The sequence below is a fragment of the Nansenia antarctica genome, assembly GCF_963989245.1.
Source record: "Nansenia antarctica genome assembly, chromosome: 4".
NCBI lineage: Eukaryota > Metazoa > Chordata > Actinopteri > Argentiniformes > Microstomatidae > Nansenia > Nansenia antarctica.
The window spans coordinates 66,992,467-67,044,966 of NC_137689.1; the positions used below are offsets into that span (position 1 = coordinate 66,992,467).

Below are 52,500 nucleotides of genomic sequence, written 5' to 3' on the forward strand. Positions count from 1 at the left end.
AGCTCCGATGTCTACCTCCACAGGCTATAGTGTAGTATGTTTTTTTTACCCTGGACTGCCACACCAGACGGTAGGGGTTACAGTGCTGAAGCCTCTCCATCACTCTCTGTACGGTGGCTCCCACCTCCTGAGGGTAGGGGTCTCCCCGGTTCACCACCTACACACGCACGCACACAGACACAGAGACACAGAGACACAGAGACACACACACACACACACACACACAGACACACACAGACACACACAGACACACAGACACACAGACACACAGACACACAGACACAGGAAATCAGACCCTCTGGAACTGGACTGGTCTTTAAATACCGGATATACACCTCTTATCAGGGGAGGCTGGCGGAGGTAGAAATCGAAGGACGGGATCGTTGTAATGTTATGTTATGTTATGTTAATTTCATTTATAATGCGCCCCCCATCCAACTTTTACATCGGCCCGGGGCGCATGGGATGGAATGAGGATGGGATGGAATGCGCATGGGATGGAATGGGATGGAATGAGGAACATGTTTGATACCATTCCCCCTTCCATTCCATGCATTACAATGAGCCCATCCTCCGATTTCTACCTCCACCGGCCTCCCCTGATAAGAGGTGTATATTCGGTATCTCATTACATTTGGCACAGCTTTGTGGCTGTAGTTCCCATGGTGATTGGTTTATCCCACCATTATAAATATGTGTAATCGTCATGGCGATGGTCCCACGTCATGTGTATAACGATTTCTGTTTGATAAGAGAGATTATGGACTAGTAACCACGGTGAACTCACAGACAACGGGAGCGAGTGGGCGGAGAACAGGATGACCACGTCGTCTCTCTTGTCCGCCGGAAACTTCTGGAGCTCGTTGCTGACGTGGTCCGCAAAGCACTGCAGGGAGGGACAACCAAAATACATGACACTGACTTACTGACCTACTGTACAGCTCTGCTACAAGGACAGTTCATTACCCCACCCACTCACAATGTCTTGTATTACTGGGTCTTACAAACTCCCTGCTTTAAGGACACGTCATGGCACAATCATCCATGTTCTTGTCTTAAAAAAATGTGTAACTATGACAGTTCAAATGAAAAAGGTAACTCGACGATAATGATCCCTTTTAAGTAACCACTCTTCTTTTGAGGGGTAATAGCTTTGTAATAAAAGCCTTATAATAAAAGTGTCTAGCATGCAAGGTCAACCACCAGGTTCATTCTACCTCACAAGTACACCGTGTCTGTGTGCTTTGGTCTCACCTCCACTAAAAGAGGGTGTGTGGGCCACCGGTCAATGACGCTCCAGCGCATCTTGGGCCGGTCTGCTCTGCTGCTGTAGTAGCGGTAGATGGCGTTTAGACTGCTGCCTGTTAAGAAAACAAAACAAAACAAAAACAAGACATCCCACCATTAGAATAAGACAAAACTCTTGTACCAAACACCTGAGAGACCCTAACCCTCCTTTCAACTGCTGAACTAATAAACTAAGTCTGTGTCCTCTCAACCTGTGAGTGAGTCAGTGTGAGAGGGAAGGTGTGGCTAGTAGGGGTGGGCATCAATGATCGACGATCGATAATTGATCGATAAGGATATATAATAATAATAATGGAAATTAATTTGTCCACGTGTCACCAGATTGCGTTCGTCTCTCACCCCTGAACATGTTAACATGATTATCTTTCTGAACAAGAACCAGTAGGCCTGCCGAATACAGTCTCTCGCTGGAGTTTAAATTTAAGTTAAGCTGGACGCTCTTAAGGACACTAACGTTTTCAGTCATCCTCCTATTTGTGAGTAACTTGTTTTTTACTGCTCCTATGGCGAGTTACTTATTTTCTATATTTTTATTTATAACGTAAAATGTGTTTTTAAGTTAAACAATTTAAGCTACTCACTGCCTTGTTTAAGAGGATTGTTATCTGACTGTAGTGTCTAGTTTGAATGTGAATGAATGAAATCGATAATTGATCGTTAATTCTTGCGATTATCGAAAAAGAAATGTTGACCGTTTGCCCAGCCCTAGTGGCTAGGGTGACCCAACAGCTGTTGTAAACAAACTCTCTTAACAAGTCGTTATCCAAGCTCTGACAGTTAGGACGGCACGCAGGGTGCGGCTCGCTCAAAGACAAACTGTAAATATCCCACTTTAATCAACACAAAGAAGGAGAAGCAGTCAGCTTATCTGGAACCTCCAGGCCAAGATGTCCTCACACAGCTGAACGATTCGCTCAGAGCCATTAGAGAGAGAGAGACGGAGAGAGAGAGAGAGAGAGAGAGAGAGAGAGAGAGAGAGAGAGAGAGTGAGAGAGAGTGAGAGAGAGAGAGAGCGAGAGAGAAGACACTTCTTGGAAGGATGAGGACTTTCCCCAGTACCTGTGGTGGAGCAGCTGTACTGAGGGTACTGGGTGAAGGCCACAGCTCTCTCCACCCCGTCCTTCTCCATCTCCTCGATGGCCTCCTCAGTCAGCGGGTGGACGTAGCGGAACCCGATGTAGAATTTGTGAGGCGCTGTTGGCAGAAACACCTCAATGAGAATGATTTTACATATATTTTAAATGTTTGGCATTTAGCAGTCGCCTTTATCCATAGCAACTTACAACAAATACATTTGGCTAAGTCTGTTAATCATCTATCCACCAGTCATAGCAGGAAAAAGTAATCTATGCTCGGGCTTGGGGCCATTGGAGTAATGGAAGTGAAATGAAATGAATCACATGAATTGGTCTAAAAAATATTGCCCATTGATTAATAGACATTACACTACAGTGTAATAAATCCTGTTAAAACCTGTGCTAGTGATTACATGTTTAATCACTAGATAATCCTCATACATTACATACTCATTTATGAGGATTATCTAGTGATTAAACATTTTGGAACTATATCCTGCTAACTGATGACGTGAGTCGTAAAGGTTGTGTCATACACTGAGAGAGAGAGAGAGAGAGAGAGAGAGAGAGAGAGAGAGAGAGAGAGAGAGAGAGAGAGGTGTAGTGTGTAAGGGCAGCACTATCAGTGAGGAGTGGTGTGGCGTGGGTGTGTAGAGAGACACGCCTCCCTATCTCTCCCCAACACCCGCCTATCAGCTCTAAAACAAAACTGTTCAAATACGGCACTGCAGTGTCATGTAACGGTCATGTAACGGAGACACCACACCATGTCTCGTCTGAGGACGGTGGGTTTGACTAACCCCGGGGACACCACACCATGTCTCGTCTGAGGACGGTGGGTTTAACTAACCCCGGGGACACCACACCATGTCTCGTCTGAGGACGGTGGGTTTGACTAACCCCGGGGACACCACACCATGTCTCGTCTGAGGACGGTGGGTTTAACTAACCCCGGGGACACCACACCATGTCTCGTCTGAGGACAGTGGGTTTAACTAACCCCGGGGACACCTCACCATGTCTCGTCTGAGGACGGTGGGTTTGACTAACCCCGGGGACACCTCACCATGTCTCGTCTGAGGACGGTGGGTTTGACTAACCCCGGGGACACCTCACCATGTCTCGTCTGAGGACGGTGGGTTTGACTAACCCCGGGGACACCTCACCATGTCTCGTCTGAGGACGGTGGGTTTAACTAACCCCGGGGACACCTCACCATGTCTCGTCTGAGGACGGTGGGTTTGACTAACCCCGGGGACACCTCACCATGTCTCGTCTGAGGACGGTGGGTTTGACTAACCCCGGGGACACCACACCATGTCTCGTCTGAGGACGGTGGGTTTAACTAACCCCGGGGACACCTCACCATGTCTCGTCTGAGGACGGTGGGTTTGACTAACCCCGGGGACACCTCACCATGTCTCGTCTGAGGACGGTGGGTTTGACTAACCCCGGGGACACCACACCATGTCTCGTCTGAGGACGGTGGGTTTAACTAACCCCGGGGACACCACACCATGTCTCGTCTGAGGACGGTGGGTTTAACTAACCCCGGGGACACCTCACCATGTCTCGTCTGAGGACGGTGGGTTTAACTAACCCCGGGGACACCACACCATGTCTCGTCTGAGGACGGTGGGTTTGACTAACCCCGGGGACACCACACCATGTCTCGTCTGAGGACGGTGGGTTTGACTAACCCCGGGGACACCACATCATGTCTCGTCTGAGGACAGTGGGTTTGACTAACCCCGGGGACACCACATCATGTCTCGTCTGAGGACGGTGGGTTTAACTAACCCCGGGGACACCACACCATGTCTCGTCTGAGGACGGTGGGTTTGACTAACCCCGGGGACACCACACCATGTCTCGTCTGAGGACGGTGGGTTTGACTAACCCCGGGGACACCTCACCATGTCTCGTCTGAGGACGGTGGGTTTGACTAACCACCGGGGACACCACACCATGTCTCGTCTGAGGACGGTGGGTTTGACTAACCCCGGGGACACCACACCATGTCTCGTCTGAGGACGGTGGGTTTGACTAACCCCGGGGACACCTCACCATGTCTCGTCTGAGGACGGTGGGTTTCTATGAGTGCCCAGTGAGGTGAAAACAGCCCTTCCACAACTGACCGAGACGAGTGGAGCGGAAAGAACGTTTAAATGTGAGGATGGCACTAGACTAGGTCGAGGCAGGAATCGGAGGACGGGCTCCTTGTCACGCGTGGAACGGAATGAGGAACGGCATCAAACACACACTTCCATTCCATGCATTACAATGAACCCATCCTCCGATTGATTTCTACCTCCACAAGCCTCCCCTGAAGTAGACGCAACTCTCACAGCAGCAGTAGCATAAACATTGTCTATCATTCCAACTGAAAGCAGGGCGGTGTGAGGCCATGCTGGGCCATGGTCAGAATGCAGAGCTCCATGTGATGAGGACGGGTCCCTCACCCGTCTCTGGGCACATCTCATCCAGCAGCTTCACCATGCCCTCCCCCTGCATGGTGGTCCAGTGCTTGATGGGGGAACCTCCGCCGATCCTGCTGTACTGCTCCTGGATCTTGGGGGTACGGCGTCGGGCAATGAGCGGCCCCAGTGTACTGACAGAGGAAAGGGGTACAGGGAGAATCATTAGTCATACGTTCAAAGTTCAAGTTTATTATTTAAAAAAAATCTAACATCATTGCATTACAGTATGAAATTAAAAGCTTTTTTTTTCCTTTATGATGAGGATGACTCTGAAATAAAGATATATGTACAAAAAACACAACGATAATCTAGAAAGAGGGTTATTCTTTCATTATGTCCATGCAGGGTTTAATATGGAGACAGAAATGTGAGGATAGTACTTGAATACTTCAGCACTCAAACCCCCTCAATCTATGCAAAAGCTAACTGTTATGGTGAAACAGAGCCAACCAGAGGGGACAGGAAATGTCCTCATCTTCCTCTTTTCGAGTGGTCTGTGCTCTGGTCCTAGCCAAGGTGGGAGAAATCACTTACCTCTGAACAGGAAGCTTCATCAAGTCGGTGTCACTGAAAAGTCGCAGCAAGAAGTCATGAACGTCCTCTAGCTTTTCTGGTCCGCCCATGTTCAGCATCAGAATTCCTGTTTTGGGTTTTCTGTATAGACATCAGACGATGCTGTTAGCGATAGCATGCAGAGTATATAGGCTTAATGACTGTAAAACCTCCAATAAACACCTGTCTCCTATAATACCCAGGCCACTAATGATATTGAAGCTAATAACCACCGGTCCCTCAAACGGCCGCTCAAAATACATTGTATATTGGTATGTGTGTTCTACTGATATCACTGTTGTGTAACTACCCGTATTCTATTATACAGTCTGACAGTGGCATTCTTGTATGGAAACAATAATAAATGGCCATATCCATCAAATATGAATGTGGTTTTGATATGATGTTGGTGGATACGGTATATTCAGCGGTTATACCCGGGCCTGCGCAGCAGTTAGGAAACATGTCCTGGGTGAGTACAGTAGTAGTCCCTCTGGTGCCAATCAGTCTATTCTAAGTTGTTGACCACAGCACCTCCCTCCCTCCCTCCCTCCCTCCCCCTGGGTGAATAAGTGTGATTTTGTAATAGCCATATCTCTATGGTAACACAAAGTTATCAGAATTTACACTGGAGCCAGGGAAGGACACATCTGTCTACAGATATCTTGGTATGCATCCAGTACACTCTCCCACTCAAACACATAGCGCAAGGTCATATGAGGGACAGACACACACACACACACACACACACACACACACACACACACACACACACACACACACACCCCTTCAATATTACTACAGAACTGTAGTAAACTACATACAGGGTGACCACAACTGCATGTTCAAACTACCAGAAATCATACCAACAAACTAGTTAGCAAAAGACAAGCAAGACCAAACCAAACTACTAATGAAAAGGTGTGGAGTCTATGTCCATACTGTCATCCGGACAAGAAGACTAGGCCACTGTCTAACAGCGAAGTTACTCAGCATATTTCAATGTGAGTGATGACAAGGAAATGCAGATAATTTACAACAAAGGGAAACGCCTCTTCTCCTCTCCCACACCTGTTTTCTAGAGCTTCCGGAGAGTCAACAGAAGCTGGTTGGACAAACGCAGCAGCTGCTACTGTAGATTGTCTTCTGAGGGTCGTTCTGAGACACAGGCCTATGGTGCCGCTGCTCCTGGCAACTGAGAGGAGAAAAGAAAGTAAAGGTGATCAAAGAAATCCAGGAGTCAAGCATTTGTACATGTTACTTCTGAATCCAGATCATGTTACCCAACTAACAGAGAAGCATGTTAGATAAACATGATTAGAATAATTGTTTGATTATGATGGTTGAATTTGAGCCCTTCCATAATAAGAATATTATGATCCAACATTAAAATTTGTGAGCGGCAACTGTAATACCACGTTGCGACCGCTAGGTGGCGCATGGTTATTATGCAAGTTGAGAAAATGTGCGTTGTGTAACTCCGAAATTACACCACTCTAAACTTTGTTATATGTTCATGTAGAACGCAACAATCTTCACCGATCGGTAATGACAAACGGTAGGGTTTAACAACCGATCAATGTAGCATATTGAGCCATAAGTATTTCGTGAGGTGAGGTAACACACACCTCGCTACTACTAGTAGGGCTAGTCGGCATGTTTGTAGCTGCATTGCAATAAACGAAGAATAAATATTCTTTTTTCAGGCAAAGCAGTGGTGGCAAGCCCCCTTGTGTGTTCCTGGCTCGTAGCTCCATTTCTCATTCCCAACCTGAAGGTCAATGCTAGCTGGCTACTGTACTGTAACCAGAGGATGTATAGTAGTTAGCAACACTACGTAGCTAGCTACCACCAGCAGCACCACTTACATTGGATTAGCCGACTCGCACTGGCCAAGACAGCCATCATAGTATTGAGTGGTTGTAGCTTCTTTGACTTGGCACGTGGGGGGGGGGTCAGTTCTTCTTCCCAATGTCTTAGGTTTCGTCCTCACGAGCTGCTGCCGCGCTGGTTAAATCCCTCCAAGCCTCGCTGCTCTGACAGCTTTCACTGACAGCTCTGTGGTCATGCGTGTGTGTGTGTGTGTGTGTGTGCCCTGACTTGGAGACACTCCCGCTGGCCCCGCCTACTAATACACCACGCCCATCCTCGTCAAAGGCATTTCATTCTGAAACCGGTGCCTTTCATTTCTGAGGTCCGGGTCCGGTTCCATCGTCGCTTAAAGGACAATCCAGGCTTATTTTGATAAATCCCGCGAGATTTATCCAAAAATCCAGCCTTATTTTGATAAATCTCGCGAGATTTATCACAATAATCCTGGATTTTCCTTTAGTGACATTGATGGAATACCCCCCGGGTATCTATTAGTAGAAGTTCTTTATTTAACCCGTGAATCTGTAAAGTGACGTTACATCTAACGTTATCTATGGTACTTTACTAACCTACCGCCTGGTTTGACAAAAAAAATTAACATGGTGTTAATTAAACAATTGTCTTTTACGGAGGAAACATGCTGACTATCCAGCCCAATAGAGATAACAACATAACGAATTAATTATTATTACTTGAATTGTATTTAACCTTTATTTATCCAGGCGAGTCAGGAAGAAATTATTATTTACGATGATGGCCTGGCCACTGACTGGGGCTCTAGTTTATATATTTCATGCTGTAGCAAAAAATCATGGCTTCACATTAGAATTAATAATAATATACCATCGAGTTACGATTGTTTCCTTTCTGCACCACGTGTTCACCACTAATGTAGAATAGCCGGTTTTCTACCCAATTCTAACTATATAATCAGTTTTCTGTTCTACTAGTAAATGTGTTCTGGACAAGAGAACAAGTAAGTTTCTCCAGAAAAACACCTTTAAATTGTTCTTTCACTTCCTCGATAAACAAGTTACTCAGACCATTGTTCTCTCTCTGTGTTATCTCTTACCATATATCCTGGTATTTGAATCAATAATATGCATGCAACAGCATTGTTTTCTACACATCAGACCTGAAATGACTTGGTTGAGGGCCAGGCCTCAGACCTTGTTGCAGTCGTGTATGCCTTTCTAAACTGTGCCTAGCCCTATATAAGACGCTCATATGTAACAGTAACAAGCTTCAGGTTACAGTATTACAGATATATGTTTATTGGCAGACTTTGTTGATCAGCAGAATTTGTGAGTGGAAAGAAAATGGAAACATATTTCAAGACAATGTAGCCTTTTGATATCATTTCAATCTTATAACATTTAAATATTGTTTTATTTCTTGCAGAGATGTGTGTTGCATTTCTTGGAGTAACATAGTGCTCATCCCTTCTCCTGAGCTATGTTAGTCTCCTGAGGTGAAGTGTGGTGGTTCAGGGTCGACAGCGCTGGATGAAGCGGGGGTAGAGACACACGTCCCTGATGTGGTGCCTGTTCAGGAGCCAGGTGAGGAACCTCTCCAGGCCCAGCCCATAACCACCGTGAGGGCAGGTTCCATACTTCCTCTGAAGAACACAAAGGTCACATCAGTAAGGCATAGGGTTGGGCAATAAGACCAAAATATAGCTTTATGCACAATATTAAAATTGAAAATCACTGCGACCGTGTCTTCATCAGTGGTCCTACTGTAAATTCATCATTCAACATGCTTACTATTGTTTTTGCAAGGTAGATAAGCTAGGTTGCTCTATGTATTGGTTGTGACATTGAGTTTGTTAATCAGGGGAGGAATTAAAACAATTAAATTAAAGACAATTATAACACTATATCATTTTTCTGTTCTATTAGGAAATGTTTTCTGAAAAAGGGAAGACGGAAGTTTCTCCAGAAAAACATGCACCTTTAAATAGTTACTTAAGTTCCTTGACAAACAAGTTATTCAGGTGATTGTTTTCTCTTGCCCTGTATCCTGGTAAATATGACGACCCTGCTCCTGCTAGAGACTCGCTAACTAGTGTCTGTTCTGGTCAACTTTAGCAGCTTTGGTAGCTTCTATTAGGGACAAATAAAGCAGAAACGTTCTTTGGATGAGCTTTTTGATAGACTAATGTCATAAGTGTAAACTTCCTCTATATACACAGACCTCTCTGGCGGTCATTTCCTACTGCAGAGACATACCTGGTCGGTGTACCAGTAGTAGGGAGTCGGGTCGATGCCTTCGCGCTTGTATCCCTCCAGCAGCTCCTCAGCATCCCAAATACGCATGGACCCTCCAACAATCTCTCCAACATTGGGCATCAGCACATCAACCTGGAGAGACCAGCATCGGTAATGACCGGTAGAGATCAGGGATTGATCGTTTTTCACCAGAACGGTGTAGAACGAATCCTACAAAAAGCTTATTGGGCCATAGTTGACTCTGTTGGTGGTTAGACGTACCGACTCGGTGAGGCGACGGTCCTCTGGGCAGCGCTGCATGTAGAAGGACTTGATCTCAGCGGGGAAGCGGCAGAGCAGGATGGTCTCACCGATGGCGTCGGTCATCAGCCTCTCGGGCGCCTCTGGGATGTCCTGGAACACAACCACAGATGATTATGAATGAATAATAAAAACACTGTATCATGCTACACTGTTTCAACGATTCATTAACACTCACCACCTAGAATACCAAGTGTTTTATGTGGTATTTACCTAGCCACAATACTTTGATGGGCTACAAAATGAAGCATCATTTAAGCCTTTTTGGTGAATAAAGTCACCCATGGCACTCTAGAATGTAAAACATTTGGGCGACTTCATTCACCCTCTGTACTAAATTAGTTTAAAGGGATTGATCATTCAGTCAACCGTACCTCTCCAAATTCGTAGTAGGTCCCGTCATCCTTTTTGATGTCATGCTCCTTCAGCCATGTGATGGCCTCTGTGTAGTTCATCCTCTTGAAGGGTCTCTTGGGTGGCTTGAAGTCCTGCAGTGGAGGGAAAGGACAGACCACAGGTAACTCTCCTCGCCTTCACCTTTTCACTACACCTACACACCAAACAAGACTTTGAATGACAAATCTGCTAACTGATTGCCATTCATTTGTTGGTTAAAAATAAATTGGTATGGTTAAAATGTCATGCCCAAATCATTCCAAATTCTCTGAAAATACTCAATGGCAGCATGAGACTGGTATGACATTTCAATTTCTAATTTAGGGTACTGTGACAGTTAGTGACAGTGCCCAGATAAACGGAACGAAAGTGTGGACTGAAGTCCTAATACGTGATTATGTAATTTGGGTGAACTATCTCCTTTCATTATGAAAAACTAATTCAAGAGCCCTATTACTTCAGGGATCAAGACGGAGAAGGGAGAAAGTAGATAGACGTGAAGAGATGCACATAAAGGCTAAATCAGACATACAGGGTTGAGGTCGTAGAGGAGGGGGGCGGCGGGAGACTTCAGGACTCGGTCAACGACGTCACACACCAGATCCTCCAGCCGGGTCAGGAGGTCCTCGTAAGACATGAAAGGACATTCTGCCTCTATGTGCGTATACCTGTAGGCAGAGGCCACATAGGTTTGGAATAGAGCAAAACTACAGGATGTTGTGCTATAACACTGAAGGATACACGAGAAGGAAAACATATCAATGGTTCGACGTCAAATTTTGTGTCAAAGGTTTTAAGGATTTTTAAAAATAATAATATGGAACAAACATCTGTGTGAAGTTGCTGTCATTTTGCTGGCAGCTGTTCCGGATGAAACGTGTGAAACTCATGGACTCACTCAGACAGGTGCCTGCGGGTGCGGGACTGCTCGGCGCGGTAGGACTGGGCGATGCAGAAGGTGTCTCCCAGAGCTGGGATGCAGGTCTCCAGGTAGAGCTGGGAGGACTGCGTCAAGTAGGCCTCCTCACCGAAGTAGTTCAGGTTGAAGAGAGTGGAACCTCCCTCTACCTGAGTCTGCACCAGGGTGGGTGGGGTGATCTGTGGGGGAATTTAGGAAATAGATAACTCAACATACACAAGTGGCAACATTGCACCATTATGCAAACAAAAGAAGGAAATGTTTAAAAGCTAATGGGTGACATGTTATTCAGAACAGACACTAGTCATGGATAGAGGGTGATCTACTTTTAACCCAATAACTACCAAAGAATTCAGGAGTGTTTTATGTGGTATTTACCCAGTAACAATACTTTGACTGACTACAACACGAAGCCTCATCATTTCATGCATTCTTGGTGAATAAAGTCACCCGTGGCACTAAATGGGTCATGACCTCCCATTACCTCATAGTAGCCGTGGCTGAAAAAGTGGTCCCTGAAGCACTGGGTGACCGTGGAGCGGACTCTGAGGATTTTGGACACGCTCTCTCCACGGATCATCATGTGCCTGTTGTTGAGCTGAACGTCCACCTCAGACTCCTCGTTCAGGAGGTTGTCAGCGCCTCCTGGCGGGGCCAGACCCACCAGCTCCCAGAAGTCGCAGTGCAGCTCATGGCCACCAGGGGCCTGGAGGAGAGGGGAGCATTCCAGTCAGTCTGGTGCCAACATAGTGCTGCTTAAAACTATCACTTGTCTTCATCAACAATTGTAAAACATCAACGATTAGTTTGCACAAATTCAAACAAGTTTTGTATCCATGGAGGCATCTTTACCTGCTTTCCCTCAGGCACCTGCTTCACTGTACCGTACAGAGCCACTGTGCTCTCTGTGGACAGGACCAGGGCATTGTAGCACTGGCACTATATAGTAAAAAGGGGAGAACATGTTGTAAGAACTGATCATGAGGTTATTCAAAACAGAAAATACACCAAAAATACAGCGAAGAATTGCAGAAATACAAATTTAGGCGGAAATGTGTTGAAAAGGAAAGAAATGAAGTACCAATGTATCGGTAAGAACACACTGAAGGAAACCAGTTCCATCTCTCAGTACAATGAAAAGGAGGTTCTTTCCTATTAAGAAAAACAAACATACTATGAGCCATACAGCCTCTTGAATGCCACACTAATCTATCGAAAATAACCAATCCTTGCATGATACTTAAACTCTTAGAAAGAAACCTGAACTGAACATAAAAGTTAAAATGTCAAGGAATCTTGATGAAGATGGCCCATGAATCAATAACATCTGGTTTTGAAATATTCCTAAGCTCCATTCTGCTTAAATAAAACTTGAGTTTGCACCATCCTCACCTTGCCTGCGGAGTCGGTGCACCCAGCCAAACACTTTCACTCTCTCTCCCCTCAGTGGCTCGAGATGGTGGATTTTAGCCTAGGAGGAAAAGGCTGACTCAATTAGAAGATTAGAACAACATTCGGATGAATAAGCATTAAGAGTTTTTTTGTCAGGAAAGAGAGTGAGCGGTAACACTGATCAGAACATGCCAATCTCACCGTCTTGGACTCTGGAAGACTGGTGTCCATCTCTATGATCACCTTCTTTGCATCCTCCATGTTCTTCTCTCGTCTCTCAGAATCCTCTGCCTGAAATTCAGAGTTACAGAATATTGTTTACTGAGATTGCCACTGCCATGTTAACTATCTATGCTTAGCAAGGATTGACCCCAGTATTGTCAGGAATCTTCAGTATTCCAACTGCTCCTCCCTCCCACACACCTCCTTCTTGTCTTTGGAATCAGACTTGGACTGTGCTCTTTGCAACATCTTCTTTGTGTTCTTCATCTGCGTCTTTGAGATCACAGCCCAACGCTAGAGTGTAGGGAAACCAAAACAGAAAATAAACTACCAACTATTTCAAATGGAAGGAAATTAAATGTTATCATTGACATTATTAATATAGATTAGTTTTAAAAAAAGATGTCTGTGGCTTGCCTCTCCCTCCTTTTGAGAATCCACATACAAGGTCGGGTACGGCTCCTTTCCAGCAAATAACAGAGCCTGTAATATGGGATATGGAGATTGTTAGAATGTGATAGCTAGACATTTAAACAATTTGTTATAGCTTCATCACCTCATCTGGTTTCTTGTGTTCTGGTAGGCCACTATAGCACATGAATAACCTATTAACTAGGTACAAGGGTTTTATTGAACATTGTAGCTTATTTCTATTTCACTCCTTTGAGAGTGCATGATATGATACTATAAAAAATGTGTTTAGACATTGACCTCCTATGTTAGATGGTGTGTTATCCAGGGACATAGTGAAGTGTACATTCCTGGTGTTATCAAAATAAAATGTTGAATAGAGACACTGATGACTGCTCTTACCGACAATGGGGTTTTAAAAGGCTTTTCCTTTGTGCCATCACCATCCTGATCACTCCCCTGTTTGTCAGACGCATACAGCTCACCTGAAAAAGAAGGGTTTGCACTTCTATTGACATCTAGTTCTGCCTGTCATGTAGGTAGACCGAGGTCAACCCAGAGCCATACATCATAGGCTACACTACATACTGTAGACTGACTCTAAATCAACATGATTTTTTTTAACAGTTTCGTCTGTGACAGAAGGGAGAAACCTATCCCCAATTCCTCCCGACGTATCGTTCACAGTATACGACAGGAGGAACACTGCTGGTTATGTTACCAATGCTGGTTGGGAATAATCGTCGTAATCACTAGATTGCCATATGACATGACACACATTACAACGACTGTTTTAGTCTTATTTCTGTCATGGACTTGAACAGACAGTGACGTGATGATGATGACATGATGATGGGTGCAGAAAACCCAAATGATATTCAATTGATGTGATTCCTCAAATGAAACTAAGAAAAGCAGAATTGCAGTATCTGGAGGTACCCATGCTTTGAGATGGCTGCTATCTAGCCAACTCTTTTTTGGCTCATCGACTAGCGCATCCTCGATTGCACCATATCTGTACCACAATAATATGCCGGTTGGCAGAATGAATGACAGCTCAAGTCAGCTGTGGCTAAACATGTAACCCATGCTGATGTAAGGCGATATGACACATGGCCAGCTAAGGGCCAAGTACAGTAGCTGGTTACCTAGCCATAGAACTGAAAATGTGCGAGCTAAGTGCTAGCTACTGCTTGTATGATGCAACCCATCACACATGAGTATTTCATGACGTGACATATAGCTTACCTAAGAAGTGTACTTACCCACTGACAGTTGACCTGCACCTTTCGTAACCTCATCCGCCATGCTTGCTTAATGAGTATTTGTAAGAATTACTGACTGCCTAACACGGCTAAATATATTGAATGTTTTGCAGGCCTCCCCCCTGTGCTCGCCGCTTAATCTGCGAGCATATGTGTATGTTGCCGACCAAACAGTCCTCCTAACGATACCTAGGCTACTGTCTTTTTTCATTCGACTCCACGATTGGACAGATTGGACAACACTGATTGGTGTTGGTGGAGTAACTTGTCCGTGGATTTGTCCTCCGTCCCTGTCATTCAATATTAGTACCGCCCTGATTATATGAAGTGCGGTTGAAGTGCGCTGCGCATACCGCATGAATGGAGCACAGAACCGGTGATGAAGTTAGCAGTCACATGTGATTCATTTATAAGTTATTATAACTCTATAAGCAACTGTTCTGGATGGTCACTTTGAGAAAACTTCAGACAACGTCTGAAGACCACTGTGAATATACATGTTACGCGTTCGCTACAATATTACACAATTATTATAGATTGATTGATTGATTGAAAACTTTATTAGAAGATTTGCAGAAGTAGGTACATGAAAGTACATATTACATACAAGGTCAACTAACAGGATAAAAACCCAAGAAAGCCACTGGCTTATTTCAATTGGGGTCCTTGTATAGCAGGGCCACGGTATGGTATATCATGACAAACTATTGATGACAACCTGTATATAACTTTACAAAACATTGATTTTCTATTTGAAAGAGCTTGGAGACGTTTTTTTGGGGGGGGAGGTATGGGGAACTTTGAACACAGCTCTAATTTGACTGGGCAAACGGGCGAGTTGAATGAATGAATGAATGAATGAATGGTCTTTATTGTCATTAATATAGTACAGGTACCATACAACGAAATTTGGGAGGGGGGGCTCCCCTGGTGCTAGGATTTTTTTTTTTACTAAAAACAAGAAGGGAAAAAGAGCTGGTTTACATAAATAAAGGCTATGTACACTATCCACTATACTACTATACTATACAAATAAAACACTGTGCTGTACTCTATGCTATGCTATAAATATCCTAACATTTCCTATCTCTGAACTGAAGTTTTAGTCCACTCTGTAATTGATTGGAATCATTCCAAACGACGTCCACCTCTGCTGCCACAGGCGAAATAAAACAAGCGCACCTGTGTTGCGCTATGCTTTCGTGGCCCGATTTCAATTTTGGAAATTATTCACACACCTCATACTAATATACTCCGTCGCGTGTGGTGCGCGCTACGGAGGCTGTCCCGCTATGATCTGTCAGATTGCACAGCAAGACAACGGTACCCCAAAACAAACCGCAATGGCTGGAACTACCCAGTGCGTAAGCTTGGCAGCCTAGTACGCACAGCCTTCTGACGCACAGCCACACCCAAACTGATGAGAGTGGGAGACAACGGCGCCCCCCGCGAGTCATTAGTATGGGGTGTCACACGACTGCGGTGACCCAAAGCATTGACATCAATTCCTTTAAATTAAGTTTCATAACAATGAGAAAGTGGAACCTAATTGTTTATAAGGCCATAAGGCTTCCTTTTCCTGTAATAGCCATGGATAATCTTGTAATCAGGAAAATATTTAGAGGTAATTGTAACTGGATTGATGTAATTGATCAAAAAGTTATGTTGATTAACAGAACCCAACAAACTTTTAACAACCCTGGGTTATGGTCCTCTCCTGTCTGTTCCAGAGACAATAGCAGCACTAGTCAGTTCATGGCCCTGTCCAAACACAAGCCCCTCCCTTCAGAGTTTGCTTATTTGACACCTCATGGTCACACATGGATACCAATAGCTAACAAAATGTACAAAAATTATATAGAAAAATACTAAAGAAAATGTAATCAATCAAAATATAATAGGAGAAAATTGCTTTTTACTGTTGATTGAGCGAATGTAGCGTTTGCATTCAGTTGGAATAACCACGTTTTTTGTGTTTTTAAAAATATTTTTTAATTGATTTTTAAAACTACATTTTTAAAACTTTTAATACTTATTTTTTAAACAATTTTGTTTAATACATTTCCCAATAAAATGCTTTAAATATTCATAAATTACCGTTCCTAGAAACAACATATGTTCTGTGAAATATACAGAACCTCAATCTCAGAAGTAATAAACATCAGTGGATCACTGAGATGTCTTCACATCTTTAGGGCTGGTCTCATTCCATTTCCATTTCCTGCTCCTCATCCTTGATAGGCCCAGTTTTATTTGATTCAATTTCACGCTTCAGTTTCTCATAAAGCTGTGAAAAAACAAAACAAGGAACAGTTTAACACATCACTGTGAATATTGACTGCAATGCTATTTAATACAGGTACATTGTCTTAAGAATAAACAAAACACTCTGGACATTCCATTCAATGCAAATGAGCATACCTGAAGGAGGGCAGGGGACAGTGGAAATCTCCCCATTAAGTTCCCTATACTATTTCAGACCAACTGCATGACACAAGAACGAAACAAGTACTTACAGTGACCCAAATCGGTAAATGTAGTATTCCATACAAGACCACGATGCAAAAGAAGAAAGTTTCGATGTAGACGGTTCTTTCAAAAAGCATGGAGTATCTCAGCGGCATCTTACCATAAAGCTGAAAAAGGTGTAGAGTAACAAATGTTTCAATGCATATTAGTGCTTTATTTATATCATTAGCCAAGTAGTGTTACTTTTGAATATGTTGTGTCTAACCCTACCTTCAAACACGGAATCTACTTGGAAAGAGTGTTTACTGGGCTCCTTATATTTGTATAATCCTGTGATGTGTTTCCATGGCCTCATTCCCACAGAGTCATTGCCTCTACTACATAACCTCTACTACACCTATCACATATGTTGTACAATACATTTATAATGCTCCACATCTAAAAGGTAACTGGATTAATTGTCATCAAGCAAGATGCTGATCAATGATGACAATTATTCAACAAATAACTTACATTGCCTTGTGCTCTTCCTGTGACAGGGGGTTGGAGAAGAGATGGGAATCTCAGCAGCACATTTTCTGCTACTTTCTTCACTTCTCGGGCCACAGCCTCTGCTGTGAAAGCAACATAGAAAAGCTTTTCAGGGAGGTAATTTATTATCTCGGATAACCTCACGTCAAACTACTTAGCAGTAGCTAGGTATCTAGCTCGTAGTACTTACCTTGGGACGTTTCATCATTTGAGTCAGCTTCGAGAGGATCTGTTTCTAAATAAAGAGTAACACAAATGAAGTGGTGTTTTTTGGGGGTATTTTGAGCCGCTATGGCCGTTGGCTGGCTGGCTAGCAACGGCGAACATTAGCTAGCTACAACTTACCCGTCTCTGTTGCTCTCAAGTTCACGAAAATAATGCTAAAGAATAACACCAAAATGTGTGTTTTTGACATTTTCAACTTGGCAGGGGGGAAAACCACGTATTGATCTGGATTTAGCTAGCGTTATAAACTGCCGGCCGTGGCTGTTGCTGATGATGAATTCAGACCGAAATCATAAAAAATCCGTTGGTCACATTTTTTAAAGGTCTCGTGCGCAGACTCGTTAACTGCCTCGTGAGTTTAGAATTATAAGGTTCTATCTCCGTTTAGGGTAGTTCAGAGATATTGAGAGTCAATGTTTTTACATTTCATTATGTTTTGTGAGATGGAACCTTTGTATTTTTATTAATTACTAGCTAAACAATTTCAACATTTTAAGAATAAAACCACACAGGCATTAATAAACACCTAATGGATCAGATTATGTAAAAAACTAAATTTTGTCAAAAATGGAGATAGAACCTTATAATTCTAACGTCACGTCCTGTCTCTTGCCCATGGTTTACAACCAATCAAACTATAACCTTACGGACCATTAGTCCTCCAAGACAGATAGTAGTCCGCTCGCCAGTGAAACATTTAAGTACAGATTGCATAGAAATGCTGTCATTTATCTGCTCATATCATTGAGCTCATTCCTGGAGGCTGGTAGTGATGTTTTCAGACGCGCCCCACTCACAGACCGCGGGAAATGTCGTAATATATGTACTAGTGCGCAATACAAATCATCTGTTCGTCGCCAGTCAGAGAGCGCAAAGAGGAACGACAGTTGGCTAGCCATTAAGGTGTTATTATATCGTTAACCTCGTAGCATAACATAGCATAATTGCCTCAGGCAAACAATTATTAGGCTAACGATATCATCCCCGGGAAAGCCTGCCCTCTCCAAGACTTCTCCATCACAGTGGAGAACTCTACCGTAACGCTCTCCCCTGACAGCCAAGAACCTTGGAGTGATCCTGGATAACCGCCTATCCTGTGCGGAGAACATCCCAGCGACAGCACGCTCCTGCAGACTCTTCCTTTACAACATCAGAAGGATTACGACCATTACTCACCAGAGAAGCAGCGCAACTCTTGACCCAGGCACTGGTCATCTCCTGCCTTGATTACTGCAACGTCCTCCTGGCCGGCCTCCCCGCCTCCGCCATCAGACATCTGCTCAACCTGGTGTTCAAACCTCCCCAATTTTACTCATGTCACCCCTCTCCTTCGCACCCTGCACTGGCTCGCATCAGATTCAAGAACCTGGTGCTTGCCTACCAGACCAGGCAGCTAAAGGGACAGCCCCTGCCTACCTGCAGGCAATGGTCTCCCCCCAAACTTCAGCCCGTGGTGCACTCCTCTGTTTCTAGTGTCTATATAATAATAATTAAACTTTCCCCTATCACGGAGGCTGCCAATGGCCCCGGGCCTGAGCTAGATTACTCTTCCTCTGCAACTGGTGAACTGATCATGATTCACTTGCTTGGTTCAAATCATGTATTGATTGTAAGTCGCTTTGGAATAAAGGCATCTGCTAAATGCCCAAAAATGTAAATGTAAACGATATACCTGTAAATGTTTAGGCGTGCGGGGATATTTTTTTTTTAACGCTTTGACTGAATGGAACATGTTTTCTGAAATGTTAGTGGAGGATTCACTGATTTTAAGTGCGCAAACAAAACACTTGTAAAAAAAACACCATTCACTAAACATGTTGTTGTTGTTGTTCTCTGCAAGATTCCGAAGCCAATTATGAGTTAACACTAGAACAGCCGTGAGGTGTTAAACAGCACCAGTGAGTACAAAAAAAATTCTACCTTTGCACTCGATCACATTTCAGGACCCTCCTTTCATGACTTTTCCTAGATATGTGCGTTCTACCACCCAGCATTTTTACATTTTCAAAATCGAGTTAGTATAAAGCGTTTTAGCAGTATTTCTGTGTGTGTCTGTGTATTTGTGGCTGTTATCTTTTTCTCCAAGCCTGCAATTCTCTTTTATATCAGCAGAGGTAGCAAGGGGGCACACACTGTGCTCAAATTCAGGCTTCAGTGCTGAATGAGACACAGTGCATAAGACTGATATTTGTGTTTATATATAGGCTATAATAACAATCAAAATAAGATATGTATATGTGCAGACAGTTATGAAAATGATAAACTGTACAGTATGTCTCCCAATCAATGTTCGTTCAGACAATACAACCAAAGGCGTAAAAATACTGATGTTCTCATAATGTAATTATAGATATAGCTAAATTAGACTGTAGACTGCTATGGAGGTATATTGAAACCAATATATAGATTATATATACAACCTGATTGTATTAAATAAGATTCTGTTGTGATTGTGTTGACATTGTTGTGATTGCAAAATAAATCTTGGTTATGTAATGTGTAAAGAACATGATGACACGAATGCCTATTATGATGATATGCAAAAGGGACAATCTGTGTCTATGAATCTTGAACAATCACCGGTTGAATATGCTAATATAGGAACAGTGCCTAAAACCCCACTTCAAAAGGTTGTTATTCAAAGGCAGCATCCAAAGCCTACTAACACATTGCACAGTAAAAGAGAACATGATCAAATGTCAACAATGAATAATCAGTCAACAATGGATAATCTTATCAATCAAGACACCATGTCCAATGTAGAGCAAAAACATGACATCGCTGATATCCTTCTTACTCAGCAGAAACTTGCTTTACTTCCTGTGAGGGAAATGAATACATTTGATGGAGACCCAATGAATTTCCTACCCTTTATGCGTGCTTTTGAACATTGTATTGAGGACAAGACAAGTAGCAATCCAGACAGGCTTTATTTCCTGGAACAGTACACCACTGGACAGTCACGAGACTTGGTGCGTAGCTGCATGCATATGCAACCAGACAGAGGCTATGCTGAAGCTAAGAAGCTACTTGAAAAGAACTTTGGAAATGAAATCAAGATAACCAGTGCCTACATGGAAAAAGCCTTGAACTGGCCAAGCATAAAGGCTGAAGATGGAAAGTCACTACAGGCCTATGCACTGTATGCAAACATATTCAATGGCATGATCTCTTTCTGATCGTTTCCGATCACCACACAAAGGATGCCTCCAACAAGCCCTTCAAACCATCCCCCACCAGAAAGGTTGTACTTACAGGAAAGTAAGGAGAAGAAGGGAGAGAGTATATTGACAATTGATAATAAGATATTGATAATGTATTTCGCTGTCGACCAAAATCGTTTGAAATGACGTGCTTGTGCACTGAATGACACTATGTACAGCGCTGTCAATTTTTTAAATAATGCAATAGGCTATATATATGAATGTTCAGTTGTGATATGAAGTAGCCAACAATTCTCATGTCGACCATGATAATAATAGGCTACAACAAGGTTGTACATAGATATACGCAGATTCATATTTGGATAGTTGATTTTGGCACCATTGTATAGTAGCCAATTGCAGAGAGTATACATTATTTTGTTTGTTTACTGCAAATTATAAATGAAATGATGTGTATTAATTATTTTGTTTGTTTGAATCCTCACTGTGTTCATGTTATAATGTTTAGTGAACAAACAATTGTTGGGTGTTTGCCACAAATCGGAATTCTCTTGCCGTGAAATGTGTACTCGACATGCGCTCTGCGCTGCGGGCTACATTTGATTATGTAATCATCAACGATTGATTAGTAGGCCATTGTATATCAAAGATGAATCCTGACAATTGAATTCCATTTGAGATCGAGACTCGGTAGCCTAATAGTGATAATGAGTTCAATCTGTAAACAGTTATCGTCTCAATAGGACGGCCAATGTAATGCGTTGTTTTTTTGATTTTGCATTCCTTGTTTCGTGGTAAACTAATCTCTTTCTGATCGTCCCGTTCACAAAAACCTAAGGTGCATAAGTCACGTAATATGGTGAAATAAATGTTTGTTCAGACAATCACTGTATGGGACAACTCGTTTCTAAGTTACAAACTTCTGAGTTACAATCACTTGATTCAATTCATGAGCGAGCCAAGCGGGTTTCAAAGCTTACAAGCTTACAGCAGTTGATTGTCTGCTGATGTTAGGGCCGGCGTGAAGTTCACGACAAATAAACAGACTTTGTGAAGCTCATAACTATGATAACACAATATTGCAATATTTATTACTATTCTTTTTTAATAATGATAATCAACTTTCATTCATTAGTAAAGCTCCCGCAGTCTCAATCAATCTCCTCTCCATATATAGCATTTAATCTGTTCCATAGTTCGTTCTCAGCTGACTCAAGCTTCATATCAGATTGCTCTAATAATTTCCCCACTTCTCTGCTCATAGGAACTTTATGCATTTTAGAGAAACATGCAGAGCATGTATTTGACAAATAAACGTGTAGGCTATGAACTAGTTTCTAAAGTGAGTTACAATCACTTGATGCAATGGTTGACGGGGGAGGGTAATCTTATTGATCTCTGCTGGCCGGCCATCTTCTTCTACATGTTCATCTTCATGTTGAACATGCGCTTCAGCCTGGTGGAACCGCGGTAGATCCACTCACTCCGCTTATCATCCTGTGGACGACAACACCACATCACCGCTATAGAAGGACGTGTTTTCGTGACATAAGTCATTTAGGCAGAGTGTACACCATCAGGGTATATACAGGAATCTTGAGGTTAATTTCAATACCTTTCTAAGACTTTTTAAAGACCTTGTCAATATTTTTCCAGACCTCACCGCCACTTCGAGCTGTAACCGTTGACATCAGTGACACCTTTAACTTAACATCTTTAGTTTGCAATAGACTAAACCACTATCATACAACACAATTTCCGGTTCATCTTTGTTTTTTTATAAAACTAATAAATTCACTAAAAGTTTTTAGGACTCAACCTCTTTGGACAGAGTCTAATTCAGAAAAATACCAACAAAATTCAAGACGTCATAAAATCGTGATAAGACTTTTTAATACTTATTAAGGGTCTTGATTTTTTCAAAATGGATTTATCAACTTTTAATACTTTTCAAGACACCACGGATACCCTGTTCATACCACGCTGCTCTTCATACTAAACACACCACAACTTACTTTTGAACGTAATCTATTCTAACCGAACGGTGACGGACGGTGTACGTACCATGAAGAGGATCTTGACAAGGCTTCTGTCGACCTCCTCCACCCGGCTCCTCAACCAAGTCCCCTCCCCCCCCGTCCAGATGACCTCTCCCACCTTGAGCACCACCATGGGCCGGTTGGGGTAGGCTGTTATATACTCCTCTATGAAGTCTCGACGAGACACGTCCTCGATATCGTCCCAGGTACGCTTCACTAATCAGGGGAAGGAGAGAGAGAGTGAGATGGAGAGAAGAGGTGGGTGGATAAGGATAGATAGAGAATGAAAGTAACCTAGAGAGGTGACAAGCTGTGGGAACCATACATGAAGAACATGTAGGATAGAATACATTTTGTTTTTGTTTTGTTTTTTATTCAATCCAAAATTGATGCAGGTTGTGTGTGTCTATGTTTGTGATCTTTGTTATTGTATGTTTCTCTTTCTTTGTCTTTTGTTGTTTTTTCTTTGATGTTGGCATATAAAAATGATAATAAAAATATTGTGAAAAAAAAAACCTAGAGAGGAGACTTACGGGGTCGGCAGACTGGGTAGAGTTCCGGCAGGGACACATAGGAGGCGTAACCGTCATCGAAGAAGATCAGGAACCTAAAACACACACCGACATAGGATCTGATAAACGCTTTTCACAAACTTGTTTTGAAATAAATGGCACATCAACAGTTTGTTTTATTGACATGCTCCATAGAAAGCCAGTGTTTCCCCTTGGTTTGCTGCCTTGGGGGGGGTGGCATGGACCATGGCATGGACCCCCCCCCCCCACCCCCGGCCCAGGGGGTAAGACCCTGCTACATACCAGCGTCATGTCCAGGGGTGTACTTGTACATTAAGCTGCCTCACGCTACGGAAACAGGAGATAGGCCCCTAAGGGCCGTTAGGCTCCAGAACCATCGGTTCTCAAGGCTACTTACTTATGTGGTCTTGACTACCTGTCCACTTTCTCACCCGGTTCTTGCTCTCTCGCTCTCTGGTATGCTGACTAGGGGTGGGACGATTAGAAAATGTCATGTCACGATTATCGTGGGCAAAATAATCGCGATTTTTCTTTTTTTAATGCCAATAAAACACACTGTAATCACTTTAACTTAGATTTTGTTGTATTTTTAGGACATTTTAAGTCAGTAATTCAAATTCAGATTCTAGTGGCACATATCTCTGGCCATAATCCGGGTCCTTAAGAAAGAGCAATTCCTTTTCGGCCAATCAGCACCTTTCATTAACGTACCCAAGGAAGTTTAAAGAACGCACTCCCAGTGTTGCCAACTTCCAGAGCCCCTTGGCGACTTAATTAGTCAAAAGCGACCAGCGACAAATCTAACTTCCTTTTCTGGTCATTTGGGGAATTACTGTAAAGCATCTAACATATCCTGTATTCCACGGTTCACGTTACAACCGAGCTCAGGAGAGACGAGTAGGGATACAGTCTATGGCGAGCGAGGGTTGCCGTCTCCTCTCTCCCTCAACACTCACTCCCGCGGCCAGTCTGATAGCAGCCGCGGGGAGCGTACCGTTGTTCCCCGGGTCCTCGCAGGGGGTTCGGGCAAAGTTCGGGAAAAAACGGACGGTTGTCATGTGTTTATACAGCATGGATGTTACGTGCCTAATGCCTTTGATGCGCACACTTGCTACTTGCCGCTTTAATCATTGTATTTAGCCTATAGCACAAGTCATGCATTGAATGTAACCTCAAGTGCTGAACAGTATTAAGTAAACCACAATATATTTGCTAAAGCTTAGGGGCGACCGTGCCTTTTGCAGCCATAGACTGTCACTGCCTGGTAATAACAAGGAAGGCCAATGACAGTATCCCGTCTAAGGTTTTTCACCAGCCATGGTGAGTAGGCTAGCATACGTTACCTAGTGACTGACTGACAAGGCTGACTTGACAGTAACGTTACCCATGCAGGCTGAACAATAGCGCGAGACAAGTTCTGTGAGGATATTCGCGCGCGGCTCATGTGAGGAATTGCAATTATATTACAGTAACAGTCGCTAACTTGACTGCAAAAGTAATGTAGCCTAGGCTGAAAAATAGCGCCAGACATTTGTTAAACACAGTTTATTCATAACATACGATTATGACGATTATTCAAATAATTAAAATTCTCCACAATTAAGTTATCGCGGGTGTTTTTATCGCGATTAACGATAAAAACTATAATCGTCCCATCCCTAGTGCTGACACCATCCTGCTCTCTCTCATTCTCTCCTTCTCTATCCTCCTCTCTCCCTCTTTTGCTGTCAACCAAAAGGCAAACATAACAACCAGAGTATTTATAATCTAATAAGAGGTATACATTGATCCATATCAATTTATAACATAATTATAATTGAATATTGGATTGCTGTGGGCAATGTCCAACTATAAAAAACAGACATTTCCAATGCTTCAATCCACTGTTCATGTACTGTAAATATGCCATTATGGTATTAGAAAGATTGTATATCTACTAGACACTTTCTAGTCACAATAATAACGACCCATTTTAACCAACTTTCTCTGTCAGAACACTCAGCAATTATATTTGCGAACGTTTCATCTGCAGACATCCCACCCGGCAAAAAACTCTGTCGCGTCGCACGCACACACTTGCGCAAAATCTTTTATTATTCTCCAGCGCTGCCACAGTGCGAAGCGAAGTGTGGAGATAGGGCAGGTTATGCGAGACTACTGGCGGACTAACGTTACCAACGAGCCCATGGGCTTGCCACTCGCCATGTTCGGGTTGGATGCCCCCACAAGGCAATTGTAAGGGAAACACTGGAAGCAGAACCTGTGTGCATTGTTAAAAACATCCACATTATCTCTTCCTGTAAAGACACACACAAACGATCGCCTCGCCCCCCTCACCCCCCCTCCACTCACCTACTGCGATTCATGTTATTGGGCATCTCTGCTACTATGCCAGCATACAGCCACACTTGGTTCCCGTCCTTGTACTTAGCGACCACCCTGGCGCCCACGTACAGTCGCTCCAGAGTAGGGTGATAGTCAAACGCCACGTGGTTCCCGGACAGCAGGGTCTTTCCCTTGTCCTCGAACTTCACCTTGAACTTATAGCCACTCCCTACAACACAAAGACAGACAGATGGAAACAGGGTGGTGTTCAATCTATTCACTACAAACAAAAGAGAGAAAATAAATACAAGCGTGGAACTTAAAAAGGAGCAAGGCGTAGAGTAGGTCTGTTGGAAATATGCCACCTCTGGCCACCATGGTGAAATTCAGTTCAAATGGTAAATGGACTGCACTTATATAGCGCTGCTCCAAAGCTGCTCCAAAGCGCTTTACAACGGCCTCTCATTCACCCATTCACACACACATTCACACACCAATGGCGGCAAGCTGCCATGCAAGGCGCCGGCCCGCTCACTGGGAGCAATTTTGGGGTTCAGTGTCTTGCCCAAGGACACTTCGACATGTGGCCAGCCGGGGCTCTGATCTGCCAACCTTGTGATCATTAAACGGCAACTCTACCTCCTGCGCCACAGCCGCCCCAGTTCAAAGTTTAACATCCTCCCTAATGATACTACTACTACTACTACTACTAATAATAATAATCCCCTGAAATGGACATGGAGTGTCTGACATTAGCTGATGTGTTTCAGCATGGGTGCACGATTTGAAGAGGCCACCAGAACACCCTCCCCTAGAACACCCCTATTGGCCAGTAACAACATGTTTGTATGCAAACTAAGTGTCTTAGAAAAAGAGCTTTTCAGGACCAAAAACACTGTTCGAAAATGAGACATCTCATTCCCTGAGGACTACTGATTAAACATCATCAAAGCATCATCGGGAAGCTTTTGGACAGCTGCTTTTTGGGAGGTTTTCTTACCGACTGGATTGATGGCGATGAGAGTGCCTTTGTGCCAGGTCTTGGTGCGTTTCCTTCCCAGAATGCTCATGTCCATGCGGAGCTCGTCGTCTTTCAGGTTGGGGTCTATCTCGAGGCCCTCCAGGCTCGGGTCCTCCACCTCCATACTGAGAGAGAGAGAGAGAGAGAGAGAGAGAGAGAGAGAGAGAGAGAGAGAGAGAGAGAGAGAGAGAGAGAGAGAGAGAGAGAGAGAGAGAGAGAGAGAGAGAGAGAGAAGATGGGACAGAGGGGAAGGGTAATAACGCGTAAGAATTGACAGCAGGTACTCAAGTCACCTAAATATATCCAGATTGCTTAACCAGGACTAGGTTTTATTGAAGCAATCCTATAGTACACAACAATATACTATATGAACTATTGTTAACACAAAACAAGTCATGTCGGTGCTCTCTTTCCATTCGAAACGTCGATATCTCGAGGAAATAATACCGTGCTCATAAACAGTCAATTGAGTAGCATGAACATTTAAATTGGGGGGGGGGGGGGGGGGAAACACTAGACATGCAAATTACATCACAACTACGGAACTACAACTTTTAAGGGTCGGAAGCGGCGCGTAAAGACACATTTCGTGACATTAGAACAGTGGTGTGCCGTCAGGGCCAGCAAGGCCTTCTCTGCTGGCCTAAACATCATCAGAATATACATTTTATTTTAATATATATTTTCCACAATTATGTATTAATGATTCCCCATAGTCTATTCTCTTCATTTCATAGCTTTCCTCTTGGTTGCGCTGCTTCCAGTCTCCGATTGAGATTTGGAGGGCTGGCCTTTATGTTAGAGCTTTTATCCAATCAAAATGTGTTGCTAGGGGACTCAAAAATCTGCCCGCCTTCTCATTAAACGGTGCTGCGGATTCGACCTGTAACTTAACATTGGAACGAGAAAACCTGTGGCGTACCTAGTAAACCTACGTAGATGCGAGCAAAAGCAACAACGGCGCCTGCTGTAAGGCTCAATGATGTCAGCACCCAGCACGTCTTTTGATTGGATACGCACTATTGCTACGCACTATTGCTACGCACTATTGATATTCACTATTGAGATGCGGAACTATGCCGGTAGATGTGAAACTTTTGAAAGTTCGCAGGGAAACGGAGCCTCACAACGAAAGCTTTCGTTGACTGATCGATAATACTGATCGATTGTGTCCTGTTTTTGGGTAAACAATAACTTTCATTTAGGGGACACAATGAAAGCGCCAAGTCCACAAACAGAGGAAACTACGTTGAGCTTCTTTCTTTTCTGGCTGAAAACAACCCAGATTTACATTACCACCTGTCCACAAACAAAGTGTTTACTGGGACGTCAGGCAAAATACAAAACGACCTGATTTTTGCTATTGCTGAAGTGATGGAAGAAGAGATCAAAATGGAGATTAAAAAGGCACCCTTTGTCGCTATTATGGTGGACGAGACGACAGACGTGGGTAATGTAGCGATCTTAAAGATGTTAGTTTAACACTCTTCATTGTAAATGCGGATTTATTGATTAAAAATGCTTCGGAAATATTAATATAACTCTGTTGTACTTGTCTGACTATGTTAAGGTGATGCAACGCCCGGTTATACTGTGTTTCTGTCTAGTTTCTAGAGCCATGGCGTCATAACGATGGTATTAAGAGGTAGAATAATTCAGGTAGGAATGTGTCGGACATCACTGAAGGCCTAGGTGTGAAATGCACCGCCCGCCACTGCATTAGAATTATAAGGTTCTATCTCCATTTTTGTCAAAATTTAGTTTGTTACATAATCTGATCCATTAGGTGTTTATTAATGCCTGTGTGGTGTTATTTTTAAAATGTTGACATTTTTGAGTTAGTAATTAATCAAATACAAAGGTTCCATCTCACAAAACATAATGGAATGTAAAAACTTTGACGCTCAATATCTCTGAACTCCCTAAACGGAGATAGAACCTTATCATTCTAAGCTCACGATTTAGCAGCATTCATGGCTACATTTAGATGTCTGACAAGTAGTTAATTGCAAATGTTTTAGTATGCATGTACGATTAACAAACATGTGTCTACCAAAGGATATTAAGTTACATTTCGACAACTCAACGACTCAAGCTAAACTAAACTGTGTGGCTAGCTTAGCTAACCCACGTCCTCAAGCAAGCAAGCGAGATAGCTAAGCTAGCTGCACAATTGACTTGCGATCAAGTCTTGTCCTTTACGATCAATGTTCATTCATGTACCGATACTATTTAATGAAAAGGGTTAAGGGTGTAGCAGCTAGATTGTAAAGGTGAAAACTCACCGATCAGTGGTGTCCATTCTGTCAGCATCAACGTCAGAGCAGGTGAGACAGGGAGAGAGAAATGAGTGCGTACAAAGTACTCATATAGTGAATTCAAATAGTAAATAAAATCATCATACAATCATGAACAACTCTTAGTATAGTTGTATATTGCAATAATACATGTATGATTGTCACAAAATCCCACGGGACACGTGGACCTTCGGGAATTACTCAACATGGCTACCGCTAGCTGGTAGTGACAGTTTAATGGACATGCTGCGTGTTAACGAGCATGCTAGACCTCACCATCACATTATCATTATCTACTTAGCAGTGGCTAGGGTCATTAGTTGTAGGCCTACTGTACTAACCTTTTTGCAAAGTTGCCTAGTACATCGATAGGACAGTCGACGGCTGGTCAGAAATAAGGTTGGGATTTATTAGAAACGAATCTGGCAACGTCGTGCTAGTGCTCTCTTCAGCAACGGAGGAGAAGTGACGTGTGCCGCTGATGGACAGATGTCACGTGATTTGATTGAGGAATTGTCTACGACACTTCAATTAATAATAACTTTATTTATATATATAGCACTTTACAAGTACAATAGGTAAAAAAACAACACATTTTAAACAATATAAAAACAGCTATTTCAATTTTAAAAACACACAATTTCGCACTACAAATATAATAGATAAAAACTTAAATTTTAAACAAATTTAAAAACAACTATTTCAATTTAAAAACACACATAAATTACAACAGCACAATAAAAACAGCCTATGACATTCTACTGATTCTGCCTGTCTGATATCCAGTGGAAGACGGTTCCAGAGAGTTGGTGCACGGAAAGAGAACGCACGCTCACCGATTGTCTTTCTTCTAACCCAGCGGAATGATGAGCAGGGCAGAGCCTTGTGAGCGCAGAGCCCTTGAGGGCACATATGGGACGAGAAGGTCCTTTAAATCATTATGGCCAATTAATATTGATATAATATTAATATTGATATAATATTAATATAAGCGTCTTTGAGCCTCGGAAAAGCGCTATATAAATGTAATGAATTATTATTATTATTATTATTATTAATATTGTATCTATGGTGGTTAAGTTAAATATAATCGATCAAATCGGTGATCGCTTTATTTGGCTGCTTGAAGGTGGGACCAGACCTGGGACCGGACCAATGTCTCCGCCTTCCGTGATTCTGATTGGCTGAAGCCAAACATCCGTCAAGACGCGACAGGAAAGTGTGTGATTCGAGAGAGAAGAGTTGGACAGTATTGAGAACAATCCCGGTGTCACTGTTTGGTACAACAATCGGTCCAAAAAACAAGATAAAACATCCTCAGCTTGTTATTCTGTAAAATGGTGGGAGTCAAAGTCATTGGAAATGATTCAGAATTCCAACCCGAGCTAGCAGCCGCCGGCTCGAGGCTCGCCGTAGTGAAGTTCACAATGGCCGGGTAAGGCTCAACTCTACTCCCAGGCCTTGAGGCTAGCTAGCTAGCTAGTTATGGAGATGAATTAAGAAGTAACTAGGTTAGTTCTGATTTCAAATGAGATCGATACACGTTTTTTATTGATGTCGTAGTGTAAATTGGGCAGTGAATTAAAGTGTCCTACTGTTAATTCACGTCTCAGGATCGAAGGCGGAACCACAACAACCACGCTCTGTCCAAGGCTAGCTATGACTTAGCAATATCAGATGCTGCACACGTACGACAGCCAGCCAAAGCTAGTAGCTAGTTAGCCAGCTAACAAGCTAACTTTCCTCAGTTTCTGACATGGCTAAGACTTCATTATGAGCTTCTAAACGAACCTCAAGCTCATTCATATGTTGTCAACAAATGATAGCTGGTGTGTTTTATGCGTTGCTTGCTTGTACATTATTATGCCAGATTGATTTCCGGTCATGAGTTTTAGCAAGTAGCTAAATAATAATGCACTTGTCTCCGCAGGTGCCAACCCTGTGTCAGAATAGCCTCTGCGTTCAACATGTTTAGCAACAAATACCCACAAGTTATTTTTCTCGAAGTAGATGTGCACGTATGTCAGGTGAGTTTCTTCTCTTTGTTTTCTATGTTCTTTGATTACTGCTTGTTGCCTCTGATGACGCGTTCTGACATGATACAGCTGGAGAGATGGTTGCATTTCTTCATGTTTTGACCATATTTTGACCATATTTTGACCATATTTTGACCATGTTTTGACCATGTTTTGACCATATTTTGACCATGTTTTGACCACGTTTTGACCATGTTTTGACCATGTTTTGACCATGTTTTGACCATATTTTGCCCATGTTTTGACCATATTTTGACCATGTTTTGACCATGTTTTGCCATGTTTGACATTTATGTGTAACAGACCAGGGTAGGGAACACAAACGGTTGAAATATGTTGGTCCAGCAAAGGTCAGAAGGGTCTGTCATGAAGTGTCACTCAAGAAGCAACCTCACTATGGCATAGTGGCATAGTGAGATAGTGAGGTTGCTTCTTGAGTGACACTTCATGACAGACCGTTCTGACCTTTGCTGGACCAACATATTTCAACCGTTTGTGTTCCCTACCCTGGTCTGTTACACACACATGTCAAACCAACTGTTTTCTCAGCCTGTAGTTGCTATAGCTCTTGGTGAACCAGCTGTTATGGCAGAAATTGTATTTTTCTGTATTTATGTAACCTGTTATCAAGCCATAGCTTGATGACCTGTGTTTAAATGTAACACTGTTACTAATAGCCACAATTCCTTCACAATTTATCGAACATGCCTTATTGCCTTTCAAGAACAACGAGCACCCTGACCACGTTGGACGACAGCAAAGTGGTCAACACACACACATTTCTCACAATGGGGGTTGTGGAGGGAACTTGTTGGTCTTGGGGGCTGTTTAGATTGCCATGTATAATAAAATGCTTTTCTTTCAGGCGACGGCCGCAGCCAACAACATCTCTGCGACCCCCACGTTTTTGTTCTTCCGGAACAAAGTGCGTGTAGACCAGTATCAGGGTGCAGACGCCTCAGGACTAGAGGAGAAGATAAAACAGCATGTAGAAAATGACCCTGGGAGCAACGAAGACGTAGACATTCCAAAGGGATATGTGAGTATCGCCCAGTCCCAAATGGACCACCTACCTCCTGCTCCCCTGTGCGACTTGTGGAGATGTAATAAGCAATATGGCACGCATTCCAAACACCCAGCCATATTGTCCAATGCCATATCAGTGTGTAAGGTGAAGCTATTGGTGTCTTGCTTCCACATATAACATCCTCTTAGATATAGGTGCATAGGGGGTAAGGGCTAGGGAGTAGACATGGGGTATAGATACGTTACACATTAAAAAGCACAACCACACTCCATTAATCTAAATTATACAATTGTATTTAATTTGTCAATGCAGAGTTGGAATGGTAAGAATGAAGAAGAATGTCAGAGGAGCATGCACCACCTTATTGACTTGGATCCACCATTAATATCCCCTAATATATGTATAATAAACTGATATTTAGTCATTTATAGAGTAACTCTCTTTGATCACCAATGACATTGCTGTTAAAAGCGAAGCATGAACAAACATGGGTAGGTTTTGATCCAGAGCCACCATGTCCAAGAATCCTGGGGAGCAATGTGTTGCATTGTCAAGGGCCTCCGCCCACACCCTTGTTGTAAACAGTTGGTAACACTGTAATGTGTGTTTGTTCAGATGGACCTGATGCCATTTGTCAGCAAAACTGGGTGTGAATGCCTCAACGAGAGTGACGACAGCGGCTTTGACAACTGCTTAATCAAGGATTCCACCTACTTGGAGTCTGACTGTGACGAACAGGTGGGTTTACAGACTTAAAGGTGCAATCCTTTGTTAGTTTTTCTGCCACTTGTTTTAGGTATAAAGCTTACATACGGTAAATAAAACAAAAACACTTAGCTGAAACCTATTTAAGTGTGTGTGTGACTGTGTGTGTGTGTGTGTGTGTGAGACTGTGTGTGTGTGTGTGTGTGTGTGTGTGTGTGTGTGTGTGTGTGTGACTGTGTGTGTGTGTGTGTGTGTGTGTGACACTTCTCACGTATATGACACTCATATGGTGAGAACGGACTATAAATGCATGCGTTTTGTGTGTGATATTTCGTCATATCCGTCTTTATGTTGCCCCCCCCAGCTCCTCATTACAATGGCCTTCAATCAGCCTGTGAAGCTGTTTTCCATGAAGCTTCAGTCCGATGAATTCGGTGAGACTTCCCTCTACCTATGTGTATATCAGGTGAGGAGGCTGGTGGAGGTAGAAATCGGAGGACGGGCTTATTGTAATACATGAGCCTGTCCTCTGATTTCTACCTCCACCAGCCTCACAAAGACCATATCAAGGTGACCGTATTTTAGTTGTGTGCTAAGGATGACGTTCATTGAGTTATTTAACACTCCAAGTAAGACTTTTCTTTGAGAAACAAACGCATTTGAAATCTAACCCCTTTGCTTAGTATAGCTGATGGCCTTTAGTGGAATAATACTGATGAGGATCTCTGTAGTTTGTTGTTCAGTTGCCTTCTTTTTGACGAGAATCAACATTGTCATTTGTGTAGTTTTCTCATATCATTTTTCTCTCTCTGTTTTGTTTGTTTCTGGAACACAGCCCAGGCACCAAAGTGTGTGAAGATCTTCATCAACCTGCCCCGCTCGATGGACTTTGACGACGCGGAGCGGAGCGAGCCCACCCAGGCCTTGGAGCTGGCCGAGGAGGACTTCAAGGACGTCGGCCTGATCCCGCTGCGCTACGTCAAGTTCCAGAACGTCCAGAGTGTCACTGTAGGTCATCGACTGTTCAACTGAAGTCCTCTTTCTTTCTGAATTCCTTTATCAGGCTGTATCATAAGAAACCCTTCTCTTGGCTAAGTAGTGACTGAATTTTGAGCTGCACTCAGTCTGACATGATTTATACGCTCAGTTTATAAAATACATGAACAGCATTACAAATCTTGGTTCATCAGTCATGTGTAGTGCAAGAGGGCCATCTAGTGGTGAAATGAAATAGTTTTGTCTGGACTGAAGCCTCTAGTTGTGTGCTGTAAATCCACTATACTCCCTGATTATGATGAATGACTTTGAAATACCTCAATGACAGCAGGTCAGTTCCATTTCCTTATTAGAGTAGATTATAGTAGTAGTAGATTAGATTATATGTAGTAGAATGTCATTCCTTGAGCGTTACAGATGTGACATGACGCGATATGCAGAAATTACTGAGTGTGGCTTTAAAGAAAAATACAAACTCACATTTTAAACTGGAAACACAACATGAGTTCCAACTGAAAATTACAGAAAAGAAAGACATTGTATTTCATGTTTTGCTTGACAAGGCAATCTGGGATTTACACATCTTTCTAAAGACACAATCTATAGCCAATTATTCTTATATATTTAGAATATAACTTCTAAAGGCCTCATGTGCTTTAATTGAACTGTCTAACCCCACCAGAATCCAAAATATAAGATTTACTACATTGTTTGTAAACATTGTAATTGCAAACACCCTGAATAGCTTCAAAACACGGTTTAAACTATACTTTTGATCTCATGGGTGATCAAACCTTGCTTGAATACATTGCTCTGTCTATGCATTTCAGAGTGGTTGCATTTCTTATGCCCCATCCCTCGGCTGTTTACCAAAAAGGATGGCAGGGAACGTTGTTGTTTGAGTCCCTGGTTGTCCCTTTAATGTCCTAATCTTTCTCTTTCTTGTGTTTCAGCTATTTATCAAGTCTAACCAAGGGGATGAGGAGACAACAAAAATAAATTACCTGACTTTTATTGGGACCCCTGTACAGGCAACAAACATGAATGACTTCAAGCGGGTAAGAATAGGCCTAGTACCTCACAATCATCTCTGCTATTTCTTTAACAATATCAGCATAGTCTAATTGGTACTGGTATAGTGACATTGTTATTGCACATTAATTGATTTCAGACTCATGGATTTTGATACTGTTGTTTGAGAAATGGCATAATATATTAAGATTGTGCATTTGAAGTCCTCACTCAATTCAGCATATTTGGGAAAATGTTGAGGGAACAGAAGATTTTAGATTCCTTCATTTTGAATAGATAATAATAATAAAAAAGTAAAGTATGTTTAGAAATACTGAATAAAACCTTATTGAAATAGTTATCCCTGTGCTTTTTGTTGATTTTTTATTATTGATTATTATTATTATTTTGAATCTAGGTGGTGGGTAAGAAAGGAGAGAGTCACTGAGAAAGAGAAGAAGACTGGACACATTGCTGCGACCCCTCTAAGGACTTCCCTCTGCCAAAGCTGCCGAGTTATCGCCACTGTAACAAACACATACCATTCTTGTCTGTCTCCAGTCCTCTGTTTTTCCAAGTGAAATCAGCATTGAGGCGACTCATTCAAACATTTTTATTGTAATTCAGAAAACACTGTAAATAAACAGAATCCTTTTTCAAAGGCATGTTGGTACTTGATGTCTTTGAATGGAATTTAAGTCTTTAGTCCGCAACCCCTCAAGGAAAGTAAATTATAAACTTTTCTGTATTATAAATTAGAATTACTAAATTAAGTGTGCTTGCAGTAGTAAGCAACACTCAATGTTATTGTACACATATATTTATTATTATAGCAAAATTTGCCCCAGCTACTCGTTCCCACTCGCGTTGCTATTGTCCCGTGGAAGGTTACAGAATACGGTTTGCCCACAATTCCATGTTTTGCGGAGAAACCCTAAACCCACAACTGCCCCCTACTGGCTGTGAGGGGCAAGCATCACAATTTCCACAGGAATTGTCCCTGTCTAGTTTGTTTTACTGTTATTATTGGTATTTATTGGTGTCACACATGCAGGAAATAATAGTCAACATATACAAGCACATAAATGCACATTAAATGCATAAAAGTTTATTACAAAACAAAATATACAACATACATAGTTAACATAATACAATAGACTGCATAGACCTAATTGCAGTTGCAGTTTCATGTTGCAATGAGTGCATCCCATTCAATAGCCTTATAGATGCTAGCACAAAGCTAATGGGAACTCTATTCATTGTATACATTGTAGTACTATGTTGTGCAGAATATATTTTGGAATTGTGTGCACCTGCTTACTGCAAGTGCCATGTTGTCACTGCAGAAGAAGGAAGAATTACTGTCCAAGGAAATGTTGAAACTGGGATTGAGTGTACCAGGTGCATGGAGGTAGTATTAACTATAGAGGATTTCATGGATGATGAAACCAATCATATTTTTAACTAAGGTAATTTGAATAAAAATAACACATTTTCTATCTGTCGGACTGTTCTACATTTGAATTGGGAAGAGCATGTTGCATTACCACTCATGACCGCATGGTGTCACTAGATGCACACTAACAGATTTACTTCAACTACCGACCTTCTGAAAGTAGCGGCGTCTGCTGAAAGGCCCCTTGACGAGAAGAGACTCACATTTTCAATTAATTAGTTATATAAGCCCTTTCATATTGTAAAATTACCAAATCTAACCAATATTTGACTGAAGGGATTTCACTAATGATATATTGACGTAACCACCTTTCTGCAATTTTAGAAGTTTGAATTTTAGCTTGTTTCAAACATTGAAACAAAATAGAATGAAAAGCAGAATGTGTCAAATATTAGCTATAGCTGGCATGGTTACCAGCCTGCACCTACAGTATTCTGCATTTAATTTGACCATTGCATTGTCCTCTGTAATTATTCGGCCATGTAAGTGCTACACATGGTTTCATTAGAATATGTACATTTCTTCCCTACTGCTATTACCTTTTTTGACAAAATAAGGGGAAACATTGTCCACATTCTTTATGGACTGGCATCACAGATACAGTATGATCAAGGCACAAGGGTATTTTTCAGACATGTGTATTCATTTGAATTATGATTGACACAAATATCATGTAGTGTAGCTTTGCATTGATCACAATTGCCTCTAGATTCGGTTACCTAATTAAATATGAAATCTGTATTTATTTAATAGCTTTTACTTCAAAGTCTTTTTGAAGTATTTTTCCCCAGGGTAGTAACCTACCCTCGTTCAATCGCAACTCAAATGGCTCATAAACTAATAAAACTTTACTTGATTGGACCCTATAGACCCCCATGTACAAAATACAGTAAAGCTCAGCTCACAACAAACAGAGGAAGGGTGTTTTTGAATGTGTATGAAATAAGAAATAAGATAACTAATTAAAAGGCCTACTTTTGTTTTTAAGAACTAGTGCTTCTCACAAGGCTGGGTTTGTTCTGCGTACTTCTTGTCCTTTCATGTGCATTATTTCAATAATACATGACATATTTATACAAATCAAAGGTTTCGATCAAAAGAATGATGAAGACTGAACTAATTTGTCTAATCTGACATCACCTGTGACTGTCCTCTCTGTGTGAGATGGTTAGAGATATCCTACGGCAAATAAAAACTATGGCATATGTTAGAAGCATTTTCATTTGTGCCACAGCCCACATCATAAAAAAAAAACAACGCACAGCAATGTCCTCTTCCCCCGTCATATTAATGTTCTCCTGTCTAATTTGGTGGAGAGGAGGAGGAGGAGGAGGAGGAGGACAGAGAGGTCTGTGTTGAGGAGCAAGTCCCCTGGATCCTTCATCAAAGACCCTACATCAGGACGAAACCCACAGAGGAATCTGTGTGAGGGTGGAGAGTTGGGCATCAGCCACCGACTGACGACGGCCTGATGAGATGCTCAGATGGGGTGAAACGTATATACACGGGATCCGGATGAAACATGTTGGTCAATTTAACCGCCTTATGTCGGGATTAAAAGTTGCTTTCATCATGGAGCTATATATATTAAAGCGGTGGTCTATCCTAGTTTAATACACATGTTCAACCATTTTATGGATGCTGTCCTGACTCTAAAACATTGCTCTTTCAAAATAAAAACCCTTTATGGATTGTGTTATTCCCTATAGTGTTTTCATATAAATATGACGCTCGGAAGACTGTGATAAAGGTGTGACTTGCCTTTCCAAAATGGATGTGCCCATTTTTAACAGATTCTTTCATGTTTCTATAAATTAAAATGAGAACTGTATAAATTCATTAGTTACTGCTGCATATGTCATTAATGCTCAGATTGAATGTTTTTTTTAATTCCACTGAGGTTAGATTAACGACCTACTGAATGATTTGGTGGTTGCTGGATTGTAGATCAGTGGTCCCCAAATCATGGGGTTTGGAACCGTTGGTAGCATTTGGCACATCCAAGCCAGAGTAAGAGAGTAGGGTGTGTGCTTCAGTCCTATGCTCCCAACTGTAAGTCTTTTCCATGCAGGAAAAATAGCACCAAAATGATATTGCAAAGACCTATGTTATTGAATCTCATGCCTTCCAAACAATGTTATGTGTGTGTGTTTATATTGATCATGCCGGGGAAATTTAATTTGCATTAAAAGTATTTTTGTTATCAAATTAAAAAGTACATGCCAGGTCAATATGATACATGATAAGTACATATGATCCTATCACTCCTATCAAGAGTAGTGGCACTAGTGCACCCAGACTGTCTCACAAGGGGCGTATTGAGGTAAGGTAAAACATGGCAGCACACTCAGAAATAAATATATAGAAATATAAGATGTAGAGCAGGTAATCATTTCAGCTCAACTGTACACGTTCCATTTCTATGTTGAACATTATCAACGCTTCACCACCAGGGAGGTGATTCAGTGTACAGTCATGCTGTCAACTCATGGGGGCGTTGGACGTGTGGGTGGGAAGAAGATCTCAGCGCCCCTGGGTTCTTGACCTTTCCACTCTATACTTTACTCCACAAGTGGTCTAAAGCTGTAGCAGAAGGAAGACACTGGTAAAACGCATGAATTAAAACCGATTTTTAGCCATGGTAAGTGAGAGTAGCATGCCGTTAATGACTTGGCTTTGTTTGGCCGAGGATGTAAAACAGTTAACAGAAGAATTGGCTGATATTGGTATGCCCGACATACAGTACTACATGTGTTTACTTGACAGGTCATGAAGTTGCTTGACTCGTGGACAACAGCCCGTGGGTTACAGGGGAGGCTGGTGGAGGTAGAAATCGGAGGACAGGCCCATTTTAATGCACGGAACGGAATGAGGAATGGTATCTGATGAGAAATGGTATCTGTTATATCCTGAGGACTATGAACCTCACCTGTATAACATGTATGACTCAGACAACGGTGGTAACTTGAGTATTTATTGTTCTCTACTGTGGAGCCCCACGTTAGATCAAACATACAGAACAACATGGCCTCTTAAATACCCAGGATGCATAGCGTATACCCAGGATGCATAGCGTTAACAAAACCATAGCAACAGTGAATACATCACATCTCCTCCCCCCTTACAATAAATGTCCCATTTAACATCAGCTAGAAAATCTTCAAATAACACCATAACTATCTAGATGCCTGTAACAAAAACAATAACAATCCTGGGGTGAGGGTAGACCACCTCAAACCCCTGACTATACCCATGGAGATTATTCTGCTCCAGTTGAATTGGGTAAGTCAAGCTATAATTCCAAACGATCAGGAGGCCGCCGCTGTCTTTCAGGATATCGCCGTGCAGCTGGAACCTCAGGGTCTCTGTGTCTCTGTAGTGGGCTCGGACCAGAGGCAGAATCAGGCGGAGGTGTTACAGTCTCTTTGATTGGAGAGTCAGGTGCTGCGGCAGCAACCTCAGGCTCAGGCTCAGGCATAAAATAATCTGAAACTTCTGCAGGTAGATCAAGAGGCGGTGTATCGAGAGGGTCCTTGGCAAGCAGCGGGGTGTGTGTTGGAGCTTGTAATAGCTGGTCGATGTGCCTTCTCCAGACGATGTCAGTAGCAGTTTGAACCGTATATGATACCGGTCCAGTCTGTGCAATGATGGTGGCAGGAATCCACTTAGGTCCACTGCAGTAATTCCTTGCCAACACAGATTCACCTGGAGTGAAAACTCTGAACTTGGTTTGTCCTCTTTGTTGGATTTGTTTCTTCTGCTGCTGTGAAACTGTCTCTTTCACTGACGTTGGCTTCAGGAGGTCAAAGTTGGATCTAAGCTCTTTTTGTAGCAACAAGCTGGCAGGTGATACTTTTGTAGTTGCATGTGGCGTGTTGCGATACGTCAGTAGGAATCTGTGCAGCCGCTGATGGAGGGTTCCCTGTCCTTGTGATGCCTTTAATGCATTTTTCATCGTTTGCACAAACCTTTCAGCGAGGCCATTCGATGACGGGTGATAAGGTGCTGATCTTATGTGCTGTATGCCATTTGCTTGCACGAAAGCAGCCATTTCCTGGGACACGAACTGTGGTCCATTGTCAGAGACGAGTTGAACGGGACATCCAAAACGGCTGAACATTTCTCCCAGCTTCTCAATTGTCTTTCCTGTTGTGGTGGATCTCATGATAGCCACTTCAGGCCATTTACTGTGTGCATCCACAGCGACAAGTAGCATTCTGTCCTCAAAAGGTCCTGCGAAATCAATATGCACACGATGCCATGGCCTTTCTGGAAAGCTCCAGGGGTGCAGAGGAGCTAGTTGAGGATTGTTCCTGATTTTCTGACATGAGGAACAGGCTTTTGCTATCTCCTCTATCTGTCCATCCATATTTGGCCACCAAAAGTAGCTTCTTGCTATTTCCTTCATCCTTACTATTCCACTGTGTCCTGAGTGGAGTTTCTGCAACACTGGTTTGCGTAGTGTTGGTGGTATAACCACTCTCCTTCCCCACAGCAAACATCCAGACTGCACCGTCAGTTCCGCCCTCCTCGCGAGGTAAGGTTTCAAAGCACCGTCGTTGCTGCCAGAGTGGCCCTTTACAACAATGTCCAAGACAGCTGACAAGACCGGGTCATTGCGTGTGGCCTTCTTCACTTGTTCAGCTGAAACTGGCGCATCATCCACCTGACTGAAATAGGCAACGTGCTCAGTGTGCAACTCTGGTTTGGTGACAGGGAGTGGCAACCTTGATAAGCCATCGGCGTTGCAATGTGAGTCTGCTTTACGATACTTTATGACATATGAATGCCCAGACAACAGCAGCGCCCATCGTTGCAGACGGCTTGCGGCGAGAGACGGTATCCCGGTATGTGGTCCAAGGATGGTTGTAAGAGGTCGGTGATCGGTAAGGAGTGTAAATTTCCGTCCATATAAGTACTGATGGAATTTACGAACGCCAAAAATTATGCTTAACGCTTCCCTCTCCAGCTGAGCATAATTGGCTTCGGCTTTGTTTAAAGTCCTTGAAGCAAAGGCAATGGGCCTTTCATCCCCATTTGGCATTATGTGTGAGATAACTGCACCCACCCCGTATGGAGATGCATCACAGGCCAGATGGATTTGGAGTGACGGGTCATAATGGGTTAGGACCTCTGACCCCACTAACACATCCTTTGATTTCTGAAAAGCCTCCTGGCATGCTTTATTCCATCCTCGTCGCCAATTTATGTTATATCCTGAGGACTATGAACCTCACCTGTATAACATGTATGACTCAGACAACGGTGGTAACTTGAGTATTTATTGTTCTCTACTGTGGAGCCCCACGTTAGATCAAACATACAGAACAACATGGCCTCTTAAATACCCAGGATGCATAGCGTATACCCAGGATGCATAGCGTTAACAAAACCATAGCAACAGTGAATACATCACAGTATCTTACACCATTCCCCATTCCATTCCGTGCATTACAATGAGCCCGTCCTCCGATTTCTACCTCCATCAGCCTCCCCAGATGGGTCATTACAGTAGCCACGGCTACGTTAACATGCCAAGTCATTTTCAGAGGACATACAGCATAGTACTCTGGAGATCAGAGATAGGCTGTTATCAAAATACCAACAGTCTCATTCTGACAACAGTCAACCTCCCACATCAACATGTGGAGAATCAAGACTGGGCCTAAACCAACAAGTTGTCTTTTGAAAAGAACCAAATGACTGACATGGAGATGGAGACCCAGTACGTTCAAGCATCTCGGCTGATATCTGGAGCCTCAGATCATTCTGCTACCCCCAGTTTCCTTGTTCACGAGACAACGGCCAACTCTTGGCCATGTGTCCCTCCCTGTTTGGCACGTTGCTGTCCAACATGGTCTCACTGCCACTATTCCTCCCCCTGGTGTCTCTGTCTGGAACCCTGTGTAGCTCAGAGAACATGGCCGACCTGGCAGAAGAAGCTTCTCCTTTCACATCCTAGCCTCCCTCAGTGTCTGGGACACCACTGGAATATGTCCATGAGATATCAGACCTCCAACAGCAGCAGCAGCAGCAGCAGCAGTGCTGTATTCTCGCTGGGCTGAGACAGCTTCTTAGAGATGGCTCTTACAGCCTGCATCCTTATACAGGCCAGTGTCACAACATTTATCATTACTTCTACTACTACTACTACTACTACTACTACTACTACTACTACTACTACTACTACTACTACTACTACTACTACTACTACTACTACTACTACTACTACTTCTACTACTACTACTACTACTACTACTACTACTACTACTACTACTACTACTACTACTACTACTATTACTACTACTACTACTACTACTACTACTACTACTATTACTACTACTACTACTACTACTTCTACTACTACTACTACTACTACTACTACTACTACTACTACTACTATTACTACTACTACTACTACTACTACTACTGCTACTACTACTACTACTACTACTAGTACTACTACTACTACTACTACTACTACTACTACTACTACTACTACTACTTCTACTAGTACCACTACTACTACTACTACTTCTACTAGTACCACTACTACTACTACTACTACTACTACTACTATTACTACTACTACTACTACTATTACTACTACTACTACTACTAGTACTACTACTACTACTACTACTACTACTACTACTACTACTACTACTACTTCTACTAGTACCACTACTACTACTACTACTACTACTACTACTACTACTACTACTACTACTACTACTACTACTACTACTACTATTACTACTACTACTACTATTACTACTACTACTACTACTACTACTACTACTACTTCTACTAGTACCACTACTACTACTACTACTACTACTACTACTACTACTACTACTACTATTACTACTACTACTACTACTACTACTACTACTACTACTACTACTACTACTACTACTACTACTACTACTACTACTACTACTACTACTACTACTACTACTACTACTACTAAGAAGAGAAAATACAGCTTGCGGAAAATGCATCTTTTGAATTTGGGAGAACATATAAATAATATATATATACAGTTTTTCTCTACCGCTTTAACACTAACACAAACACTCAAACACAATGACCAAAACCTGAAACTGGTGTATTTTATCTCACACCAATTCTTCACAATGACAAACACATTTCTTGCTTATCACTCATTCTGTAGCTGTAAACACAGTTAACAAAACACTAAATACAATTCTCTACATTTGGCACACTCTTCCTTGATAAAATCTCCTGTGTTCACACAGAAAACACTACCATTCAGAATGCTAAACTCAAACCACCAATCACACAATCACACTCCTCATATGGGCAAACACCTATTGCATTTGAATTAGCAATCATAGCTTTAGCAATAAAAGGACCAAAGGTGAGCTCTCCTGTGTTGAAATATATCTGGATTCGTCATGCCAGGCGATACTTTCCCCTCTGCTTGGCCAGAGAGAAAATTGCCTGTGATGTCGACAAGGTCTTGTGGCCTTTGTGTAGAGTATATGCAGAAGGCTTTTTTTAAATTATTATTATTTGTTCTGTATGAAGAACACTTTACAAATCCAACTGTCATTGCTGAGATGTGTACAGTATTTCAGAATTTAAAAAAAACGTTCTATTCTTGTATTTGTGTGTTTTATATTTGAGTATGAAAATATAACTGTTTATAACAGGCTACTGTACGTATGTAGAGTAACACTGAAAATGCAAAAGGCCTACTGATAATCTTATCATATTACTGTTTTCCGCTGATCATAGTGTTTTCCATTGTGCACATCAGTGTTCAATTGGTTGTTACAAATCTATTCATTTGATGGTGTGTGTTTGTCATTTGACGACAACATTTCATTTTGAGAAGACATAACATTATTTTGAAAGCAGTGTTTGCTTTTGCAAGAGATTTGTGGAGTTTAGGGTTTTGTGTGTGAGTTTTTGGATTTGTGAGAGAGTTAAGAGAAAATGAGCCATGCTTTCAGAAAACGTGTGAAAGCGATAGAGAAAAACTGTAATGAATATTAGAGAGTTGTATCTGTATCTTGTATCAAGAACAGAAAGTTTGACACTAAGGTCTGTAGGGTTTGAATTGGGGGTCAACGAGTGGACTACCTGTGAACGGGTTCTATCTTCAAAACATCTGAAAAAAACCAATTGTTCTTTTACAAACAAGTCTAAAGGCACTTCTAGTGTATAGCTTGAGGGTGCTTCTCTGAAGTGCGAGTCTTTGTCAGCACCACAGGTAGGAGGCACATCAAACTCTGCGAGTGAGAACATCAAACTCTCACTTACTCACTATTCTATCTGCCAGTCAGTCTTTCTGAGGGTTGTCCAAGCGGAGATCTGGCCCTCTCTTTAGTCCAGGTTGAGCTGGGGATCCGTCATGGTACAAGATGACTCACCACCATGCCGGTGACTGACACTACGCCAAGTTTGCCCATGACTTGTCCTCCTCAACGGTATGAACTACAGTGTGTGAGGGGGGACTTGCACTTTGGCTACCTGTCACTGGCCTTGTTCTCCCTGAGCTGGTGCTACACAGCCCACTGAGTGGCAGAGGGTTTAGCACGGGGCGTAACCCTGACTGCTCATCCAGTGGCCTGCGTTGGACTCGGACAGTTGGTGGACGGTGGCCATATGGACATGTCCATGACTGACTCATGCCACTGTTGCATCATGGCTCTCTGTTTGGACAGGGAGGCCATCTTGGAACAGAGCAGCCTGCCCATTGCTGTTGATGTGTAAATGTGTTGTTTTTTCTCTGGACAGATCACCACTGTTCTTTTTGTGTTGTGTTTTTGTTTTAGATCTGTGCTTTGTGGGTCACACTTTGTGTTGTTGATCTTGTATTTATTTTTTTGTAGCAATCCTTTAGAAACAATGACAGTATATATAGTGTTTGTTTAATACAATGTTACCATCATTACCATGGCACTTGGTGTGTTTGTAATGGATTGGACTTGCAATCCAATTACATTTTCTAGCAAAATCCTATGATGCAAAAATAAATCAATGGTCTGAGCCCTTTCAGTAGGGTTATGTTATAAGACTTCTTCCCTCTTCCAATTGGACGTTATCTTTTGCCTTGAAGTCAATCAGGGCTCAGGAGACCGGGGTATTGTTTAATTCATGCATGTTTGAAACATGAAGACAGGGAACAACAATTAGATAAGGGAGTCAAGGAGCATTGAAGAAGACAAATCCAGGGATCAGATCAGGTCTTTAGCAACACAATGTTATTAAAATCTGCTTTGTTGAACAATAGAACAAGGCTATCTATCATAGGGGCAGAGGGGACCTGCCCTGAGAGAGTATAGCTGCATTGCCATTTATTTAAACAGAAACTAATTGAGAGTTTGAGAATAGAAAAATCTGAGAAAGTCCATACATTTTACAGATACTGGAGGTTTTGTGCAATATATTCAGCCCAAATGAGATTGTTAATGATGTGTAGAAAAGACTGCACGTGATAAACCCTCTATCTCAGAGGTTTTAGAGGGGTCATCATGGAGGGCTGAGGGGGACTGAAGGGATGGAAATACGGCTCTGTAGTCAGCTGTGGTCAGGAGAGGTCAACCCGTGGTTCGTGCTGGGTTGAGGATTGAGACGTTGTTGGATGAGCACGGACCTGCAAGTAGGTCACATTTAGGGCTGCTGTTCCTGTCAGGAGAGAGAGAGAGAGAGAGAGAGAGAGAGAGATGATGTGAGAGAGAGAGAGGGATAGAGAGGGTGTGTGTGTGAGCAAAAGAGTGTGTGTGTGTGAGAGAGAGAGAGAGAGAGAGAGACGGTGTGAAAGAGAGAGAGAGAGAGAGAGAGAGAGAGAGAGAGAGAGGGAGAGAGAGAGAGAGGGAGAGAGAGAGAGAGACGGTGAGAGAGAGAGTGAGAGAGAGAGAGACGGTGTGAGAAAGAGTGAGAGAGAGAGAGAGAGAGAGAGAGAGAGAGAGAGAGAGAGAGCGAGTCAGTCTCCACACACAGAGAGAAAGACCTTCTCCAATAATTAGTCTCAGTGTGACGTTGAAGCCGGCTGTCAGGTTGGAGGTGGGGACACGTTCCACAGCATACCTACGGAGGAGAGAGATAGGCAACAGCTCACCAGCCAAACATCATTAATTAGAGACACGGGGGAGAGAGGGAGAGAGAGAGAGAGAGAGAGAGAGAGAGAGAGAGAGAGAGAGAGAGAGAGGAAGATAGCAATGGTGTTAAAACGAGAGTGAGACAGTGCGGAGGTGTACGTGTGAATAACCATATACTTCAGAGCACACAGCAATTTGTTACATGAGAACAACATTTTGGTGATTATAATATCTTAAGGACAGAGAATTACACAAGCATTACATGCATTACATGTTGTGGACTTGTTGGGGAGAACAATTAGCCAACTTCAGGTGACTTGCCATGCCGAACACTACACTACAGTATGTTACCTTCTCGTCTACCTTCTAAGAAAAAAAAAACGTTTGACTGCATCTAGAACCAAAATGGATGCTTTGGCTTGTCGCGTTGGGTGCAATGGAGAACACTCTCTGTGGCAGGGCTTCGTGATGGGAACCAAAAATCTAAGTCAAATAAGTAGAACCTCATTGATGAGAGAGCATAAAACCCCTCTACTGAATGGTAGAGTCCCCCCCATGTACCCTGTAGACTGCACAGCCCACAACGATGCCCATATTTACCATTCAGAAGGATTGGGTTAGATCCTATTTCCGTGAACCTATTAACAGAAAGCCCTAATAGCGCCCTGAGCCCCCTGTGATACGGTGCTGAGATTAGGCAATGGTATTACTGTAAGAGGATCGGCCCAGGGGCCGAGGTGAATACAGCAAACAGGATCCCTCTCTAACTCACATCACAGGGCCTGGCAGGCTGGCATGGTTAGTGTGTGTGTGGACAACGTTGTCGTCGAAAATCCAGGATCAACAGCTCCAACGAGGCAGAGTCCAGCCGTCGCCTGGGCGCATATGGCCTGGCCAGAGGACCAGCTGCTTCCCCCTCCATCCTCCACCCTCCACCCTCCACCCTCCACCCTCCACCCTCCAACCTCCACCCCACAGCACCCTTATTCCAAAGGAATAGCGTTTCGGAATCCTATTTTTTTCAATTAACGATTTAGGAAAATTAGAAAAAATGGTTTAGAGAAAACTATAGGCTGGAAGCTGCCCTTAGGTCAGCTATAAAATGGCGGGTGATGTTCCAACAAATGACAGAGGGGAAATAACTTGTATTGGGGTTAGTTGACGAAACTAACTGCCCTTTTTTATTTAAACATACACAGAAATGGCATGATAAGTGTGTTCATTTGGGTACAACACAAAGGTTGCCATTCTTCAAGAGACTATTATTGTTTATTATTGAAACAAGTGCTTGTTTTATGACAGTGTTCTTTTTACTTATGTAAGGACTTGTGTATAGAGTCATTTCAATTGGTTCTTAAGCTAAAAAGCAGAATCATAAAAATGGCTTGCAGAAAACTACAGTAAATCATAATTCTATATGGATTTAAATGAGAGGGCTTCTGATAAGCTGATACTAGTGTAACATTCTCAAGGAGAGTTTCTTACTCCGTGCTTTGAGACCAGAGTGCTACAGAATTACATCATCTATAAAAATATATTTGGGGCAGATTTAGAAGGAAACTTTCTCTGAGTTTGGAGGATGTTGCAAAATGTCTGTGTTTAGGAGGGAAGCCACTCCTAACATAATACAGCTCCACGAGAGCTCTTCACCCTCTTCAGCAGAGGAAGGAAATGCTAGTCGTGAGATAGGCCCCTTGGCAGAAAGAATGCCATGTCATAATTTATGACTTAAAAACCATTAATTTTTCAATACACAATGTGGGGTGGCACTTCATGTTTACGGCAATAATTTCCTTAGTGAATGATTTATAGAAGTCTCATGAATCTTTCATGGAACAAACAGTAACATTAATGCTGAGCCTAAATCTCTTTACCATTTATGTTTTTACCTTTACACCCGACCAAATGCAGTCGGTTTGTGAATGCAGCCTTGTATGGACTGAACACCTACCTTGATGCAGAGCAGAGATTATGGTTTAGCTCTCATAATTGTTACCTGAATACTGGATCTATGCTTGACTTGTGTCAGCAACCATTGTCTTGCAGAGAGGTTGTTCAACCAGGGGAGGCTGGTGGAGGTAGAAATCGGAGGATGGGGTTCATTGTTGGGCATGAAATGGAATGAGGAGTGGTATCATTCCACTCCATGGATTGCAATGAGCCCGTCCTCTGATTTCTACTTCCAACAGCCTCAGCGTTCCTCCACTGTGTTCCTGTTGTGTTTGAAAGTACTGGAGTTACAGGATACTATGTAGTTTCACTGCGGTGTAGATGCATCACAGTCTATCTGTGATAACACCTCTCTAACACTTATTTTCGGTCATGGCAGAAACCGGCTCCATTTTGTTGGTCTTTTCTACTCTACAATTAGTATTCATAAACGGTGTCATTGTTGTTCCTTATAAAACAGCCTTTGTCTAATCAGATTGAGGTTTACATGTTTTTGTTAACATGAAACACTATTCCCCTCTGTGGGCCTCTCTTTGCTTCGCTAGCCAGCGGGTTATAGTTAGCGTTAGCACCTCCAAAGCCTTTCACAGCCAAAAGCATTAGCTATTCATGGCAACCCTGAAACCCCCAAACCGTAACCTTTTTAAGAACTTACTCCCCTGTTTTATTTGGTACCTCTGTGGAAACCAAACAGGAAATCAAAAGGGAAGTGCCAGCTAGCAACTAATAACTGTCCAGGGCCCCCCCACAGACATCCCTATGTAGAGTCTTGTTGGAGGGCACACATCTAATTGATTTTGAAGACATGCCCCCTGCTGCGTTTAAGGTTCTCTTTTTGTGCAAATGAAATGTAATTTGGGATGAATAATGCATCGTCCCTAAAGGCTTCCAAATACTTAAAAGCAGGTAGGCAAAAAATAAATAAAAGTATTCCCTGCATCAGAAAAAAAAATGTTGTTATGGAACCAGAATTGGCATGACATTTGACAGAAAACACAGACCACCGATACAAGAGCCCTTGCTGATTTCAGACGTTGGTTCAGAGTTGAACGTTTTGACACAGAGACGTCCACAGGGGAGAAAGTACAAAGCAGACAGAATATAAGGGCATAGCATCGAGGGGGGGGGGGGGGGGGAGAGTCACAACAACAGATATCAGACACTACAGATGTAGTGAGAAGCTCTGACCACAAAACGATTCTCGGATTGTGTTTTAACAAAACAGATTCATCGGCTTGACCACACACTTGCATTTTTGTGTGACCGTTGAGATATAAGCAGCTACGCTTTGAATTACAAAGTTGCTCTTCTCTTGGGTACATGTAACAATGCTGTAATTACTGCTAACACCATTATTATATATATGATCGTGTCTTAGTTGTGTTGTATTATACAAGTTGTATATATATATATATATATATATATAGAGAGAGAGAGAGAGAGAGAGAGAGAGAAAGAGAGGGAGAGAGAGAGAGAGAGAGAGAGAGAGAGAGAGAGAGAGAGAGAGAGAGAGAGAGAGAGAGAGAGAGAGAGAGAGAGAGAGGGAGAGAGACAGAGATAGAGAGGGAGGGAGAAAGAGATAGCTTACGGCAGTTGCTTCCAAATTTGCCACAGGACATCTCAATTTGGTGGCACCATTCATCACCACCACAGTGACCTGCTTCTTTATTTATACACACATTTGACTTTACCTTCCTCTGCATCAAGAGCACGTGGACCCAGAAGAAAAGGCAACTGCTATGTACTCCAGTGCAACAGTACTGTATATGTCAGGGGAGGCTGGTGGAGGTTGAAATCGGAGAACAGGCTCATTGTAATGCATGGAATGGTATGAGGAATGTATTTCACACATGTTTGATACCATTCCTGATTCCATTCCATGCATTACAATGACCCTGTCCTCCGGATTTCTACCTCCACCAGCCTCCCCTGGTACATCGACTGTCCTGTGGGGCGCAGTTGGTAGACCATGGTGCTAGGAACTCTTAGGTTGTGGGTTCAATTGCCCTTAGAATCATATATACAAAAATGTATGCACTCACTGTAGGCCTGCTGTACTGTAAGTCACTAGATAAACACATCTGCTGAATGGCATGTATATAGACCTGGTGACAGCTGAAACACTAGCCATGTACTGGGGGTCTGTTCAAGGAAAACAAAATGGCCGTCATTAAGGCTGTTTGAGTTGCGTCATCATCATCAGATTTTGTTTAGATTTTTCGGAAATCATTTGTCGGAGCACTTATCGGAGCACTTTGTGCTGCAACGTTTGCAGGAAAAGCGCTTCACAAATAAAAAGTTATTATTATTATCATTAGTATTATTATTGAATAGGTTACTTCCCACAGCAGTAGAACTTGTAATTGTAAATGTATTAATGGTCATGGTCAATACTTGGTCAAAACGTACGTTTAACTCACCACTTTCCCTCAGCTCCCTGAAGTAACAAAATGAACAATTAAGTACATTTATTTATCCATTCATTCATTTTTAAGTTGAAGGGCTTGTTTGAGTCCAATTTGAGCTGCTATCTGCTTGGACCGGTGGTTGTCTTTCATCTAAACAAAATGCATCATCAGGTCCGCCATAGAATGTAATCATGTGATTGGGCACCATTCATTTTTCAACACTCAAAGACTTATTCAAACAGTGCCAGCACACCCCAAGCCTGTAAGAAACTTTGATTGCATTTCGTGGTGCTTTCACTCTTTTCAAATCAATATAGAAATAGTGATCAATGTAGACAATCAGTTTATAGATGAAAATACAGCGAAAAAACATCCTGGCGTCGAACCGTGCATTCTCCATTCTTGATTGTGATGTTAATTGTTATCATAAGCTACACTTGCTACATGCTACACTTCAACACATCAATATCACTGCAATATTATTCCATGTTTTCCCATGATTCCCTTCTATATCCTACCCTTCCCTCTAAGACCCAGATAGTATCATTCTCTCCTATATGGATCGTCACAGCGGGAGCGTAGCCATGTGGGGTCTATCGGCCTATACCGACGTTCCTGTTTTGAACCAAACTATCTATAGTTGCTGTATTGAGTGTGAACTCTGAAGCCATAGGCAACCACCGCTTCTGTACAGCTCTCCAAATGGCTGTAGTGTAGCGAGTTCACACGGTTCACTTCTGCTTGTCCAAACAGCTGTTCTTGATAGTCCTCCCCGCAGGTATCTGTTTAGGGATTAGCAATGCCTCACATGCTTGTACATCACAAGAAGTGGATGTGTAATTACATTAAACATGCTTCATCTCCTAATCTCCAGTTAGTTTTTAAGGGGCGGTCATGCTGCAGAAGAGGGGGGAGGGGGGAGCGAGGAGGGGGGAGAACGCAGGGGGGCTCTGGGAGGGCAGGATAAGCACAGCGCGCCACGCTTCCATCGAGGAGAGAACCATCCGGAATGGGATCAGGCCCCACGCCTCACATGCATTGTGGAGGTGGACCCCCAACCCTCCGTCCCTCCCTCCCTCCCTCTCTCATTCCCTCCCTCTCTCATTCCCTCTCAGCCGCCCCCCAGGGCTTATTCCTCCTCTCCGACACCTACGGGATCCCCCCAACCATGGAGAGCCTCTGGAGCTTCAGATGGCCTGCAGCAGAGGGGCCTACTCTAGGTTCTCTCATCATATCTGACTGTAGTCATACTTACTGTACTTCTAACTACTGTCCTACCATCAAATTGACTTACTGTCACACAGTCTTCCACAACCTCCTAGCCTAGCCTACATGGCTCTGTAACGTATAAATGATGTACGGCACACAGGTCATTACAAATTTGAAGGTGGTCTCCCCCCCCCCCCCTCTCTCTCTGTCTCTCTCTCTCCTCCCCCAGGGCTTATCACTCCGTTCTAGGATCCCCAAACCGTGATGGAGAGTCTCGGGTGTTTCTGATGGTGGCAGGAGAGAGGGGTCCTGTACAGGTCTTCAGTCATACTTCCTTCTTACTAGGGTCATTCTCCAGTCCTTCTGTCTTCCACCTCCTACTCCTCCTCCTCCTCCTCCTCCTCCTCCTATGTCATCCTCTCCTGCTCCTCCTCCTATGTCATCCTGTTCTCCATCTTCTTATATGTCATTCTATCAAAACAGTGACCGTTTGGAAGTAGTCAGAAGTCCAAGCTAAGCTAGCCTGCACACTACTGTATGTCATAGGTTCTGGAACGTAGCACCAAAAGCAACATTTCCTGTACCAACAACGTTATGATTA

General features: G+C 42.7%; 3 protein-coding genes across 3 annotated transcripts in view; 1 reads left to right on the top strand and 2 right to left on the bottom strand.

Annotated features, from left to right (window-relative positions):
* The window catches only part of fech (ferrochelatase), a 13,048-nt gene extending 5,604 nt beyond the window's left edge, over positions 1–7,444 (bottom strand). Inside the window, exons 1-8 of the mRNA XM_080529943.1 lie at positions 7,285–7,444; positions 6,488–6,611; positions 5,399–5,518; positions 4,847–4,995; positions 2,368–2,502; positions 1,255–1,361; positions 788–886; positions 50–157 (exon numbers count right to left, since the gene is read on the bottom strand). Coding sequence (XP_080386069.1) covers positions 50–157; positions 788–886; positions 1,255–1,361; positions 2,368–2,502; positions 4,847–4,995; positions 5,399–5,518; positions 6,488–6,611; positions 7,285–7,324 — 882 coding nt within the window. The 5' untranslated portion in view covers positions 7,325–7,444. The remainder of the gene's footprint in view (positions 1–49; positions 158–787; positions 887–1,254; positions 1,362–2,367; positions 2,503–4,846; positions 4,996–5,398; positions 5,519–6,487; positions 6,612–7,284) is intronic.
* A 1,107-nt stretch (positions 7,445–8,551) lies between these two features.
* Positions 8,552–14,566, bottom strand: nars1 (asparaginyl-tRNA synthetase 1). Its single transcript, XM_080529941.1, has 15 exons — positions 14,425–14,566; positions 13,562–13,644; positions 13,166–13,231; positions 12,950–13,042; positions 12,728–12,817; positions 12,527–12,605; positions 12,216–12,286; positions 11,987–12,073; positions 11,619–11,840; positions 11,114–11,313; positions 10,748–10,883; positions 10,194–10,307; positions 9,781–9,912; positions 9,520–9,651; positions 8,552–8,906 (listed from the first exon to the last, which is right to left on the bottom strand). Exons 1-15 carry the CDS (start codon positions 14,465–14,467, stop codon positions 8,775–8,777), a joined length of 1,680 nt encoding a protein of 559 aa, XP_080386067.1. The 5' UTR covers positions 14,468–14,566; the 3' UTR covers positions 8,552–8,774.
* A 15,681-nt stretch (positions 14,567–30,247) lies between these two features.
* Positions 30,248–35,427, top strand: txnl1 (thioredoxin-like 1). Its single transcript, XM_080529944.1, has 8 exons — positions 30,248–30,463; positions 30,959–31,055; positions 31,930–32,103; positions 32,707–32,829; positions 33,161–33,230; positions 33,632–33,804; positions 34,746–34,850; positions 35,222–35,427. Exons 1-8 carry the CDS (start codon positions 30,366–30,368, stop codon positions 35,249–35,251), a joined length of 870 nt encoding a protein of 289 aa, XP_080386070.1. The 5' UTR covers positions 30,248–30,365; the 3' UTR covers positions 35,252–35,427.
* Positions 35,428–52,500: the final 17,073 nt, after the last annotated feature.

Bases quoted from the DNA above. Each gene is read 5' to 3' on its own strand.
- nars1 (XM_080529941.1), bottom strand. From the start codon at position 14,467: ATGGCGGATGAGGTTACGAAAGGTGCAGGTCAACTGTCAGTGG. The intron at 12,074-12,215 runs GTACTTCATTTC...TTTACTATATAG, and splicing joins GTGTTCTTACCGATACATTG to TGCCAGTGCTACAATGCCCT. The intron at 8,907-9,519 runs GTATGTCTCTGC...TGTGTTCTTCAG, and splicing joins ACTACTGGTACACCGACCAG to AGGAAGTATGGAACCTGCCC.
- txnl1 (XM_080529944.1), top strand. From the start codon at position 30,366: ATGGTGGGAGTCAAAGTCATTGGAAATGATTCAGAATTCCAACCCGAG. The intron at 30,464-30,958 runs GTAAGGCTCAAC...TTGTCTCCGCAG, and splicing joins GTGAAGTTCACAATGGCCGG to GTGCCAACCCTGTGTCAGAA. The intron at 32,830-33,160 runs GTGGGTTTACAG...TGCCCCCCCCAG, and splicing joins AGTCTGACTGTGACGAACAG to CTCCTCATTACAATGGCCTT.